Source organism: Lutra lutra, chromosome 2, assembly GCF_902655055.1.
Source record: "Lutra lutra chromosome 2, mLutLut1.2, whole genome shotgun sequence".
Taxonomy (NCBI): Eukaryota; Metazoa; Chordata; class Mammalia; order Carnivora; family Mustelidae; genus Lutra; species Lutra lutra.
In genome coordinates this window covers 84421464-84493552 of record NC_062279.1, presented here as the reverse complement: position 1 = coordinate 84493552, position 72089 = coordinate 84421464, and the positions used below count along the sequence as shown (strand labels likewise).

The window sequence follows — 72089 nt, the reverse complement described above, 5'->3', positions numbered from 1 at the left end:
TCCTGTATTTTATACTAATTACAAGTATATACTAATTATACTAATTACTTATGCCAGTTTCTGCTGGATAGTGCCCAGTTCTGAGTCTTTGAGGATTCAGCTGTATAAATTAAGTTGCTTTTTTACTTCTCTCATTAGCAGCTTAGGAATCAGCTTTCTCCACTTGCCAGAGGCTTTTTTTTTTTTAAGTTTTTATTTAAATGCCAGTCAGTTAACATATAATGTAATACCGGTTTCAGGTGTACTTGTTTCCAAAATTTTGTTGCCGTTTTTTCTTTGTTTGTTCCTGTCCCTGTGTTTTTATGGCTAAAACAACCAAAAAAAATCCTACGGTCACTTTAATGAGATTTTGAGAAGGAGCAAAAGCAGATGTCTATGTTCAATCAACCGACCTTTAAAGAAGTCTACTCATTAAATATGTTCCTGTGAACTTTTTTTTTTTTCCTGTTTTGGCCATTTTTCTACATCAGCATGTCCAAAATTTACTGGTTGTTTTTTAATGGCAGCATATTATTCCCTGTGCCACAGTATTCTTGCACCATAACTTATTACTAAACTAATTTTCATTAAATGAATTATAAATTGTTGTCAGAGTTTGAGAACTGGAAGATAAAGGCCAGCTTTTTTTCCATGAATGTGTCTGGATGTGGAACAGTGATGTATGGGTGAGGAAAGAACGAATAGATGTGAGTAGCCAGGACCACAAGTAGTTACTAGTTCCCATTGAAATGGAAAGTAAAAGGGTTTAGTCTCTACCTTTATACTTTAATCAATATCCTTCTAGATCTATATTAAGGTGGATTTTTTAATTAAGGCAATGCTATATATTCTGAGTATTTTCCCTAATATTCTGTGGCTATCTTTCTACATTAATGAAGTATCCACTGTATTCTTTTCAGAGAAGCATATTATATATTTTCACTGAAAAACATGTATTAACCAGTCTTCTATTCATGGGCAGATGCTTTTATATCAAAAGGTGTACATTAAAAGTGTCTATCATCTGGTATGATGATGATGATGATGATAGCTTATACATAGGAAGTGCTTAATATTAGTTGGACATTTGAGTAAGTCTTTTTGCATAGACTATGTCTTTTAATTCTCACAAGTACCTTATATATGGGGCAAATAATTTACACAGTCATACAGCAGCTATCACTGGCAACCCAGGGACTGTCCCCTAACCAATAGGCAGTACTACCTCTCTTATAGAAGTCAGTATTTATGCAGAGTGAAAAGAACTATTAGCTCAATAATTTTCTGAAGTGGTTTTTGACACACATGCAGCCAGCTACTATAGTCTCAGAAATGTTTAGCCCTGGTAGCATTTTGTAGTCACTTATTTCAGTTGTTTCTACTGGTTGGTTGGTTGGTTGGTTGGATGGTTTGTTTCTTGTAATCACAGCCTAATATAAAAATCTTAACCTATACCAAGGGAGTGACTTTTGCTTTCTTCGTAAAAATCCCATGGCAACCTAAATTTTTATTACAGTGATAAACTCTTATTATATGCCAAATAGCATTTGCTCTTTTGTTGAATAATATAATCTCTCAGTTAAGTACTAGAATTTATCTGATAGAAGCTACATGCATTATGGTAAATTGTCTAGAACAAAGAAATCAGACTCTGTAAGGGCTTTCTTTACCAAAATCATTAAATCATAGTTAGCCCTAGAGAATTGTGTATAGGGACCAAAATATCTTTCCTAAGTAGTGGTTAAATTCATTCTCTGTAAAAACTGGTATGTTTCCCATAATAAAGTTAGCCATGGGATTTAATAAATGAATAAATAAATTAAATGAATCAAATAAAATAAAATGGTCTATCATTACCCAAGACCCTATCCCATTTCAAAGAGGTAGCAATGTTATTTCTTATATGCTTCAACATATATTCATTCAATGGTGTTTCTATTGGTAAATTACACATTTAGATGAGTCTAAATAAATGTTGCACTTAGATTAGCACATGCCTTTTTTATTTCAAATAATACTGAGGTTTTCCCATAACAGCGCCCATACTAAATTTCCACATACAACCATATCTGTTTCTGAGCTGTCTATTCTGTTCTGACTTAACTTTTTATTTCTACATGTATTTTATAACTGGTAGGACAGATACTCCCACCTCTCAAGATTCTGCTTTCAAAAATTTCTTAAACATTTTGATATATTTTGTCACATAAATTTGATCAATTTGTAAAGTTCTTCCAACAAAAGTCACTGAAAGTTTAAGATCACATTAAACTTAGATATTAATTTCTATGGAAATGGCATATTTAAAATTTTGTGGTTTTCTTCTTCCAGGGGCACAGTGTGTCTTCCCATTGAATAAGAATTTGGATGGAGTTTATTTTGTTCCTTTTTATAGAGTTTCCACATTTCCTGTTTGTGCTATAGGTTGTGTTTATAGTGTGAAAGTGGTTGTTTTTTTAGACAGTAGGCAACAGCTCACTGCTCTGACCAAGGAAAACTATTAATTTTCATGTACTACATCCATCTTGTGTGGAATCATCTTACAGGGTACTTTCATTTGTGTCAACAGTTTCTCTGTTGCTTGCTTTATATGCCTGATCTACTAATCATTATTATTTTATTTTCCTTATTTTTTTTCTTATCCCATTAGTTCAATTAGTTCCCAGAAGCACACTGAATTTTTAAAAATCAGTGCAAACATCCTTTTATTATTCCTGACTTTAATTATTCCTGTTTCTGCCCCTATGCTCCACTGTGAAGAATGATTTAGTGCTTCTTCCTAATAATTATTCTGCAAGAAATTATTGACATATATCCCCCATTCTCTCTCAGAAGTCCTACCTGACATTTTTCTTGAATTTTGTCAAATGATCTTTCTGCATATAATTAGCATGATGATCTTGTGTATCTGAATCATTTGCAATAAAATGTTGCCTATCATTTAACCACTGCTGCATTGCTGGAAATGGAGTCATGCTAGGTGAGTCTTATTTTTTCTTATTTCTTTACAGCCAAATAATCTGAAGTTTCCACGTATCTTGCTTCCCTTTAACACAGGTCTCAAGATTTTACTGACATTGTGCTAGTCTGGCCTTGACTCTGGGTATGTGGGCAAGATGTGAGCCCCCACAGACTAGAGGGAATGGCTGTCACTGCTTGAGCTATCCCTGAGTTTAAGAGGCTAGTTCTGCAGTGAGGCATGGTGATGCTCCCAGCGCTTCTCATGCTTCTTTAACTCTGACTGGTCCTCATTTCTGGTGGGAATCTATTATTCAAATCCTTCTCATGATAAATGGTGTCTTATTAAAATTATCTTGTCCAAGTTAACACAAACCCTTTTTAAAAGAACGTTTATTTATTTAAGTAATCTATACACCCAGCGTGGGCCTCAAACTCATGACCCCGAGATCAAGAGCAGCATGCTCTTCTGACTGAACCAGCCCGGCCTACCTAATAGAAACCAGTGTGATCGAGGATGTGCCTATTGTATGTGCCCAGATGAAATGATCAGCTTCTGGGTCTGAAGCCAACCGCAGTCTCAAAGAATTTCTCAGTATACCCTAGACTACATTCGCCAGTTTCAGGTGCCAGGCCAACCCTGTTAAAAGGTCAAGCCCTTTTCATCTCCCAGAGTCCAAAGTAGGTGAGGTAACAGAAGCTTAAATTTAATTCCAGTTCAGTTATCTGGTGACAACATAAAACTAGGTTCATCTACCCATTCCCCACTTGTTTATCTAGCCTAAATAGTCTCCCATCTTTCAAAGTACAGTCCAAAAGTGAGTTCCTTCACAAAAATCACCCTTCTGGAACACGCTATCCTCCCCCTCCTGGAGCATTCGCAGGATAAAACATCCATTTAACACTTCATTTTATGATTGTGGTAGAAAAAAATCTCTTATATTCTTATTCAGCCCTTATATAAAAATTTAATATTCTGTTCCCTGATTATAATTCAGCTAGGAGAGTAGATACCACACACTATAATTTTGGCAATTTCTATAACACCTATTAAGTGTGTATGAACTAAAAAAAAAAAAAAGTTCAACAAATGCACAAGCATCCTCAAATCAGTAATCCTCTCCCCTAAAATCTCCCAAATCTCCAAATCCTTAAAGACTTTACTAATTTATAAGAATCCAAGTAATAAATATTAATCCACAAATATGCATTTCCTTAACTTCAAGGTAAATTTAGACAGATGATGGATAGAAAAATGGGTGGTAGATGAATAGGTAAATACATAGATAAGATTTAAGAATATATGTATTAAGCACTGAATTGCTGGAAAGGTATAGGGACCGAGGCCATTGCTAGAACCAATGTTGCTTTTAGCTAAGAATGCTGTCAGTTCAGGAGAAACATAAATATTTGCTTTACTCTTCCCCTAAAGTGCCCTTTAAATCAATGGAAAGTCAACTCTTATGGAAATTAATAAGAAATTATAAGACAGTGTCATTTCCTAGCAAGAGAAATGGAGCAGAGATTTAAAACAAAATAAAAACCCTGTGCTCTCACACTGGCTCCCCGTTATCATGCTTTGAGAGCCCACTAGGCTGATTCTGCAACTGTAAAATGGGAATATTAGTCCAACTTACTTCTCAAAGTCTTAAGGGATCATACGTAATCACAGACAAGACAGCTTTGTGTAAAATGTAAACATGCAAGGCATCATTAACATAAGAGTATGACTTTCTCAGATCTACGTCTCTTCTTTAGCTTGAAGTCTGTAATCCTGTGTCTTTCAATATTTTTCTATTGTAAACAATGAATACACATTTCTCACAAACTCAAGCACATTAGAACTAGAATTTCTGGGTTAAAATGTGTGATTTTAAGAAGTATTGCTAATACAAAATCTCACCTATGCATTTTCTGGACCAGCGCAATAGAAAAAATTATTTCCTACACCACCTCTACGTATATTACTATCACTTTTTTTTTTAAACTTTGACATCCTTATTGGTGAATACTGTAGCTTTTACTGTAGTTTTAAATTTGGGTTTAAGTATGATTGAGCATCTTATGTTAGGCTACCTTACTCATACACATAATTATCATTTGTATTTGGGTCTATTTCTGGACCCTACTCCATTCCATTGATCATGTAGCAATACCAAATTAGTTCCCTCCCCCCATTTTGTGTTTTCAAGATTATCTTTGGTGTTGCTGCTTTTTAAAAATTTTCTGTAAGAACTAAAAATCAGCTTGTCCAAATCTAAAAAAAACACACACAATAGGTAATTTTATTGGGATTGAGTTAATAGAATTTCAAGGGAAATGACAGCATGAAGTTTCTAACCCAGGACTGTAATATGCTTTTTATTTAACCAAGGCTTCTTTTCTGTCCCTAAAGGAGGATTTTGAAAGTCTCTTCAGACAGGACTTGCACACTTCAATTTTATTCCAAGTCTTTTGGTCATTTCATATGAGGGTTTTTTATTTTTTCATTAGTTCTTACTGCTTATTGATTTCTGAGTTCTCAGTTCTGTACCAAGCTCTTACTCAATAAGCCTATTCTTTTTAAGTCTTTCAGTTCTCTTATTAAGTTTTCCAAGTGTATAATCAAATTATCTGCCAACAATGATCATGTTATTTCCCTGCTTTCCAATTATTATACCTCTACATCATCTCAAAGACTTCCAGGAAAGTTAGAGAAGTCCAGAAATCTTCTCTAAAAAGCTAGACACTGATATGCACATCCCTGTCTTGTTTCTGGTATTAATAGGAATATCCCAAGTATTTCCCAATCAACAACCTGTCGCAGCATAATTGTATTTAATCAAGTTTTTAAAAATACCCATCTGTTCCTACAGTAATAGGTTTTGTTTCTATTTAATGAAGTATGCATTTCAAGTTATACTGAAATGCCCTTGTATCATCATAAAGATGTTTTTCTATATTCACCATAATATGAATATTACTTGCTAATAGTGAAACTTCCTTGCACTTTCAAACTTCACATGGATGAGTGATACTTGATTCTTTGCCTTTAGTAAGGATTTTCCCATCAATATTCACATGCAAGATAAAATCATTTCATTTGTGCATCATTGGACTTGGCTATTTTTTATATACTCACATTTTAAAACACATAAAAGCTTTATCTAGATCCTATAAAAACTTATAGTGCATTGAAATTAGAATTCCACTTTGAAGTTTAATGCACTTAGTGATGTGGGTAGGTGGTAGGGGTTAATTCCTCTATGAACTATTTCATCTAGGATACTTAACCTATTTAGGTTTTCTGTATCTTCTGGAATCTGCCATATATTTCTCTTTAAAATTAACTACTTTATTTTGCTTTTTAAATATGGCATGGAATTGGACACAATTATCTCTCCCCCTTTTCTTTTTGTTAGGGTATTTATAATTCTTGTATTTGTTTCTTGATTGATCTAATTTCTACTTTTTGTACCAAAAAAAAAAAAAAATCACCATTCAGGCTTACTCTGTATCTTTTCTATTTCATTATTTCCTATCAACTTCATACTACTTAAATTTCTTCCATTTCTCTAAGAACAATGTTTAAACACATTTGACTATTTTTGGACTGGAGTCAGTTTAGAGAATGGGAAGTGAGGAACATAGGAAGTTAAGAAAATTCAGGGAGTTTGGCTATAAAAGGGAATAGAGTAAGTGCATACTTAGAAGGGAATGTTAAGTCTAGTGATACTATACATTTGGAATTGTTTTTAGGTGGGTTAGAGTTCATCCTTTGCAACAGGAGGCAGAAGACACGAATTATACAAATGTCTGTGTGGTCACTGTTAATGGCCCACTTGAGGTATGTGGTCATAAATAAACAATGAGTCCAGTTAGCACAACTGGTTTCCTCTGGTAACATTCTACAGCGTGGGTACACATAAGACAGGCACAGTAAGAGACTTGGGCTTATCCTGAGTTGAGGTTCTATCAAGTGGGCCAAAAAAAAAAAGAGCACATGCATGAAATTCTGCCTAAAATTCCACAGGGTTCATGAACACATGGTAGATGCAATTTTTTCAAGAGAATCTGAGAACACCATAATACAAGATAGCATGAAGCAGGGAAATGGATTTCTTAAATGCTATTCAGAATCTGATTCTAGTGCATAATAACAGTTGAAGCTTTGCTAGGCAGGATAGTAAAAGCTATCTTTTTCACCTCCTTGTACTAGCCGTGAATTTCTTTTTGGCCTTTAGGGATGGGACCCTATTCAGCTCTATTTTTCTCCTGTTAGAAGGCATATGAGAATTTTTCAGTGATGCAAGTGTAGTGGATTTCTTTATTTAAGCTTACAAAATACATGCTTATAGAAAATTAAAACATTATAGAAATATATAAAGCCAATCATGAAAGTTCTCCCACAAATTTTACTCCCTCACAAAGCCACTGCTAACAATGTGGGATTACTATCCCATTATTTTTTAAAGCATTAACAAGTTAATCTACAAAAAAATGCTTCCACAACTTTTACCTAAGAGTAAAGTTTGGACACCTTATTATAAATCCAGAGACATTCCTCACTTTTAATGGACAGAAATAAATTGCATGAATGTACCATATCTATTAAACCATCCCTTACTGATAGGACATCTGAGCTAGTTTTAATAATTAAAGAATAAAGGTGCAGTAAACTTGCTTGTGTACACTTGTCAGATTATTCATACTGGGCAGTTTCCTAATATCTTTAATGAAGAATTAGCCAAACGCTTTGAGCATTTTCAATATACTCTGAAAAACAACCCTCCTACAGATTATAAAATTATACTCCCACCTACAGCATGCAAGATGGGGTATGTATAATTTAGAAAAGCTTGTTCAAAATTATGGTGCATTTTTAAATTTGAATAAAAATCTGTATCAATTGTTCTTGTAACTGTGTTTTCTAACTACAGAAAGTGAAAGTGGACACAGTTTCTTGACTGACGGAGAATTAGGATCCTAAGGGCAGGGCTTTGAAAACTCCTATTTACCATAAGGAATAGGTATCAGCAATTTAAATAACACTTTTCCAGAAAGTCTTCAAAAAGACTGCAGCCCTTGCTTGCCACAGCTTCCAATACCTCCACTGGTATCTCATTAATTCGTCCAGGTTTTGATACCTATATTGGTATCCTACTGCTTGTAGAATAAAATCCAAACTCCAAACGAGCTTTCTCTACCACCAACCAGCTGTACTCATTACTCAACAGCAGCCGACAATTCTTTGCTCCTAGAACACACCCTGTTTCACAGGTGTGGTTTCATTCACTGTATGCCTCATCCTAGGATACCAGTTTTCCTCTCTGCCCTCTCAAGTCTCAGCTCAAATACCCAGACTCTATGAAGTCTTCCACAATGCTCTCTGGGAAAAAGTGATGGTCTTATTCTGCACTACTATCTCTATTATAGCACTTCTGTAATAAGCTAACTAGGGTGATGGAGGACATACATCTTACTTGGCTGTCTCCTGAACAGCATCCAGTGCAGAACTTTGTAGAACATGCATTCAAAAAACTATTTGTGGAATAAACATACATAAGTAAGACTTCTAATCCTTTAATCCCCAATTATTAGTCAGATAATAGTTCTTGAAGGACTAAAGCGAAAACAAAAACAAAGCCCCCCCCCAAAATGCAACTGCTCCCCTTGAAACAAGTCCTTATTATGGTAAGCAGTTTAAGTTTTTTTTAAAAAGGTCTTTTAATAAAACTGACAATTCTACTTTTAGAATAGTCATGCTCAACAAACCTACATAGGCTTGATATCTGCATCTTACTTCCTAGGATCTCTATTTATTTTGGAAATAACAACATGGGGGGGCAGTTTATTATAAAATATGAAACAGGAATCATTTACGCATGTGAGTTTCTGCTTTATATTCCTAGCCAGAGCAAAAAATGACTGGATATTCTCATCAACACAAAGTTTTTTTTTTTTTTTTTTAAAGAAAAAAATAAAAAAGGAGCCACCATGAAGATAATGCCATATTAAAATCTCTTTCTCTTGATAATTTCTGGCTTCCAGCTGACTGGATGAGTTTCTTCTGTCTAGAAACAGAAAATTAAAGAAGTTAAAACAAAGTATTATTAATTTGCTTTATATTAAAACTCTCTTCCTAACAAAAATAAGGCATCTATTCTTATATTATTATATTGGTTTATATATTATATTGATTGGCATTACATTTTTAGAAGTTCTTTAACAATTTTAGGAATAGCTGACAAACTTTTGCATCATCTGAATGTAATAAAGAATGAATGGGTTCACTACAAATTCAGTTCATGATTTTTCAAGTCTAATAAAATTACTATTTAGGTATTCTAGTAATACCAAAGCTTATGATTTTAAAGTTAATTTGCATAGCAATTTATTTGTTTGTGGTTATTCTTGATGTAAGATTTTCCCAAGTAATTATAGTAAAGATAAAATTAAAACAATCTATGGATTCACTGGCATCAACAAAACCAACACAGAAATCTATGAGCAGACATTATTCAAAATGACAAATACCACAAGATGGGATTGGGAGGGAGACAAACCATAAGTGACTCTTAATCTCACAAAACAAACTGAGGGTTGATGGGGGGAGGGGGGTTGGGAGAGGGAGGGTGGGGTTATGGATATTGGGGAGGGTATGTGCTATGGTGAGTGCTGTGAAGTGTGTAAACCTGGCAAATCACAGATTTGTACCCCTGGGGAAAAAAATATATTATATGTTTATAAAAATAAATAAATATATAAAAATTTTAAAAAAGAAAAAAAAAGATGAAAAATACCTTAATACTATGAAGATCATTTTCCTTTCTGATAATTTCAATAACTTTAAAATGAGAAAGTACTTGCAAAATTGGTATGGTTGACTTACTTTACTTCAAAATATATGTGAAATAGTAAACTTACCGCTGTATCATCTTCTTTATACACTTTAATGGTTTTATCAGCTTCAGCTGTTAGTAACCGACTTTCAGACTGATCAAAAGCACAAGCAAATATTCCTGATTCACTGTCCAAAGATCCAGGCTGCACAGCTGCATGAACTCTCTGGAAATTGTAGCCAGTTCTCCAGTCCCAAAGATGCATAGTGCCATTGTCAGCTTAAAGGAAAAAATCTAATTAAACGTGGTATCCTTTGAACAATTCAGCTTGGCAAGCATTTAAGCACCATCCATGAGTCAGGCACCATGCCCATAAAGACTAAATAGAGTTCTAAGACACAGGCAATCCAGCTTCTCTTAATATTGGTTTGTCTATGTTCATTTGTGGCTAATCCAGAATTTATTATAGAGCTCAAAAAGCACCACAAAATGCTATCTAGTTCTGGAATACGTAACCAAAATTTAGGTAATTCTCAGCATGAATAGGTTAGATTTATCACGTGGGAACTCAAAGAAGACTAAACTATGAAATATGCTGCATGTATCACAAACATGCATGAACACACATGGGAACAACCAAATACACATTAATCAGGCAAGTTCTGCTATAATACTTAAGTGGGATGGCTTAGAAATTTTATAAATGTTTACTTATTTACTAAAAGAAAAAAATGACAAACTAAAACACATTTATTATTAAAATCTTACTTTACCTCCAGAAACAAGCACTCCATCGGAATTCACTGTCAATGTGTTAATAATAGCATTATGACCGGAAAGATTTTGAATAAAACTTCCATCAGGGAATTTCCACTGTTTTATATTATCGGGAGAACCAGAAGCAAATGTGTAACTGAAATAAGATGAAAAAGAATTCACGACTAAGTAAACCAAGTTAAGTAAAATGGTGAATTCAGAAAGCTTTTTATGGTTATATTCTACGTGTGTAGTTATGGATCTATATAGTTGTAGCAAAATATTATTGTCATACCAAGAGGTAAAATACAAAGACATTTGTTCCAAGTTAAATCAGATCTTCAAATTATTTTTAATGTATTTTAAGTCCTAGATTAATCTTTCTCCTTTCTCCAATGCTCTCCACTGAGCTAAAGCAACAAATGTACAAACCTCTAGATTCACATTAAGGGCAAGGGGTTATGAAACTTTCTGGACAGAGCAAGAGAGTGAGAGAGGACTCTATGAAGAAAGGAAATGAATGGAAGAAACAGAGGGCAAGAGGAAGAGAGAGAAAAAGGAAGTGAACCAGAGGAAGAAAGGGAGCAAGGAAGACAGAAAGGGAGGAAAGAAATAATGGATAAGAGGGAGAGGGAGGACAGAAAAAAAAATCAATGTGGCCAGAAAAGTGTCAGGGTGATGTGATACAAGGAACAGACTGAGATCTTATGCTCCACCTCTATGGACACCCTGATTATAATGTTCAGGGTTCCTACTCTTTTTTTTTCTATGTATACTAACTTTCTCCTTAAGAATTAAACTATTCTATGCATATCTCAGTATCCAATAACATTTCTGTCAAACACTAAATCCATCTTCTATTAGCCTCTACTTTGGCATGCAGCTTTTAGCCATAATTTATTTATTTATTTATTTATTTATTTTAAGATTTTATTTATTTGACACAGAGAGAAATCACAAGCAGGCAGAGAGAGAGAGAGGAGGAAACAGGCTCCCCGCTCAGCAGAGAGCCCAATGTGGGGCTCGATCCCAGGACCCTGAGATCATGACCTGAGCCGAAGGCAGAGGCTTTAACCCACTGAGCCACCCAGGCGCCCCAGCCATGATTTATTTATATGGTCTCATCTGACACTCTCATTTTTCACCTTGTGGAAAATTTCCCTCATTATATATAGGTCATGAAGCAAAATACTACACAAGAAAAATGAAAGAAATCCATGTTCGTAAGTGGCACAGGCCTGGAAATGACAATAGCTAAACAGCTACCAAAGTAGCACTAATGTTGGTATTTCTATACTTATTCTAAAAATGGAAGAAAAAAGACAAGCTAATTAAGAAAATGTACTTACTGTCTTGGATGTAAAACCACAGCCCTGACTGATTTTTTGTGATTTGTTAATGTGACTCTTGTTTTTCCAGCCACCAAATCCCATAATCGTATTGTAGTATCATGGCTTCCTGTAATGAAAACACACATCCACAAAATATAGACCAAGAAAAATTATGCAAAAATTAAACATAACATATGAATGAGTTTTCCACAGACACATACATACTTCATGAAAGTCATACCAACTCCTGGCTCATTACTTTACAGTTCCAAACTTACAGGTTGGTTTTAAATTTAATGCTTAAAAAAAATGCAGTAAGTGCTTAAAACACCGTCAACTGAACAGCTAGAACAAACACCAGTAGTTCCCCTCATGATAGGGGAAGGAAAAAAACAAATGATTTTTAATTAACAAAATACATCAAGTGAAGAAATTATTTTCTACTCTTAGAGTAAAGGTCTATTATTAATCTTACCATTAGCAAAGTAAGACTCAAACCAGCTCTAAAGGTTATTGGTCTCTGGGTATTTTGTCTTTTAGTTTGTTTCCTAGACTAGTAATTTTGATACTATGAAACAATGTCTGAATGTATCTCACAGCACCATCTTCTAGTCAGACATTACATGACACTGTGTATGACACAGTCTATGATAGGTAAATATATCCTATGAAATGTAAAGAATATGAGATAAAAACAATCAAATACAATGTACCTCTGTAACAAAGCAAGAGTCATAGTGAATATGAAAAGTGTAATGTATAATCATAATGCATTCTGATCAAACTGTAAACTTAGACAGTATCAATTATACCAGTAATAATCTGTGGTTCTGCAGCTTGACACCTCACTGTAGCAACTGCATTGGTATGTCCAGATAACGTATGTACACTGGCTTTAGTTCTCACATCCCAAATCTGTAAAAACACAAGAGACATACCATCAGAGAGAACAGGTATTCATATCTTGGGCAGGTGACTGGACTAATTCAAGGCTGGGAATTTGCCAGACAACCGTGCCTGAATGGAATGAAAAATCATTTCAAAGAAAAGATAATGATATGTAAGCTGGATGGGGAATGTAGACTGGAGGCAGCTGACAGGAAAAAAAAAATAACTAAAAGATCAGGGTACTGAAAGTGGAAAGTGTTAAGAATGGGCATAATGAGACTACTTAAGGAAAGAACTAATGGAAACTACTGCAGTGATGGAATAGAATGCATGAGTGTCCTACTTCAGAGGCAAGGCACTCCCAATAATAAACATGATGAAGCCACAGCACTGAAAATGAAGGTAGAAAAACATACATGCCAAGAAACTGAGGGACTGGGCTACTGCTGGTGAAGACAACTATCTTTAATACTCCAACAAATAATATACGACTCCCTAACCAAATATGCATAGTGTAAGATGCAATATGTTTACAAAGAAACACAAAGCTCTATTCCATTTACCCGTGCAGTGGAATCCCGACTACAGGTCACCAGCACATCAATTGTTGGGTGCAAATCCAAACCATACACTGCACTCAGATGTCCATGATAGTGCCTTATAACCTAAAAATAAAGCAGGAGAGTTAAAATCTATAAAGAAAACAAGTGGTTCTTAATGTTTTAAATCCTTAACTCCAAACTTACCTTATTATATTCGAGATCCCAGCATTTGACTTGTTTGTCTTCTCCACAGGAGAACAGGTAAGGGCTCCGTGTGCTTACTATCACACCACGCACTGTACTAATGTGCCCAGTTAATGACAGTTTTAATTTGCCACTAGCCAAGTCCCAAATCTGCAATGAAAGAATATTTAATTTTTCTTAATTATTTCAAAGCAAATTTTTCGATTCTTAATGTTAAAATTAAATCTTCACAAACTAAAAGTATAAACATACAAAACTTTAAAATTTGCAAAATAATTTCCCACTAATCTCCTCTCTTGTTAAGCAGGGGGAAAACAATTAAAAAGCACATTCAAACTGGGAAATTATTTGCAATAAGTGACAAAATCAAAATCTTAACATATAAAAGGGTATCACAGATGATGAAAGTATGAATACCATATTAACTTAAGCAAGGATGGCAACAACTTAGAAAAAAAGAGACAACAAAACCCTACAGAAACAACCTAAATGTCCATCAATGGATGGATTTAAAAAATGTGTGTGTGCGCGCGCATGCGCGCGCGCGCGCACACACACATACACACACACAAATATATGATCATTCAGGCATGAAAAAGAATGAAATCTTGCAATTTACAATATGGATGAACCTCAAGTGTGTTATGCTATGTGAAGTAAGTCAGACCAAGAAAAACAAATATGTGATTTCACTGATATGTGAACTCTAAAAACAAACAAACAAAAAAAAAACAAGCTCACAGATATAGAAAACAGATTAGTGGTTGCCAGTGATGAGGGTGGGGAGTGGGTGAAATGGGTAAAGAGTCAAATGTACAAACTTCCAGTTATAAAATAGGTAAGTCATGGGGATATAATGTTCAGCCTGGCAATTATAGTTAATAATACTGCACTGCATATTTAAAAGTTGTTAAGAGAGTAGATCTTAAAAGTTCCCACTATAAGGAAAAAAAGTTCTGTAACTATGTATGGTGACAGATGTTAACTAGATTTGTTGCAGTGATTTCACAATATATACAAATATAGTATTATTATGTTGGACACCCAAAACTAACATAATACTGTACATCAATTACACCTCAATAAAAAAATACATACATGATGAAAGCCTTAAGAACAGCTTTATTGGGTATCAAAAGTTCAACCCCACTAAAAATTTTTTATGGACAGTTTTTAAAAGATTAGATAACCACTTCTGTTTAACATGTTAGTAGGTATTTTTAAAGACACACAGTGTGTTGAAAAGGATCCTCTCATACATTGCAAGTAACAATTCACCCATTTTGGAAAGTAATTTGTACTTTGGGTATCAACTTCAAAAATGTTTGACCCATTAATTCCATTTCTGGGAAGCTATCATAACAAAATAACTTAAAATACAGCAAAAAACTTTATGCACAAAAATTACAGCAGTACTTGTGATAGTGAAAGTCAAGACACTAAAAACTTTGATGTCTAACAATAGGAAGAGTATAGATTATCTAAATGATATATCATGAAACCACTTAAAAAAATGTTCACTTTTATACAAAAATATGCCTCTGATATACTAAGGAGAAAAAAAAGCAGAGTACAAAATTACGTATCAATTGTGATTTTTTTTTAATGTATTTTTTTAATATTTGAGAGAGAGCGTGTGCATACAGGGGAAGGGTGGGTGGAGCAAAGGGAAGAGAGAGAGTCTCAAGCAGATTCTATGCCGAGTGCAGAGCCTGACGTGGGGCCTGATCTCACAACCCTGAGATCAGGACCTAAGCTGAAACCGAGAGTCAGTCGCTTAACTGACTGAGCAACCCAGACGCCCCCATCATGATTTTTTAAAGATACATATTTATACACATATAAAAAAGCTCAGAAGAAAACGTAATGACACATAGGCACAGAAATAAATACTTAAAAAGAAACTTGTTCAGATTATCTGACAGTGTTGGATTATGTATGGGTCTGTGTTCTTTAATACTTTTCTGTACCTTCCACACTTTTTATATATAAGCATGCTTGAATTCTATAACCAGAGTTGAAAAAACATTAAATATCAAGGTATTAGTGGTAGATAGAGAGTATGTACTGTTTGGAAAAAAACCCGTTATTTAAAAACCACTTTCCAAACATACTTGAAACACTGAACTGATAAAGATAATAAATTCTACTCCATACTCAGGTCTAAGAAATCAGAGGAACTCCAATAGCAATTCCAATAACAATAACGATTAAATTTATGTAGCAAATACAAAGTCATAAATTCTTTTTCTTCCTCCTATTACCTTTATAGTTCTGTCAGCAGATCCAGTTACGAACCACTGATTTCCAGGTTCTACAGCAATACAGCGAACCCAGCCAAGATGCCCACTAATCACCTGTATAAAACAAAACGTAGAATGGAGAGACTCATTAGACGTTAAGTTAAAGTTTATTCAATATCAACTCATGACACATAAGTCAAGTTTGAATAGCCCCCTCCTTGTATCTTCAAATACATTATACAATTATTTAACAATTAGATTTTAGAATTATAAATACTAAATTACCTTCAATCAGTAAACAGATACACACGAACTATGACATAGCTATACAATGGAATACCACTCAGCAATAAAGAGGAATATATTAATACATGCCACAATTTGGTGGACTCTCAAAGGCATTAAGCTGAAGGAAAGAAGGAAGTCAGTCTCAAAAGGTACATACTGTGCAATTCCGTTATATAACAAAATTGAGAAAACACCACTATAGTATGGGTAACAGATGAACAGTTGCCAGGGGTACAGAATGGTATGACTATAAAATAATAGCGCAGGACTGTTTTTTGTGTGTTGGAACTTCTATACACTGACTGTGGCAGTGATTACCCAAATTTATACGTCTCTTAAAAAATACTTGGTATGTACACCAAAAGAAAGTCTATTTTAGTATGTAACTAGAGAACTAAAATTCAATGTATATATTTTGTGTAGCTATGGTTTTCCTACTATATATGTTTCATTTCAGATCTAGTACATTTTGAATCTTTTTTTTTTAAAGATTTTAGTTATTTGCCAGAGAGAGAGAGCCCAAACAGGGGGAGCAGCAGGCAGGGAGAGGGAAAAGCAGGTTCCCAGTTGAGTAGGGAACTCAATGTGGGGCTCAATCCCAGGACTGCGGGACCCTGACCTGAGCCAAAGGCAGAGCTTAACAACTGAGCCACCCAGGTGACCCTTGAATCATTTAAGTTTACTACAATTGAAAAGATAATCAATAGAATAATCAAAGAAATATCATCATATGTTGTTCTTCCTCCTGGCCTTCACATTAAATACTTCAAACGCTTAGAAAATTTATTTCATCTGTTCTCCACGTCTTAATAGTTTTGTCAACATTTTATACTCTATTTTACAGGAAATATGTGCATGGCTTTTACTTAAAGAAGTCTCCTTCTAAGATGTCTTTTAAGATTGTGCCTAAAACCCTTCCCACATCCCATCTCAGATCACTTTATCAGTTCTCATATTCACTCCTTTTCTTCCATATTCTATTCCTGAGCTCTTAGTAAGTGGAAAGCAATAATCATTCCTACAGTGGAGTAATATACATATTCACTCACCCTGTAGAGTTTCCACGGTGGGTGCCACTGGGGTTTCGGCATTGTGGGGGCTTTTTTAGCCATCAGTGCAGAGTTCTTGGCATTGCCAGCCTCCATAACGGCCTAGATATAGAACAGATTACACTATCGTTAAAGATATCATACCTAATATTTCACATTCATTCAAAGAAGAAAAATTCAGAAAGGGGATTTATGAGTTTTTTTTTTCTCTTAATTGAAGAGGAAAAGACAATTAAAATGTGGCATAAATAGAAAATGTTGGCATAACTGAGACTTTGATTCAGAACTATATTTTCCATATGTCAATTTTAAGTATCAATTAAAAAATCTCAGAGGCACAACATTAGACTTAAGAGCACATATCACTGTGCGTGGGTTCATAAACCCTGCTCTGCTAATTACTAGCTGACTGGCTTTAAGTAAAAATTATATAACCTCTGTGCCTGCTTTGTAACATGGAAATAACAGTGCCTACCTCAAACAGTTACTGTGAAAATAGTGTTAACTACTCTAAATGCTCTGTGTAAGCTTCTATTATTATTTGAGTAATTGTAAGTGGATTAATGTCACTGCTTTTCATTGTTGTATTTTCACATTATGGACTTTATAGCAAAAGAAAAAACTATTTTCCAAAAAAACATTTAAGTAGTATTTTTTTAATATAAATTCAATTAATTAACATACAGTGTATTATTAGTTTCAGAGGTAGAGTTCAGTGATTTATCAATTGTATATAACACCCAGTGCTGATTACATCACGTGTCCCCCTTAATGCCCATCACTCAATTAACCCCACTCCCCCTGTCCTCCAACAACCCTCAGTTTGTTTCCTATGGTTGAGTCTCCTATGTTTGCCTCTCTGATTTCATCTTGTTTTATTTTTCCCTCCCTTCCTCAATGTTCTTCTCTGTTTCTTAAATTCCACAAATAAAATTAGGTAACTTTCTCTGACTTATTTCTCTTAGTATAATACTCTCTAGCTCCATCCATGTCATTGCAAATGGCAAGATTTCATTTTTTTTTTTGATGGCTGAATAATATTCCACTGTATATATACCACTCTTCTTCATCCATTCATCTGTTGATGGACATCTGGGCTCTTCCAGAGTTTGGCTACTATGTACATTGCTGCTATAAACACTGGGGTGCAGGTGCCCTTTTGGATCACTACATTGTATCTTAGGGGCAAATACCTAGTATTGCAAATGCTGGGTCATAGGTAGCTCTATTTTCAACCTTTTGAGGAATCTCCATACTGTTTTCCAGAGTGGCTGCACCAGCCTACATTCCCACCAACAATGTAAGAGGGTTCCTCTTTTTCCACATGCTCTCCAACATTTGTTGTTTCCTGAGTGGTTTATCTTAGCCATTCTGACTGGCATGAAGTGGTATCTCATTGTGGTTTTGATTTGTATTTCCCTGCTGCCGAGTGACATTAAGCATTTTTTCATGTGTCTGTTGGCGATTAGTATGTCTTCTTTGAAGAAATGTCCATTGATGTCTTCTGACCATTTTTTTGACTGGATTGTTTTTTGGGTGTTGAGTTTGATATGTTCTTTATAGATCTTGGATCCTAACCCTTTATCTGATAAAACTTTTGCAAATATCTTCTTCCATTTTGTAGACTGTCTTTTGGTTTTGTCAACTATTTCCTTTGCTGTCCAAAGCTTTTTATCGGGGCAGCTGGGTGGCTCAGTGGGTTAAAGCCTCTGCCTTCGGCTCAGGTCATGATCCCAGGGTCCTGGGATCGAGCCCCGTATCGGGCTCTCTGCGCAGCAGGGAGCCTGCTTCCTCCTCTCTCTCTGCCTGCCTCTCTGCCTACTTGTGATCTCTGTTTGTCAAATAAATAAATAAAATCTTTAAAAAAAAAAAAAAAGCTTTTTATCTTAATGAAGTCCCAATAGCTCATTTTTGCCTTTGTTTCCCTTGCCTTTGGAGAAGTTTAACTAGTATTTTAAAAGGTATTCTAGCTGATGTACCATCTACTATTAACATCCAACCATCCACCCAAAAAATACTTAAGTCCATAAGTTCCTACCATCAAGAAGCTTATATTACCTCCTCCTTAGGAGACAGAAAGCCTGGGCAGAGATCTATGAATGGAGGCAAAAGAAGAAATGTGGTGGAAAGACCACAAATTCATTCATTTAGCCTGCAGTTACTCAAGTGACAGCCTGATAAAATAAACTAGATATTTTCACAGTTATTCTTTTTATAATTACTTTCACCAGTAACATTAGCTGCCATTTAACTTACAAATAGATAAACTTCTGTACTTCTAAATATTCATTTATAAGATACTACCTGCACAGCCTATGAATATTACATTACTAACAGCACTCAAATTGTATAAACCAACTTAAGACTTTAAAAAAAGAGAGATTTTCCTATCTAACACATACTAATACACGTTTCAGAATAGCATTCCTTGTATTTTTAATAGTGGACAACAAAGAGTAACATCACACTATATCAACGTTAAGTATTAGATACAATGTGCAACAGACACAGAATTTGAGTTTTAAATTCTAAATGATATGCAAAATCACTAGCAACTTAAATTTTAGGGCTATGAAATATTAACTGGCTCAGTCAGCTGTTATCTAATGAGAAGCAAGGAAATTTTTCATTTACTTAATATTTAACCTAAAACTCTTGGGATAAAAGGAAATAAGGCAACAAGTTCCAAAAGCTGGAAATCCGCAGTGTGATTTGACACAGAAAAACTTACTGGAGTCATCCCTGCAGGCTGTGAACGGTCAGAAGCCCCTGGATGTCGGTATTCACCTCCAGCAGGTGCATTACGATTTGCATCAACCCTGAGGCAAAAGAAATGTCATATTCTAAGTAACTGTCTTCAGTCATGTGTTGTGCAGAACTAACTCTTCAAATTTTGTAAGCAATGATAAAGGAAAATGTCATATAACACATAATTATAAAGAAATCTTAAAATGAGAAAAAATGTAAACACAGAATTATGCTTTCAAAATCTGTATAATTGTAAGCATAATACTTCATACCTGGTCTGAGAAGAAGGTAATGCCACAGCTAAGGACTGTGCGGCTGATTCACTTGGCATTCTCTGGATCTTAGTATCTGCTGTCAAAGCAACCCCTGTTTAAAAAAAAAAAAAAAAATCAATTCCTTTTAGTAGCTATCTTTGATTTCACTTACAGGGGTTTAAAATAAAATACTGGAAGAAAACATGTGATTATCTCCAGGTGATGATTATTACAAAAATTTCTCTGATGTTTTATCTTTTATTTCTTTTTTTTTTTTATAATAAATATAATTTAAAATCAGGTAACTCAAATTGGATTTAACCACAAGCAGCCTGGTATTAACATATCCAAGATAGTAAAGTTAAATTTCTATTATCTTGAGACATTACCTTCAGATATAAAAATTAAGCAGTTCCCAAATACTAACAGAATGTTTTCAAGAATAAATGTAAATTACTAAACAAGAAGCAACAATTTGCCTGTACTTCCAGTATGGTAATTCCATCTTCTAAAATTACTAGAACCTAGAACTAGAAACTTTTTGTTCTCCATACCATTATACTAGCCACTCCAATTATGTGCCAGCTGTCTACACACACAAATATCTAGTGGACATTCTATCACACCTGCTTCTACACTAACACTTCTATCACTTTTTTAAGTTTAGTGATAACATGTCTGTTTAAACCTCCATATAAGCATCTTTTAGCCTGGAGCAATCTTACTGTCTTTGAATTCCTAGCATAGCACCTGAAAAAAAATCTAGATGTTTAAGAATGTTTGCTGAATGAAATGATATGAAACTGAGTATTAGTTAACTATCATCTAAAAAGCTTTGCCTGGATGCCTGGCTACTGAGCTTATCTTGTATTTTATAGGCAATTAGAATCACATTACTGGTTCATTCATGGAAATGTCTGTAAGATATTTCCAGTATGTAACAGCTCACTTACCAGGTCCTGGTGGATATGGATGTGTACCTGTCACCAAATATTCAACTTCTTGTCCTTAAAAAAGGAAGAGGAATCATCATCATCATCAGTGGCAAATTTATCATATATACAAGCATCATCTCTTTTAATGCATATTAAATTAACAACTAAAATGCTCGAATTTTCCCAACTAAACCCAAAGTTCAGAACCAAGATATACTGATTTTTGTTTTGACTTCTGAGGAACATGTACATAGGAAATTTCCTTGACTATTTGCTAATATGATGTTAAAAAAGCTGTATAGGGGCACCTGGGTGACTCAGTGGGTTAAGGCCTCTGCCTTCAGATCAGGTCATGATCTCAGGGTCCAGGGATCGTGCCCCGCATCAGGCTCTCTGCTCAACGGGGAGCCTGCTTCTCTCTCTCTCTATGCCTGCCTCTCTGCCTACTTGTGATCTGTGTCTGTCAAATAAATAAATAAAATCTTAAAAAAAAAAAAAGCTGTATAATTATAGTGGCTTGTAGAGAGATCATCCCATCAAGTAACAACCAACTCTGGTTTTTCTTCCAAGCAAATGACTTCTCTGGAACCTTAGATTATCTTTAATCACTGCAATTTCAGTGCTTAATATCACCTTTATGAATGATAGCAAAAACAGACAGATGGTCTTCCCATGGGTTAGAAATTTTTCCTTTAGTCTCCATTGCGACCTTCTCTATATCCTAAGAATCTCTGTTATTATTATTATTCTACCACTTTTTTATTTCCTATAAGAAAAAACCCACCAAACCAATAATCTCACTCACTACTCCAATGAGGAAATCAAGACTTCCATTATAATACCAATATAGTTGTTCAATAGGATACGGCTCTAATCAGTCCTTTTGGGACAGGCACTAAAACATTTCTTTTTTCCATTTTTAAAATAAAAGTCCTGATATTTTTGATAACACACACTCACCTTGATTGGCAGGATACTGTTTATGACCATATGAATCCGATGCATTCTGAGGACATTTCTCTTTAAAATTTTCTTTTGAAGTAGGCATATGCAACACAGGACCATACTCATTACGCAGCTTGATTGCCATTTTCCGTTTGTGACTATTTAAAAATTATGAACATAAGAATGTATCCCTGAGTTCTTTAAATATATTAACCCATGGAAATATACTCAGCCAAGAAACACAAGTACTTAAACAGCTAGGTTTGCCTAATCATGTAGAAAAAAATTCTATTAAGTTTTTAAAATTAAATAGTATTTTAAAAAGCTTGAAGTGCATTTCCACACTTTTGTTCACAATCCACCACATAGCATCCATTAAGTCTAAGTAACATTTTAGTTTGTTAACCAATAAATATAAAACCTTTCATGATAAATTATCAAGGGTCTGACTTAAAAATATATAGAAACTAATATATCCTTGTAAAAACCTCAAAGTCAAAATACTTTCCTTCAAATGTATAAATATAAAACTATAGTAAAAGCTTCTATCATAATCTTTACTGGATGTATCTAAAAAGATTAATTAGAACTAATCAAAGTAATTAGTCCAATATTTTTTAAAAGAAATGCACTTACTATATTAATTTTAAGAGTAGCTCACTTTATAAATTAAATATAAATGCTTGTCTTAGGAATTAAATATAGTTTAAAAGAAGGGTAAAGGACAAAGGAGGAACACTGCACATAATGCAATCCCAGACTGGAGCTGGAGATGTAGAACCAAAAATATGCCACCACTCAAAAATCTTCATCATACTAACGAGAAAAGATGGGAGTAGAGGTACTGGCCAGGTACAATTTCAGCTCAGCAAGGCTCTGAGAGCAGCGGGAAGCTGAAAGCACATACAAAGTGATTGATTATAAAATATAACACCTAAAAGGGAGTCCTAATTACTGGGTATTTATAAATGCAATTAATTAATGGGTTTTTTACTGTGAAAAACAAGGCCAAAAAAAAGTTAAATCAGCTTAAATCATGCCCAAACACCATTCATTATTGAATAGATATCCTATGTTAGTACCACTCACTAATCTTTAAAAGTCCCCCTCTCCCTGCTCTCTTCCCCCAACATCAGAAGTTTAAATATGCTAGCAACTGAAAAGGAACAATACCTACCTCTCTTCATCCAAAGGCACAGGTTTTCCATTATCAGCTACAAACATGTCATGCGTTCTCTTCAATGACCTGAACACAAGTGTGTGCACAGAATGTTTCTGTACCTCCTAGAAAGAAAGAACAGAATCACATACCTAGCTACAAATTACACATATCATAACCTAAATTAAAGTCAGATTAGTTATATACTTTACATGTTTAAATATGTAAAAAGCTCTGTACCACTCACTACAGCTATTTATAGCAAGCTATAGGAGTCAAGTTCAGAGAAGTAGAGGAAACTCCTCATTGGCCAGAGCCCCAGGTATACCAATAAGGGATGCCTGAGCTTAGTCATATATTCAGTAAATATTCACTGAGCTCCCACTATGTGTCTGGCAGGTACTGTGCTAGAAGCTAGCAAAAGAATGATGAAAAGGCAGCCATGGTCCCAGTGCTCAAGAGAAAACAAAAACAGGCAACACATTTTAATAAGTGCTATGAAGGAAACAACCAAGGGGCTGGGGCAGAGAAAGAACTTAGGATAGTTATGAAAGATCTCTCTGAGGTATTAGTTAAGAAGAGAGGTAGCCTTGTGCACAGTAGGGGCAAGAACAATCCAGGCAGAGAGAAAATGCCATGTACACAAAACAGTGAAGCAGGAGCTCCAAGAGAACTGTGTATGCTCCGTAGGAAGGTGGACTGTGATGCTGAAATGAGGTTCCAAAGGTAGACAAAGTGCACATCAGATTAAGAATTTTTTTTTAATCTCTGCAATAGTCTACACTTTTGCTCTAATAACATGGGGCCAAAAAAGGATTTTAAGCAGGGGGAAAAAAAAAAAAACAACAACCATGATCAACTTACATTTTTAAACAGATCAATCTGCGGAGGGGGGAGAGTGTAACTAAAATGGAAGCGACAACACCAGAAGGGAACTAATGCACTTGTCCAGACAAAAGATGATGTTGGTCTGAATTAAGGTGAAGACAGTGGATATGGACAAGAATCAAGAAATATTTCTGAGATAAGATGGACAAGGCTGGCTAACAGAACAGCTGATGCAAAACTTCAAAATGGCAGGCTGTCCTGGGGAAGAGCTGAAGGAAGGCACAAAGTTAACACCAGAGAGGGCTGCCAGTCTTTTAGGACACACAACCATTGGCGCTATTCTGCAGACGGTGAATTCAACGCATCCAGAAGCACTGACGACTTCAAGGGTCAAATAAGAACTGAGAAATTCTCTCAGGCTTCTCGCCCGGGAGTAACTTCCAGCTAATGCTCCCATCCAGCCTCTCTCTACCCCAGAAAAGCTTAAGAAGAGACTACCCGGCCTCGGCCAGAGAGCCTTCCTTCGCAGGCTCTACTCTCCCCAAACGCCAAACACCCTCGTTCTCCCACGTCAGCCGCCAAAGAAACACATTCCAGATGCGAACGACCCCTCAGTGCCCAAGTGCCACTCTACCTCGACCATGATGCTGCCGTACAACACGCCGCTCCAAGAGACAAACGCTTATCCGCTTATTCGCAACACAGAAACCGCTGCCACAACTGTGCAGTCCCTTCCGGAACCGACCGCCCTGGCACCGGATGTGACGCAATCCGCGCACGCGTACTGGTCGCCCGACGGCCTTCTGGGATCGAGAAGCGGGCCTTTTTCTTCGGGGGCGTGGCCTTGGCCCTGAGGTAGGAGGATTTTAGTACCTGGTAACTTAAGGGTCTCACTCGCATCTCCGTAGAAGTCTTGAAGTAACGTTTTCTGCCTTATTCTAAGACTTAAATAGTTTGGTTTAGCGATATGGTTGTTTGCGCTGTATTTACCGAAGTTTAATCTCTCTCTCTTTTTTTTTTTTTTAAGCGAACCTAAGGAATCAGTTCTAGGGAGGGTCTGGAGCGAGCGAATCGCGGTCCTCCCTAAAATTTAAATGGTCCTGTCCTTTTGGGGCTCACCTCTGTGATTTACGTCGCCTGCTTCCGCTACTTTGCAAAACTTGTCTGGAAGCATTTTGACGCCTTTATAGCCTTAGCTCCTAAAAGCAATTCCACTTGGCCTGTCCAGTTAACACTTGTTGAGGGAATATTATCGAATATTGCAAAGTTTGAGAAAGTTTGCATAGATTTTTGTTTTAGCATTATATAGCAAACCCCCAAATTTATTTTACGCTTCATAGATTTTTTTTTTAATATCTCAAAACTGCATAATTTTTGGCCATCTCCTAGATGTCTGGTAATTAATGTGGCGTCAACAATGACAGGGTACAGCTTTTCAAAGCTGGGGGAAGAAAGACGCGACTGCAGACTTGAGCCATTTTTATTTATATATATCTTGGTGCCTAAGTGTCGGTATTTTAAATTGTTTTTTTTACTCAGGTAAAATGCAGTTTTCTGTCAATCCTGCCCCATTACTTTTCTATGTAAAAAGAAAGATTGATGGAGATGGACACTTGTAAACTTGATAAACATTTCACTGGCCTTGCTTGTTCCTTAACCTAATCAGTTCCACTGATCTTCTACCCAGAGCATTCAGCACATTCTTTGAAAGGGGAAAAATATCTTACCAAAAGTATAGCAATATGAATTGATAATCTCATTAGAAATTCATTGATTTTTAATTAATCAAACATTAAGGTCATGTTTCTACTTGAAAATACAATCATCTCTGAATTTGAGTGTGAGTTTGGTCTATGAATTAATCTTCTGTAACAGTGGCCACTGGTGGTAGAACTTGCAAAGAAATTCCGTAATTGTAAAAATATATACTTGGTAAGCTATATCTTTCCCTAGGTAGTAATAACTATACAAAAAAATATGATTTTATAGAAATGCAAAAGAAAAACACAAGTGTATGTATCAAAAAGTTCAAGTTAGAAGGTTATTATGGAATTTGATGTACTAGACATCTCACGGTTATGGTAAATAGGTTAAAAAATTATCTATGTATAAAAAAAATGAGCCAGAATAGTGGGAACGAATTAAAAATAAAATTGTCCTATGAAGTAAAAAAAATATGATTTTAAAAGGCAATAAAATTATAGAAATGTATACAATATTCTGATATATCTATGGCAATATAATAAATGCCTAGTTGGGCCTATTAACATGTTAATCATCCTGGAAAAGTTTCATAAACCCAGACTCATAATAAATTATAATAGCTAAGGTAAATTGCACTAGATTATCCTTCTTTTAAAAAGCTCTGTTGAATCTATAGAATTATGTTAACCACCTTAAAGTTTTATATAGACAAATAGAGCTCAGTGACCCACTTATGTAGTTCATGGATCTATGAATTACCTATGTTGAATGCAAATTTTATATTTATATCAGAACCTGGGTTTTGTGTTGTTTTCAAAACAAACCATAGATTTCCTTGGATTCATGAAAAGATCTAGGACCCAGGAAAGGTCTAGATAGAATCTCTATCCTGGTGGACACCCAGGGATGCCTTATTTGAGCAGTAGGGGTCACTGCTGCTCTTTATAATGACAGGAGGATTTACCCTCGTAAGGCTTTTCTCTTATGGTGAATAATTTATTAATGTAAATATGAAGTCTCTGCAAAACCAATAGTGCAGATTTTAAGGACGCTCTTCTCTTTATTACTTAATCTAGTTTTCTAACTCACCAGTATATGAGATCCCTTCATTCTCTTCAGATACTTTTGTCCTTTGCCCTGAAATAGTGAAAGGAGGTCACATGAGTATAGATTTCAGTGTCCTTTTCATCTTTTCATCAGATTTTTTATCGAAAATGTTTTCTGATTTTATACTCATAAAAAGGTGGATATTATTTCTTCTTGTTTCTCTCAGTTTAGAAGTTTGAATATATAATCTCTGTAGACACTACTCTCTTTACATACAATATTCTTTAGACTTGTTTGACACAATAGGTCCTTTTCCCCATGAATTTCAGATTTGTAGTTCTTCACTAATTCAAAAGGGAGAAAAGGTGGATGTTATCATTTCTTGTTTAATTTATAAGGTCAGAACCAGTTAAAAAGAATACTTGGATGTTTCTTCCAGGAGTTCAGTCTTCATTTATTACAATACTGAGAATGGGCCCAAATGCTGAGGGAGTGTTAGCAAGTGATTTCTAGTAACAGAGTTAAGAGGAAAGCTTCTGGGATCACCGGAAACAGTGAGGGAGCTATTCTGATCAATGCCTGGAAAGGCCTGGTACCTAATTAAGCTGCACTGTCAGTTATAAATATCTTAGCAAGGGGTGTATATGTGTGACAGAAAGAGAAGGGAAATGTTGCTTATCGCAGTTTGTTCCTATTGTGTGAAGTCCCATCCAATGTCACAAAAACAAGTGCCAAATTGAATATGATCACGACTCATATTTTATCTTTTCTTGTGTTTCTATTTTGCAAAAATGTGAGTGTTTTTGCTTATAGCGGAAAAAAAATAGCAATGTGACATTTCCAGATTTCTCAGCTGAGTTCATATGTTAACATGTTTGATGGTAATATTTGCTTAATTATCTGTGTTCCCCAATAGACATATGGGTGAATATGGTGTGATACTCATTATCACACACCCAGTATTTGGATAACTTGCAACTGGTAAGACTTTCAGTGTTTGTTGAATGATTGAATAAGTAAGGTGTTAAGTTTTAGACACTTAAATGTGGGGATGGAAGGCACTGAGACCTTAATTTTGATGTGGGGTTGCAGGTAACAGATACTGTGTATCATTGTATGTGTATATTATGTGCTTACTCCTGAAAAGATGCACTGTTTCAACAATTTAATCTTAACCTTTTCTGTATGAAAGGCAGAGAATTGCTTGTATGAGGACAGTCTTTCTGATCATTGTAAGTTTTATGAAAATGAATTATTCTCCACTATATTTAGGTAAGTTAGTACAAAATTTTATCTAGTTTATATAGTTCTGACATTAAACTAAAAGGTACTGATTTATTTGTAAAAATATATTCTTTTTTCAAAAATGGGTTTAGTTGGCAGAAAAACTTCTTGACATCCATAATGAAGAAGATAACACATTTTGGTTGTTTCAATATTTTCTTACTATAATTTAGGCATTTTAAAGTTTCTTTTAAAAGTAAACTATCCAAAACTAGCATTATTTTTATGGATAAACTTTAAAAAATTACCTTCATCACAAAACAAAAATTTCTGCTATCGCTATTATTATCCACACTTATTTTTTTCCTGAAAATATTAGTCACATAGTTAGACAAAAAAGGAAATGTATGTGTAATATGGGAAATAATGAAGTAAAACGATCTGTATTTGCAAATGGTATGATCTTATACCTAAACAAACAAACAAGAAATCAACTGGAAAAGCTGTTGGAAACAATGAGAGAATTCACTGAGAGCAGAGTACAAAGTAATAGTAAAAAAATCAATAGCTTTCATCTATACAGTTAAAATGTAATGGGGGAAATAATCTTATTTATAACACCAATAAATGAAAATGTGCAAGACCTGAAAAATATTTAAGGGACAAACCACCCGAAAAAGATTTGAATCAAGGAAAATGGACAGTTATTCTTGCATTGGAAAAGTCAAAATTATAAATGTCTCCTATGCCCTTAATCTAATCCCAAGGACATTTTATGGAAAATACTTTTAATTCAAGAAATAGTTATTAAATAATGAAAGATTTTTTAAATGAATGTTACTAAAACATTCCAAAGTAAAATTTAAATTTTTATTTTCTACAGATTTTACTGCTGGTATTATATACTTTAAGTATAAAAACCTTTAGTGATTTATTGCATTGTTTGAACACAGCTTTTCCTTCTAATGTGAAATGTATGCTTAAAAAGTAGTTTGATTCCTAAAAATTTGATTTTAATTTAATTTTAATTCAGCAAACTCCAGAAGCCATTTCAGCTGAACTTCCCAAAAGATAACAGGGGAATGGGTACTATTAGGACATCAGGGGTCTCACAAATTTGACAGAATAATCAAATGGTCAAGTTTAGAGGTTTTGATTACTTCTGATGCCAAGGTTGGTAGGCTCTCTCTCTGGAATGCTGCAACAAATGTGACATCGGGTCAGTCAACCCAATTCTTTGCTTATTTCCTTTGAAAACATTAAATTGGGGGAGAGAAGCTGATAGGGCTAGTTTAGGGAAGGAGTCTACCACAGCTCAAGTGTCTAGCTAGAGGGTCAAGGTATCACTATGCTAATAGGACCACTGGATCCCTATGTTTCAAGAGTTGTTCCAGGCGAAGGGATCAGCACTCTGAAGGGCATCCATTATAGCCTTGTGGTTTTGAGTATCAATGTGACAGGAGCAGAAGAGCATCTCTGTCTTTTCTCTGGCTCTTATGATTGGCATGGGGTGAAGAAAATGTGCTGGTTTTACCCCTATTGCCCTGCCGTATACCAGCTTAACCTTCAGGAAAGCAAACTGATAAATTTCAAGTCAATAGAGGGAGACTCTGTACAAGATACAATGTGGGCCCCCACTCTTCTTCCCTGCAATATGCTTTCCCATTGCAAATGACTAACCAATTACAAGTGTCATTGCAATATTGGTCTCAGGCTTGCCCACCAAAGCTCTGGTCCAAGTTAGCCTGCAGCTCTTGAGTATTAATTTCCTTTTGGATAGTGGTTCTCAAAATGTAGCTCAGAATAAAACAAGAAAAATAGAGACCAACAATGATTTAGTATAGTTTCTCAAATGCTATGGCTGTGTAGACAAAGAGAATTATTTTATTCATTTAATCATTTACTCTTTCATACATTTGTAAACTTGTTCCACAGATATTTATAAAATACCTACCATGTGCCAAGTATGTCACATAAACCATACAGTTATTCAAAGAATAACTGAAGAAGTTTCAAGAAGTTTCAAGCCCAAAAGCCTTGTCCTTTCAAGTCCCCTTTCCCTCTGAAGGAGGGTTAGGTCCCTAAGTTACTAATCCCAAAGCCTCACCTTTCCATGACTTAGGCTCATTGCATGTTATTACAAGTAATTCTCATTTTCTGTCTTCCACTGTAGACATAAAGCTTCATGATTAGAGGGCACATGTGTATCTTGTTCACCAAAATATCTTGGGCTCCTAGTGTACTATTTCCCACATAGTAAGTGCTTTATAAGTATTCGATGAACACAAATTGCCTTGTGTTCTATAGACCAGGCCTGACATGAATTGTAGAGGTATCAACAAGTGCATTGACAATCAGTGCCCACACGGCTGCCCCTCATGCCAGAGAGCTGCTGGGCAGGACAGATCATCTGTAATCTCTGTCACTGATTTACTGCCCTTGACTTATGTAACAGTATCAGGATGGAAAGAACACTGCACTATTGACCTGAAAATATAACTGAACAAATAGTACTCCCTTCCTCCTCCACAAATGTTGATGTTATTCAACATTTTTAAAATCAACATTTTTAAAAATTTAAGTATTTTTATAATCAGAATATCTGCAAATATATTTTTTTCTCTTTGAAAATAATGGTAGTTTACTTTGTAATATCAGGTACTTTAGAATGTTAATGTAGCTGTATGTAACTCAGTAGGAAAAAATATCTAACAAGAACTGGAATTTAAAAACCTCGCAGTTATTATCACTGGATTAGTCATGCCTTTCCCATGAACAAGAATAGTCACACCCACACCCATATATCAAGGTGCAAATAAAGGCTAAGAATGAGTGAGCTGGTCTGAGACAGTATAGCCCTAAGACATGGGCTGACCAAAATAACAACAACAACAAACAAAAAAAACCAAAAAACTACTGGTGAATTCTTTATGTTTATATTTTGTGGGGCAGTATGGCATAATGGGCAGAGAGCATGGACTATAGGCTCAGACAGTCCTGGGTCGAGTCCTGGTTCCTGTGTTTACTACCTGAATGCCTTGGCTGGTTTGCTTAACCTCTCAGAGCCTCAGTTTCATCATCCGGGAACTTAGTGGTTTTAAGAATTAAGTGCAATAAATGATTATCAGGAATTGGCTTGTGAGGCATGTTTCAGGGAAACGTAGTTCACTCATTCATTCTCCAATTTTTTATTGAATGCCTGCTATGTCAGTCTTGCTCTCAAATGTGTCCCCAGAGTCTAGCATACTACTGATCACATAGGAGGCTTTCAAGAACTATTTGTGAAATGAACATTAAGTCTCTGTTCCTATGGAACATAACATTCTAGTAGTTTCCATCCTCCACCTTCCTATTGATGATGGTAGGAATGCCAGTTAGAGTAGAAAAGGGTGAGAATTTAAAGGCATTTTCATTTTAATGTTGTACAAGATTCTTCTAAATACAAGAAGAAACTTGAAAATCAACAAACTTCTGAAAGTTAAATAATGGTTCTATTGTTAGTTTCAGTGCTTGAAAATGAAGTAGTAGTCTGATGACGTTACCTTAAAAGAAAAAAAAAATAAAAAAAATGTTTTAGTCTTCTTATCAGATAGTCTTTTCAACATGAACTTGTTTTTTTGTGTTTTTTTTTTCCTCAAGATTTTATTTATTTGACAGAGAGAGAGAGATCACAAGTAGAGAGAGAGGAGGAAGCAGGCTCCCTGCCTAGCAGAGAGCCCGATGTGGGACTCAATCCCAGGACCCTGAGATCATGACCTGAGCTGAAGGTAGAGGCTTAACCCACTGAGCCACCCAGGCAGCCCCTCAGATAGTCTTTTCAAATCAGCAAGAATCTGACATCATTAACACAAGACCCTGTACAGATTACTAAAATGAGCTTTCTCTTAGTTACATTTCGAAGATAAATGTTCTTGCATCTTTCTTTTAATTAATACGCACATATATTTGCTTTTATGGTCAGATGTGTATTCTTCTAAGAAAAATTAAAACTAAGCTAGTCTTTTTTTTTTTTTAAGATTTTATTTATTTATTTGACAGAGAGAAATCACAAGTAGGCAGAGAGGCAGGCAGAGAGAGAGGAGGAAGCAGGCTCCCTGCTGATCAGAAAGCCTGATGTGGGGCTCGAACCCAGGACCTGGGATCATGACCTGAGCCGAAGGCAGCGGCTCAACCCACTGAGCCACCCAGGCGCCCCAAAACTAAGCTAGTCTTAAAATATGACATTTACTTAGTACTGATAAAAGGTATACAAATTTGAAAAAATCCAGTGAGGTATTTTACTTAATTTAAACTCAATACTTTGCTTCTCTAAATTTGAGTTAAAAGAATTTGGGGATTCAATCTCTGCTGCTCAGAGAAGAAAGTAATTTAGTGGGTCTCATACCATTATCAAGAGTCTGCTTCCAAGCATGATTTATAGCGTTGGTGGTATAGTGGTGAGCATAGCTGCCTTCCAAGTATGATTTATAGGAGAAGGGATTAAGATGTACAAATTTGCATTATAAACTAAACCATGAGGATGCAAAGTACAGTGTAGGGAATAGAGTCGATAATATTGTAATGACCGTGTATGCTGACAAGTGGTTTCCTCAGTGAACATTTCCTAACATACATATAATTGTAGAATCACTATGTTGTACACCTGAAACCAATATAATATTGTATATCAACGCTATTTCATTTAAAAAATACTCTCCTGATTTAAACCTGGATAACCTGGTATCTTGCAAAGAATTATTTTTTAAATGTCATGAGAATGTTTTACTTTCTGTACTAAACACACACACACATGCACATGCACACACAGAAAATGCTATAAAGCAGCACACTTTCTGGGATTTGTGTTGTTGACTTTGAGTTCCCCATTGATTCTTGTAGGAGTTGGTAATCCTGATTGCAACAAATAGATTAAAAGATGAGGCAGGGATTTTGTGGTTTACAGGAAATAATGATAAGAAATGGACCAAGTAGTGTCTGAGCCTCTATTTTTTTAGATTTATTTTCAGCATAACAGTATTCATTGTTTTTGTACCACACCCAGTGCTCCATGCAGTCTGTGCCCTCTCTAATACCCACCACCTGGTTCCCCCAACCTCCCACCCCCCCACCTCTTCAAACCCTTCAGATTGTTTTTCAGAGTCCATAGTCTCTCATTGTTCACCTCCCCTTCCAATTTCCCCCCTATTTGAAATAGATGTATGAAGGCTTCACTAATAGTGAAATAACATTGTCTTTATAAACAATATAATATACTATAAAATATACATAATGTAATATAAAAATAAAATGTTAATTATGTGTCCAATCACAATAATAATGATTTTGATTTAGGAATCTGTGCTGTCTTATTTTAACAGTATTTGGAATTTTTTTGAACACTTATATTATGGAAGGACAAACTGTGGAAAGAAATGAGAAGTTGACATTTTTCTTTTGATATTTGTCTATCAGAGTATAAGGCATGAGTTGTAAATTTCCTGTTTGGATTAAGGTCTAAAAGAAAAGATAAATACATGGTGATATAACATTATTCTTAATATATTGGCCTCCTAAAGTTTAATTATATGATTGCCTCAAAGCATAAACTTTTGTGCTATACTTTTTGTGAATGCACGGTTTTAGTGGATTCTTTGTGAGTAGGTCCAGAATTTTGTGCTTAGATGAGAAATGTTTATTTCTTCACACATTCCCTGTGAGCCTGAGCAGCATCTACACTAATTTACTGGAAAAGTGATACACATTTCTTTGAGGAATGTCCTAGTTTTCCCTCATATTGTCCAATTAAGAACTGTGGTGTTTCTAAATTCAGCCAACACAGAATAGTTGTATGACAAGTAAATAAGTCTTGCTGGGAATATGTTGCTTAAGTGATGAAATGGTTCAGCCAACAAGTGAACCAAAAGATTAAATATTAACTAAGGAAGGTACCATTTCTAAAGTGATATGTAACAAAGGACTCAGCTATATATAGGATTGAAGATCTCTCAGTGAAGTCCATAAGCAAAGGATGGTCTCTTGGAACATCCAAAAATTTAAAATCATGAAGAATCTATTATTGCTACTGTTGTGTGTTGTTATTGTTAAGTCACAAGATCAACTTTATGACTATTTGGTGATTATTTTAAACTTATTATATTATTACTAATATTATTAATGTAAAATATAACAATGTAATCATATGAATATTTTAATGATGTTAACCTTGATTTTAGTTATGAAATTGAATTGTTAATCTCAGGGACCCATTTTATTTAAAGATGTTACGTAGTATTTCTTGCATAAAAACAAAATAATAATTTCTTATTTTCTTGTTTCTTACCTTTGTTTTCCCAGGATGAAGGCGCTGCGGTAAGATTGTTTTTCTCACTTGTTATCCTAAGTACTGTGATTTTTATTTAATTCTAGCAATATGTTATTACAATTATGAGGACAAATCTGAGAATTTTGCAGACTATAAAATAATGAAAAAGCAGTATTTTAAGAGAAAAAAAGCTGTGATGGATTACTCTTTGGTGAAGAAGAGTAATATAGAGCTCCTGAAATTACTGGTGACTTATGAATGAAAATTCTAAACCAATCTAAAAGCAGAATAGATCAAGTACAGTGGTAGAAAATGAAATAATTGGGTTTCTTCAAGTGAGAAAATCTAAATCATAAGTAGTATTTATTGTTATTATTAATAGTTATGAAACACATAGCTCAGTATAATTTATTCATTTGTGGAACAGTTTTACCTCAACTACTATCTTTGCTGATTTATTTGTCTTGGTTTGAAGATAACAAAAATACAGAAATGCATTTAGGGAGATAAATACTTAGAGGATTTTAATTTTATTCTCAAATGAATCATGATCAGATTTCTTGTCTGTAACATAGTCTGTCACATAGAAATTAGAGTATATAATAATACTTAAAGGAAGTGATTTGTTCAGATCATTTGTTGAATTTGAAGGGAACCTAAGTTGTTTTAATTATCAAACCATACAGATAAAAAGATGATTGTCTGGCTAATTGCATTAGGTAAGAAGAATGTAAAGAATGTGTAAGAGTAAACTTTTGTAAACACTTGGCTAAGCACTTTACATTTCTACTTACCAGCTAATCCTTACAGAGATAGTTTACTAGTTTAGCTCCCAAATAGGTTTTCTAGTTGTTTTTTTTTTAATTTCCCTAAGTGATCTTCATGAACCTAAATATCCATAGAATTTCTTTAAATATAATTTACCTTTCTCTGGTAAAGCTAGACCATCAATACTACCTCTCTAATGGCACTATGAAATAGAAAGAAAATATTTTCTTCTATTATAATTTGATTTGCAATAAAAGGCAAGCCACATTTCATAAAATTTCTGGTAGAATAGACCAGGACCACATAAAATATATATATATATATTTTTTCCCCAAATCCTCACACATACCCCAATACTATAGTGGTTAAGTGGGGAGATCAGGAGCCAAATTGCCTGGATTGAAAGACTTGTATGTACATTCTCACTAATGTTAAATATTATTATAACATAATGAATACATGATATTAAAATTCAAAATAGAGTCATTGTATGATTTCTGGGCTCTCAGAATGGCTGGAGAGTTTAGCCTCTGCTTCACATCTAGTTATTTGTTAATTTGTAACTAGTGTAATTTTTAAAAAGTGTGATTGCTGACCAAGGCCAAATGACAATGCAGTTAATCCCAGCCAACATTTTTGTATTGCACTGCATATTTTCTACTTCAGTATCTTTTAATATAGTACTTTTAAATTTAACAAATAATTTTAACCACATACCTTGAGAATTATTTTAGATAGGAGAAAATTATGCTGTTTGATAAAGAAATCATGTAGGAAATTTCAGGAGAATGGTTTAAGAAATAATTTTGTGGGTATAAAATAAGAATAAGATTAGAGGGGCACCTGGGTGGCTCAGTGGGTTAAGCCTCTGTCTTCTGCTCAGGTCTTAATCTCAGGGTCCTGGGATTGAGCCCCACATCGAACCTCACATCAGGCTCTCTGCTCAGCAGGGAGCCTTCTTCCCCTTCTCTCTCTGCCTGCCTCTCTATTTGTGATCTCTGTCTGTCAAATAAATAAAAAAAAATCTTAAAAAAAAGAATAAGATTGGAATTAGTAGCAGAGAAGCCTTTTGAACTGTAGTATCTATTATGTTTTATTGTAATAGAAATAGTGAGTATTTACTATATACCAGGTGCTCTTCGGGGGCATCACATGCAAAGTCGTTTAGCCCTTACAATCATTTTATACAGCAGATACAGTTATTATCCCTATTTTACAGATAAGGAAACTGGAGCACAGATATCAGAACTTGTACATGATCTTGTAACTAGTAAGTGGTAGGGTCAAGATTTGAACCCAAGCAGACTGGCTCCAGAGTACCTTATTCCTCTTCAAACATGCTAGAGTCAAAGATTGTCTTATTACAAATAAATCCCAAGTAAATTTCACTTTGAATAAATCTGTATTGCCTCTCAAATATTGTTATATAGGAGTTAGGCAAAATAATCAATTCATAAAAACTGAAAGTGGGAAAATAATGAACGATGGTTACAGGAATTTAGTAATCTGGGCGGCTTGAGAATATTTATTCATCCTGATAGTGTAGATGCCTTACTATTTGATGTATTCCATTGTATAGGTATCAGGAATCTAAGGTCCTTACTATTCACAATCTGGTGCAGTTTTATTTTAAAGCTCTTTGTAAAAATAAAACAAAACAAAGACAAAAAAACAAAACAACTCCCTTTGGGACTATAGCTTTTCATGCAGTTTTTCTTTCTGTTGTTACTGAAAGACCTAAGCAGCCTATTGATATACCAACAATGACTAGCCATTTGATGGACCTTAAGGAAACCATTAATCGTGTGATAACCTAAATTGTAAATTGAGTGTATTGGAATATTTACATGTAAAATCTCTGATAACACTTTACGTTTTATTTCTGCTTGGTTCCCTGAAGGCCACTGTGGATGCGCGTGGTCACCGGCCACGTGACAAGAAGAGGGAAGAGGCTCCCAGCTTGAGACCTGCTCCACCTCCCATCAGTGGAGGTGGCTATCAGCCTCGTCCAATCAAAAAAGCAGCAGGCCAAAAGAAAGTAGAAAGAAAGGCCCCTGATGCTGGGGGCTGTCTTCATGCTGACCCAGACCTGGTGGGTGCACTGATGTTTCTCGTGATGATGGGTCTCTCAGGCAGAGAATGCCTATCTTCCTCATGTTTGCCTATCTTCCTAATGTTTCCTTGAATCACATCGTCATCATTATTTTGCTTCCTTTTTTTTTGGAAATAACTACAAAACTTGTTGGGGCTTGGGTTAAGAGTTCCTTCCTGGTCTCCTTTAGTCTGAGCCCAAGATTATAAAAATTGTTCTTAATTTTGTATTTTGCTCGGTTATTCAGGTAGTAAAATTTTCATAGTCCAGTTATATTTATTCTATGGTAAGGACTAATTTTAATCTTCATAGGAATATGTTGAGGACTCTAGAATTTCTGGACTTACATACAGAAAATCAAATTACAAGTTTTTACATTGGCTAATGATAATATTGAATTTTCACTGTTGTACTATTTTCACAAATACCCATAATCTGAATCCTTTATCTAATGCCTGCTATCTTCTTTGTTTGCAGGGAGTGTTGTGTCCTACAGGATGTCAGTTGCAAGATACTTTGGTAAAACAGGAAAGGCCAATCAGAAAAAGTATAGAAGAGTTAAATAACAATGTGGAGTCTGTGTCCCAGTCCTCTTCTAGCACCTTCCAGTATATAACTCTGCTAAAAGAGATGTGGAAAAACAGGCAGAAACAAATACTAGGTAGATATCCTGTGTTTTATGTTTGCTACTACTATAAAATTAGAACGTCTTGAACTGCCATGGGAATGTGTGATTCTGAGAAGATCAGCATTTCTAGATTAACCTAAATAGCATCCTACTGCTTTCAGTATGAGACTGATTACCCTAAGGCTCTCACTTAGCCACCTTTACCTGCAGTTTGCCATATAAGCACTATTCAGCACTTCTTCTCAACTAGAATCATTTTCAATGAAATATTTACCATGAGTCCTTGTTTTCATTCTGTAAGAAATTTGTAAATCAGAAGACAATATTTAGAGTCAAATGTAGCATTTATAGATTTAATACTTCTGGTTTTGAATATAAGAGGATAACTATGATGTACTCAATTGTGTTGCAAATATCACTACCAAATCTCTGAATCTTGAAATCTGAATGTTGAGTGCTATTCGCTGGGTGGTTAGGAATCAGCTAGTGAGTAAGCGTGGCATAGACATCTCAGTGAGTAGCTTATCCTAATTTGGACATTTTTTTTTAAATTTTTTTATTTTTTCAGCATAACAGTATTCATTATTTTTGCACCACACCCAGTGCTCCATGCAATCCGTGCCCTCTACAATACCCACCACCTGGTGCCCCCAACCTCCCACCCCCCATCCCTTCAAAATTCTCAGATCGTTTTTCAGAGTCCATAGTCTCTCATGGTTCACCTCCCCTTCCAATTTCCCTCAACTCCCTTCTCCTCTCCATCTCCCCTTGTCCTCCATGCTATTTGTTATGCTCCACAAATAAGTGAAACCATATGATAATTGACTCTCTCTGCTTGACTTATTTCACTCAGCATAATCTCTTCCAGTCCCGTCCATGTTGCTACAAAACTTGGGTATTCATCCTTTCTTTTTTTTTTTTTTTTTTTTTTTTACAGCTTTATAAACATATATTTTTATCCCCAGGGGTACAGGTCTGCGAATCGCCAGGTTTACACACTTCACAGCACTCACCATAGCACATACCCTCCCCAATATCCATAACCCCATCCCCCTCTCCCAACCCCCTCCCCCCATCAACCCTCAGTTTGTTTTGTGAGATTAAGAGTCACTTATGGTTTGTCTCCCTCCAATCCCATCTTGTTTCATTTACTCTTCTCCTATAATTTGGACATTTTTAAAGGTATCATGACACTCTTCTTGTAAATTTCAAGGCCTTACTGTACTCTTATGAGATGAGTAAGTAAATCAAGTGTATCCAATCCATACGATGTTGAACTTCTGATATGGAAGGCCTAAACACTGCTTTCTCCTCTTTTCCTCACCAGAGAAATAAAGAACATTTTGTATTTATTATTAGGCATAATTTTGACTTATACCTAAGGTAAATTACTAGTATAGTAGCTAGACTTTATGTTAACTTGTAGATGTCAAGGGTGAAATGATTTTCTCTCGTACAACTACATATTATGATTGCCTGACAGTAGCTCTGTGTCTATTAACTTATTCTCAGAAAATCAAAGTCACAACTGTATGGTTGAATACTTGTAGTTTTTTAATTGGAGAAAATGCTGACCATTCCTTCATAATTTAATTCTTCCAGATAATGAAAATGCAATAAATGAGTACTCCTCAGAGCTGGAAAAGCACCAATTATATATAGATGAAACTGTGAATAGCAATGTCCCAACTAACCTTCGTGTGCTCCGTTCAATCCTGGAAAACTTGAGAAGCAAAATACAAAAATTAGAATCAGATGTCTCCGCTCAGATGGAATACTGCCGCACCCCATGCACAGTCAGTTGCAATATTCCTGTGGTGTCTGGCAAAGGTAAGTAGTTAATAAACATATTTCTAGAGGGTTCTAGAACAAATAGTCTCTAAAAATAAGAGAACTTCAAAAAGCTTAGTGGCTCTTCCCCAACCAACCCTAATGACAAAAGAGCACATCATGAAGATATCCCTAGCCTGCTGTGTTCTGACTTAGCCTAATGTATTTGCCAGTTTGTTTTTTTTTAAGATTATTTATTTATTTGACAGAAATCACAAGTAGGCAGAGAGGCAGACAGAGAGAGAGAGGAGGAAGCAGGCTCCCTGCCAAGCAGAGAGCCCGATGTGGGACTCCATCCCAGGACCCTGGGATCATGACCTGAGCCAAAGGCAGAGACTCAACCCCCTGAGCCACCCAGGTGCCCCTATTTGCCAGTTTTTGATGAATAGAATATAATGTAATGATGATGATAGCTCCACCTGGCTAATGCACATTTTTGCTTGGCTAGGTGGCAGAAGCATGGCGGGGAGGAGGGGTATGGAGTTTCTCCATCCCTTGTGTTCTGGCAGGTTATGTATATCCTAGGATATAAAAGGTGAAGAAGGGCTTGTTTCATCCCTTCGGGAAATGGAACTCAAAACTGAGTCTGATTTTCAGTAAAAAGATGATTCAGTTTCTATAATTTATTCTCAAATGTCTAGGATAAAACATTCCTCAGTAACCTGTGTTATAAAATTGATGACTAAAGACCAAGGAGTTATGTTGTAGTTCCCTGAATATATGTTATGTTATGTTTGCAGAATGTGAGGAAATTATCAGGAAGGGAGGTGAAACATCTGAAATGTATCTCATTCAGCCTCTCAGTTCTATCACACCATACAGAGTATACTGTGATATGACCACAGAGAGTGGAGGTAAGTATTTGATAGTTGTTCACCTATTATGCTGTAATTATTTTGATACCATAGAATGCCAAGAAATAAGACCCAGCTTTAACATACCAACAATGAGCCATTTGACTTGGAACTTAACCTGATATTTTAACGGTTATAAAATATCTGTGATTCACAGTTTGGGGTAAGATAAAGCACTTGAGGTCTCTAAAGATTTTAAGTTTTCCTTTCATATTTATTTCCTTATTGTATCCATTTTGAAGCACCAAATAAATTACTTAGAGCATAAAATAAATTAAATAGGTGAGAAATTCATACATTCTTTCCAAAGTGAGATTATTTGTTATTGGTTAATATGTGCCTTTTTTTTTTCTTTCAACCAAAGGATGGACAGTAATTCAGAACCGTCAAGATGGTAGTGTTGACTTTGGCAGGAAATGGGATCCGTATAAAAAAGGATTTGGAAATATTGCAACCAATGCTGATGGGAAAAAATACTGTGGTCTACCAGGTAAAAACTGGGAATACAAAATAAATCATCATGTTGAAAATTTTTTTTTATTTCCATTTAAAAACCGTAGTGCTGGGAGTCTGTTTTTAGGAGGCTAAGAAGAATTTATAAAAAGATTGTAAAAGTGAAAGATAAGGGAAGGAAGACTGTTTTTAATTTCCAAAGGTGCTACTTTTGATGAGGTTTTATTTTATTTTTCCTTTAGGGGAGTATTGGCTTGGAAATGATAAAATTAGCCAGCTTACCAACATAGGACCCACGGAACTTTTGATCGAAATGGAAGACTGGAAAGGTGACAAGGTGAAGGCCCTTTATGGAGGATTCACTGTACAGAATGAGGCCAACAAATACCAACTCTCCGTGAGCAAATACAAGGGAACAGCTGGCAATGCACTCATAGAAGGAGCTTCTCAACTGGTTGGAGAGAATCAAACTATGACCATTCACAACAGCATGTACTTCAGCACGTACGACAGGGACAATGATGGCTGGTATGTATGATGTCTTTTCCCCTGCTTTAAAAGCTATCACGAATGTTGTGATTGGAATCCTTAATGGGAGCTCATGTTATTGATAACTATCATTCCTTAGGTGCTTCCTGGGCCTTAGCCACCATACTAAGCTCTTCATGTGTTACTCTAAACCATTTCTTCTATAAGGTTGTCATTATTATCCTTACTTGACAGATGAAGTTTAAAGAGACAAAGTAACTTATTCAAAGTTATACAACGATAAAAGATGGACCTGGAACTAGAGCACAGTTAACCTTCAGAGTAGTGAGCATTTAGATAAGTTTCTCTAGCTGTATATCCTAATGTGTATATTGGGACCTTAATTTTGTTTTCCAGGGTTCTCTAATACTAAGGGAGCTAAAATGTGACATGTCGGTTTAAAGAAACAAATGCAGATGAACTTGTCACCAGGCCCAGTTCTCTCTCTTTCTTGCTATAGGGCAGAGAAGGCCTTTTGTGTTTTAATTTGATTTTACTTAGAAAACCAGAGTGAAAGAATACTGTGCACAGCACTCTTCTGTGGGTATTTTGCAAAGAATAAACTCAATAGTACTGCAGTTCTAACAACCCCAAACATTTCCTTTCAGGATAACTGCAGATCCCAGAAAACAGTGTTCTAAAGAAGATGGTGGTGGATGGTGGTATAATAGATGTCATGCAGCCAATCCAAATGGCAGATACTACTGGGGTGGACATTACAGCTGGGACATGGCAAAACATGGCACAGATGATGGAGTGGTATGGATGAATTGGAAGGGGTCCTGGTATTCAATGAAGAAGATGTCTATGAAGATCAGACCCTTCTTCCCACGGCAATAACCCCCAAAACATAAATTTTTATTCTTCTCTATGTAACACATTTTTGTATATTATGTCATTGGAATATTCTTTCACACATTATATCCCTCTAAAACTATCAAAAGGTTGTGATTGTGACTTTTTGGGAAAAGTTTAGGCTAAATGATATTAAAAATGGCACATGAGTTTCTTTTGTATTATTCATTTGTATTATCTCATTGAGGACTAACTGAAACTATAATTGTGGACAGTTTCATAATTTCAGTTTCAGTTGATTTTAGAAAGTTTCAAATTAATTAATTCCTCAAAAGAGGAATTTTCTGTCCTTGTTCAAAAGTTCGCTTTAAAGGTTGTTTATTTATGTAAGATCTGTCACACACAAATCTTTCGAAAAGGTTTATTAATTAAACCAGTCTGTATTACAATAAATTAACATATTCTTATTTTGTAATCCATATGACCAATGAGTTAAGCTTTAAACTTCTGAGAAAAGAGGAATAATCACAACTTTAAGTAGCTAATAAAATGGCACTGGACATATGAAGATTCAAAATCTCACTCTGCACCATGGGAAAACCACTACTCTGCCATTTAGCTAGACTTTGGGATCAGAAATCTCAGTAGGACAATGAGGGTCCAGTTTTCATCATTTGTTTTTTTGAGAGGAAGAGTCGGGTAGGAAACAGCAGTTGCCTATTGCCCCTGGAAGTTAAGCCTATTGACTTCAACTGGATTTTTGTCTTTTCCATGATAACACCAAAACTAAAGTAAAAGTGGGTTTTCTGTTCTTCCTACTTCGCCCCAAGTAATGTGTATATCAATTCAATATTTCCTTTCTCTTCTGTTCTCCCATCATTCCACTCCTACTGTCCTGGGCAACCCTATACCCCCAGACTCTCCTTCCCTAATGTAGCATCATTGCCACTGATTTTCATAGAAACTTAGTGTCTCAAAACTCATCCTCTTACCCTTGCATCTGAGCAGAGGTTATTAATTTCTATCATAGAAATGCTGTCACTCTCTTAATTCCTCATTAAATCAAACTTCAATTTTTACCTGGTTTCCCTGCCATAATTTCTGTCTCACCCTTACCTATACTCTGTTAATCTGCCATCACATATATGGTCCTAAAAATTGGACATTCTGACCGAGTTATCTTCCTGTTTAATGGGAGCTTTTGTTACCTAAATCCTAAAATCCAACTTCCTTAACTGGGAGTGAAATGATTTGCTAGTTGGTCCCAACAATGTCTCCTGCCTCCTTCACTACACATCTACATTCTTGTCACAGTAAATTTTCCACCATTCTGGAGAAGGTTAGGCCCTTTTATATGATGATTCCATTGTTAATAACATCTTTCCCCCAACACTATCTGACAAATTACTGTCCATTTTTAAGCCTCAGTTTAAAAGCAATTTCTCTGTTTTACATACCTTTCTCCTTTACTAATGATGAGCTCTTACTCATCTTTGATTCCAGAATTATCAGCCGGTCAGTAAATGTGTTTTTCATAAGTTGATAAATATTGGATGACTAAATCCAGTGATTATCAACGTCTTAGAAACACCCCCCTTCTTTTATGTAGAACCCATTTTCCAATAAAGTCACACACAGAAACTTAACACACAAAATACCTGTAAGCAGAACATATGCAGCAAGACTGAGTATAGCAGAGGCACCTGGGGTGGCTCAGATGGTTAAGCCTCTGCTTTTGGCTCAGGTCATAATCTTAGGGTGCTGGGATGGAGCCCCATATCGGGGCTCTCCGCTCAGCGGTGAGTCTGCTTCTTCCTCTCCCTCTGTGATTTCTCTTGCTTTTGCTCTTTCTAAAATAAAATAAAATCTTTTGAAAAAGAGAAAGAAAAAAGACTGAGTATAGCAAAAGCCCATGGAATCAAGGATGGGAAGAGAGCAGGAACCCAATCCAAGGGCAGTATCCCTCAGACCTTTGCTCAACCCCTTAGGGACTCATAGAAGATCTAATGAGCTTAAAATAAAGCCACAGATAACAACAACAACAAAAAATGTTAAAGTAGTCAATCTGATGGTTAATGTGCAAATTGCAGAAACACAGAGACCATTCCTAGATGGTGTGTAATCTAAGTCTGTCTAGAAAGAAGCAAGCCTTCTTAAGTTATCATTTGGTAAGAAATCCTACATATCTGATTTGGCCCATTCAAGCACCATAATTTTGAATATAATATAAAGGTAGTGTCCCTGAATTAGAATACATAAAACAATTTCAAAAAACCTTAACTCATGACTTTTATGAAGATAATAAAAAGATTACTTGGAAACTATTAATCCCACACTATGGCATGAAAATCACAATATATTTTATTATATGATTAAGACTGTGTAAAAAAAAAAAAACTAGAAAGGATATATGTACTTGGGACGTATTCTTCCAGTTCCTCTGCATTTAGGAACCAAGGAAACCAGTTAACCAATGGGACTAAAGAATTGTCTTTTAAACTGAACACAGAATTTTCCACATGGGACAGAAATGTAGGGTATGTGACATACCACCAACTGCAGTAGCTTAGCTGACATTGTGGTTTAACCATTGCACACCAGACAACATGCATGCTGACTGTCTAAACCTGCACAGTTTATTTCCAATACAGATATCTCAGTATCAACCCAGATTTATTACATCAGAGGCTCTACATGGGAAAAGCCTCAGAATCCGCATTTTTAAATAGATGTCCCCAAGAAACTCTGATCTGTTCCCAAAAGATTCTGATCCGATTTGAAGATAGTGAAGTTCCCTGGATTGGTCTTGTTGTGATTCACCGGGTACAAGAAGCTAGGTTTTAGAATGACTAATACAAGCTACATTTGCATTTGGCTGAGACTCCCTTTGTTCTCATATAGCCTTTCTTTCACTCAAATGGTGACCATAAGGCAAGATTGAGGGCAAGTGCTCATTTTTGAAACGGCTGTGATTTCATAGGGACCAACCTCTTATGTTTAAAACTTAACCTGGGTTTAAACAACACGGTCTCCAAGAGCTGGAACTATTATTTCTACTCTGTTATCTCTGAGCTCATGTGATTCTCAAGGTTGGACTTTTAGTGTTTTCCCATGTAGAAACACCTTAAAAATGCTACCTACCATTTTTCCATTGAGCTGAAATTGATTTCTGTATCTCATCCCTCCCCACATGTGGCATGATACTACCTGCTTGGCCTTCCACTGTTGCTCAGCTCAGCACTAAGAGACAACATGTTGGTGCATAATTACAGCCAAACTAGCAAATGGAATAATATCTGTTCATTTTAACAACATTAATTGTGGTTTTAAGTAATTAAAGTGGTACACATTATTTGCAGACATTTTGGGAAAAATATAGAAAAGTTTATAATTTCAACACTAACAGGAGAGCAGCTCCCATCCCCATTTATGTTTTTCTTGTGATTCTGTACATGTGTTAGCACTTGAATTTTTTACATGGTGTCATGGAAATGTTTCCATGTTACTTAATATTTTTCTTTAATGTTATTTTCATAATATTCTTTTTAATGACTATATAATTTTCCATCATGTGAATGTACTCTAATTTTTAAGCAAGTCCCTGTCACTTTTTAAAATTTAGATTTTTTCTGGTATTTTTCTAATAAAGATCATACCGAAGTTAGTATCCTTCTACATAACCTTTTTTGTATATATATATATATATATATATATATATATATACATATATATATATATAAAATCTATATTATGCATAATATAGATTGTTATCTACTCTTTCTAGAGTAAATTTTTAGAAGCAGAATATCTGCAGGAGACAAAGTGGTTGGCGTTCTGAAGGTTTTTAAAATATATATATTGCCAAGTAACTCTCCAGAAAAAATGGTATCAATTTACCTTTGACAGACAGAATTATAGCTGTTTGTTTTTATTTATCTTCTCCCTCACTAATGCTAAATGTTGTAATTAAAATTTTGACAGCTGCTTTAACTGTCACATCTTAATTACTGGTGCAAGTAAGAGATTTTTATTTTATTTTTTTTTTTTAAAGATTTTATTTATTTATTTGACAGAGAGAAATCACAAGTAAACAGAGAGGCAGACAGAGAGGAGGAAGCAGGCTCCCTGCTGAGCAGAAAGCCCGATGTGGGGCTCGAACCCAGGACCTGGGATCATGACCTGAGCCGAAGGCAGCGGCTTAACCCACTGAGCCACCCAGGCGCCCCGCAAGTAAGAGATTTTTAAATGACCATTTGTCTACCTTCTTTTGAGAGTTACTTTTCATGTCCTCTCCCTACTGCTACTTTTCTATTAGCATAAATAATCTTTTATATGAATTCTTAACCATTCTTTACATATGTAGGATAGCAATAAGGAACATGATATTACCCTCTATTTATTCAAATATTTTATTTCCTAAGTAATTAGACTCAAAGAGTCATACGCTTATACAAATGCTTATACATATGCTTATACTGGAGCCAGTATTAACCATTATACCCTTTTCTCTCCTCCCAACCAAGCTGTGGCCGATAGGCAGTAAGTTTTTTGTTTTGTTTTTTGACTGAATTATAGTCATTTCCCCTCAAATTTTTTATTTTGAAAAGTTCCAGTCTAACCGAGAAATTGCCAGAACAGTTTAATGAATACCTCTATGTCCTTCACCTAGATTCACCAATTATTTGCTACCTTTGCTTTATCTCGCAAAAGGAGATACTTTTAAGCAGTTTTGTAAGAGCTTATGTAGGTCTCTGATCTTGAGGTCATAGACCTATTGTAGACAGAATCAAAGGTGAATTTAGCAAATATTTTTCAGAGTCCTATGTTGCAACCAGCACAAAGCCACCTTCGGCAAAGAGGTGAAGAATAGGCTTACCATCGTTTAGTAAATGAGTATGTCTTAGCTCAAACCTGGTGTGTTATCTTTTCTTGCCTCCATGGTGATGAAGAGTTGCTTTTACTATGTGGGAATGGAGGACATAATGTCCAGCTTTTGTATAAGAATTAATTTGAATCTCTTCTCCAGGTGCAAATTCCTCACCATATTATTCCCTTCTGTGATGTTTAAGGCCCTTGCCATCCCCATCCCCAGTTAATGAAGGATTGTTCTCCATAAATAAGATTTACAGAGCACTTGAAATTCAATTAAAAACAGGATATAGATTAACAAACATATGAACAAAAAAACCCTCATATGAACAAATAGATAAAATATGATATCCCCAAAGGGGTTTCTGTGTAAATTTTGTTACCTAGATGAGCTTTATATTTATAATATTTATCGCTACAAAAATCTAGATTTTGCTACTTCTCAAGCTGTTTCAGCAAACAATAAATGTTATACTACTTGACTCAAGTATAAAAAATATTTAGTTTATGATTTTCGCCTTCTGCATATACTTATTCTTTCAGACTTTTCCAGATACGATTTGAGGTTAGTGAAGTTCCCTGGATGGGCCTTGTTCTGAGTCACCAGGTACGTCCCTAGTGTCTGCTAACTAAACTGGAAATGTGTTTTATTGGTTCTAAGGAGAACCCATGACAGAGTTTAATTAGGTCAACAATAACACTGGGAAAATAATTAAAATTAAATGGTATGTGTAATACAGTTGACTCTTGAACAATGCAGAGGTTAGTAGTCCAGACCCCCACACAATAGAAAAATCCAAGTTTAACTTCTGACTCCCTAAAAACTTAATTACTAACAGCCTACCGCTCACCAAAACCCTTACTGACAGCATAAACAATCAATTAGCACATATTTGATATATTATATGTGTTATATGCTGTATTTTTACAATAAAATAAGCTGAAGAAAATATTACCAAGAATATAATAACAAAAAGAAAATACATTTACAGTACTGTAAAAGATCTGCATATAAGTAGACCTGCTTAGTCCAAATCAGGATTGTTCAGGAGTCAACTGTACTGTTCCATTCATCTAAAACTACAGTATCATCATCCTAGAACTCATAATAAATGATGTGTGGAACTTACAGGGCTTGAGCCTCTAAGAATATAAGATCTGTGAGCTTCATTCCCAGATGTGCTCCTTATCATTGCATTATTTAACCTTCCTAAACTATTTTCTCACTAGAAAAATCAACCTGTAAAATGTTCTCATCTTTATTAAAGAAACTCTAGTACTCATGGATCAAAAGTATTCTAATAATTTTTCCTGGAAATGTAATACTTTATTCTAAAGGGTTTCCAGAAACTGAAAGTAAACATGTAAACAGAGCACATGAATCAAAATGTGAATAATCTCTTTTAATAAAAACCGAACATGACATCAACAGATATAGAAGGGATTTATGCATTTAGTAGGAGGAGGTTGAACTAGATGACCTTTAAAGTTCCACTAAACACTTAAACTCCTTAATTCACAAACATCTTATTGGGTCATCACTTTGTGTTAGACCATGTGTGAAGTGGTAGAAATAAAATACAGTAATTTCAGTTAAGAAAAAAGCAATTAAGTTCCTCATGTTTTCTTCATGTACCATGGCACCCTGAAGGACAGCATCAAGGACAGTTATGGGCTAAATGATGAAGACCCATCCATCTCGATGTCAAATTAAAATGCAGTTGGACATTTATTTTATTTCTTATCCAGGATCGAAATCCCAAATTCATCATTTTCCTCTCTGGCAGAAATAAGAAATATTTATTTATTTATTAAAGATTTTATTTATTTGTTGGACAGAGATGTGAGAGAGGGAACACAAGCAGGGTGAGTGGGAGAGGGAGAAGCAGGCTTCCCACTGAGCAGGGAGCCCAATGCAGGACTCGATCCCAGCACCCTGGGATCATAACCTGAGCTGAAGGCAGACGCTTCACGGCTAAGGCACCCAGGCTTCCCTGGCAGAAATATTTAAAAACCATGTGCTTTTGTGGCAAAATTTTCAGATTCATGTCCATTTTATGACTTAATTTACCTATTCGTTCATTCAACGAGGGATTATGCTGAAATGTCTAACCCAATTAAATTAAAACACACAATTAAAACTTGAAGAATAAGAGGGCATGGCATTAGATGGAGAAAAGCATCATGAGGAAGTCAGCAGAAGTTAAGGAAAGAAGAAACAAAAAAATTTTTAAGATAAATATACAATAAAAGTCATTTTTAAAAAGTTCATTATTTATAAGAACATCTCCTAAATTAAGAAAGAAGTATAGTTTAAAAGTGAAAGAACTATGAGAAAAGAGTTAAAGAAAGGAGAAACTACAATAAAACAAAAAATAGATTTAAAATAAAATGTATTTCAAAATTCACCTATTATTTCAGGAAAGGCTTCTAAACAAAGTGAATGTAAAGATATATAGGTAAGCGCAAAGAAAAAGAAATTGGAAGTGATGACACTATCAATATTTGACAAGGCAAAATTCATTTCCAAAAGCATGAAATACGTTTTTTAAAAAGGACATTATATAATGATATACTTGGAAATTAATAATTAAAAGATGACTCACTAATTCCCCATTAGGTCAATGTTATAGAAAAAAGAAAGAGGACTCACCCTAAACCCCCAAAAAACTAACTAATTCAAAATTAAGAAAGACCTTTCCAAAGCCCCTAGAACAAAGGAAGTAAAAACTGAAAGGAAAATTTTTTTTGTCTTAAAAAAAAAAAAGAAAAAAAATGGAGGGTAAGAGGGAGAATAGTCCACTGAAAAGCTATACTTTAAAGATGAACAAAGTTATATAAGCACAGGAGAGAGCGTATGTATAGATCTGTTTTATTCAACAAAATTGGCATTTTGATTCCACTGGCAAAGGATACTTTAATAGCTGATCCCAGCCTAACTGGATATCCATCCACAAGAAAATAAAAGTAGGCCTTCTCTGTAACATGTTAAAATAAATTATAGGTTAAATAAATAAAATAAAAAAATAAAAATATTTGAAGAAACTTTTAAAACTTACCTGTAGAATTCTGCGGTAGGTAAGACATTCTTATGTAGGGCAGGAAATACCATGTAACTGAGTTCTGGCCTAAAGGAATACACCCAATGACATAAACAACTATGTTAGAGATAGGGATCCACTGTTATTTTGGGGATAGAAACAAGAACTCTGAGAGCCCAGAGAAAAATTCCTGGTGCTATGTCCTATGGTGGGAATTAGGGAAGGGTTTACAGAAGGAACACCCTGGAGTGGTATCTTCAAGGACGAAGGGGACTCTTCTAGGCAGTACAGGTAAAAGCACAAACTAATTAAAGGCTCTGGATTTCTGATACTAGTGAAAATCCAGTGCAATCCAAAGGCAGCGAATGACTGTAAACATTAGAAAGGGACCGATTTGTGAAAGAGATTATGTGCAAAGCTACAAAGTTTTAATTCAATGTCAAATAGGCCTTAAGTAGGAGAAAGACATCATTGCTTAATCTTTTAAAAGGTAACTTTCTGGAGAATAAATGTGCAAAAGAATGGTTGTAAAGGGGGAGACTAAGAAACTGTTAAAGAGCCGAAACTGGAAAAAATTAACTCAAGATATCATAAGAACATAAAAGTGCTATAAGAATGACCATTTTTATTTTATTTTTTTAAAATTTATTTATTTGACAGACAGAGATCACAAATAGGCAGAGAGACAGGCAGAGGCTGAGGAAGAAGCAGGCTCCCTGCCTAGCAGAAGTCCCGATGCGGGGCTCAATCCCAGGACCCTGAGATCATGACCTGAGCCAAAGGCAGAGGCTTTAACCCACTGAGCCACCCAGGCACCCCAGAATGGCCATTTTAAAAAAAAAGATTTTATTTATTTGACACAAACAGAGAGAAAGAGAACAGCAGGCAGAAGGAGAAGCAGTGTCTCCTGCTGAGCAGAGAGCCTGATGCAGGACTTGATCCCAGGACCCTGGGATCATGACCTGAACTGAAGACAGATGCTTAACCCACTGAGCCACCCAGGTGCCCCAAGAATGGGTGCCCCAAGAATTAATGTAGAAGAGGGTTTAGAGAGAGATTGGACATGAGAATTAAAGAAAAAAGTAGAAGCTGAGAAGGACCCCAAATTTTCTAGATTAGGAAACTAGAGGCTAATGATGCCTCTGACTGGGATAAGAAACATAGAAGATGCAATAGGTTTTGATAAGAAGGTAATTAGCTCAATCTTAGGCTAATGAGAGAGACCTAAATGGATGTGTTCAGTATGAATTGAAAACATTGATATGAAGGTCGGGGCCAAAGTTTTAGATTAGGCTATCACCAACCTATTGATGGTCATTGAAGCTACGGTGATTGTCAAATCAACCAAGGAGAAAATATACTCACTTATAGAGTGAGAAAGGATGGTCTGGCTAAGACTGCTAATTGCCTACCTCAACATGCATTCTGCTTCTCCTTATTAATAGAATCCTAATTTTAATTAGTACAGAATTGTATTAATCTTGTATTGCCAAAGTGTCACAACCTCTTCTGAAAACTAGGTACGTCCATGTGACTAAGCTGTGGCTGATGACACATAAGTAAAAATGCTATATGGAACATTTCAGAAAGTTCCTTAAAAGGGAGAAGATACTGCATTTCCCTTCTGTCTTTCCTCCATCTTCCAGATTGCCACAGGCCATGGTGTTTGATAGAACGAGGTAAACCTGAAGATGAAAGCCTTTTACTAGGATGCTGGTTTCTGGAAGACACTAAGAGGACATATTACTATAGACTTCTTATGAACAAGAAATAAGTTTCTACCTTATTTAAGGCACATGCATCAAACCTCATCCCAACTGATAAAAATGAGTACTAATGTTACTATAATGAGAAACCCCTACACTTAAGGAGCCATTTAAGAAGGCACTGCCAGTTAAAAAGACCAAAAAAGGTGAGACAAATGAGAATAGTCTACTAAAAACCAAGAAAAAAATGCAGATTGAAGAGGTAGGGTGGGAACCAAAGCAGCCAGATTTTAAAAGAAGTCAAGCAGGAGGAGGCCTGAATGAAATTTAGAACTATGAAGTTCTTGTTGACTTTTTTTTTTCTTGACTTTAAAAAGAGAAATTTCAAGACAGTAGTAACCAAATGAAACTCAAATTAAAGTGGGCTTCCATCAGGAATGAGAGTCAGAGAAGCTAAATTAATATTTAATTTCAAGAATAAGGGAAATAAAGCAACAGGTTAAAGGTAAAATGTAAAAAAAGAGATGTTTGGTGTCTCTTCTTGCGATAGACACCAAAAATATATCTCCAATGATCACGATCCTGTTAATATTGGCTTCTGTTTATTAAATGAAAAGAGGTTACCCATTCTTTGCCAAGAGACTCAAAGCCTTCAACATAAATGAGAGATGAATGGCCTTTCACATTCCAAGTCACTTTCATTTGGGGATCCAACTCTGTCCCTAATGGTGTGACACTCTGGAAAGTAAAATATTCCTACTCCCAACTCAAATTCTGTGGAGGCATATGTGTGAGTAGTAAATGGGGCAGGCATAGAGATAACATGGAATTAATTCCCAGGCCTGAAATAAATGAAACTTCTGTTAATTCTGAAGTTCTTATCCAGCTATTCAAAGATTTGGAGATGTATTTGTTTCAAGGATTTTAATTTTTTTTAAAGATTTTATTTATTTATTTATTTATTTATTTATTTATTTATTTATTTATGAGAGAAAGAGAGTACAAGCAAGGGGAGCAGCAGGCAGAGGGAGAAGCAGGCTCCCTGCCGAGCAGGACCCCAGGATCAGGACCTGAGCTGAAGGCAGAGGCTTAATCTATTGAGCCACCCAGGCAAACCTATCAAGGATTTTCAGTTGCACATAAGGAAATGCAAGAATGCTGGGGCTTCCTATGTGACTCATTTGCAAGTCCATCTTCTTCTCTGCCCCGCCAGCTCTGGCCTCTATCCCTAGGCGGCCTGCTTGCTTCCTTCTTTTTTTCTTCTCTAGGATAAAGGATGCAGTTAAACTGGGGTGAAGACCATGAAAATGAGAACGATGTACCAGGAGCCCAGTGTGGTTGGACTATTTTAATCTATTTTAATACGTTTTCAAGTGTCAATAGCAGGTAGTTCTCACTAACAAGAAATATGAGTTAAAAATTAGGGACAGGAGCCAACGTCAGAGATGCAACATACATCAAATAAAATATTGATCAATGTAAATATATTGAATTTATGAATTCAATACATACTAGCTGTGTTTTTTGAATACTTGAAAATATTTAAAGGATTTTAAATGCATTTTTTTCCTGCCATGTGTTTTTGAAGGAAATTCATCAAACTGGGGAAAAAATTAATTGTGCATTGTGGTCTTCACTGAAAAATTAAGGAACAGATTTCTCTTTCTATTTGGAAAGAATGCTCCTCCTGCCTTCCTGGATTTGCTTGCTAACTGAAGAGATGGATGTACTTTGTAATTTGTTAAGTTCCTCTACGAAGGCTAGCCATCGTTCAATTCAGTGATCTGTAACTTAAAATACTTGCTTCAGGGGTACCTGGGTGGCTTAGTCATTAAGCATCTGCGTTAGGCTCAGATCATGATCCCAGAGTCCTGCATCAGGGCTCCCTACTCAGGGAAGCCTGCTTCTCCCTCCCCCACTTCTCCTGCTTGTGTTCTCTCTCTTACTGTTTCTTTCTCTGTGTGTGTGTGTGTGTGTGTGTGTGTGTGTGTGTGTGTGTGTCAAATAAATAAATAAAATCTCTAAACAAAAGGGCGCCTATGTGGCTCAGTGGGTTAGGCCACTGCCTTCAGCTCAGGTCATGATCTCAGGGTCCAGGGATCGAGTTCCTCATCGGGCTCTCTGCTCTGCAGGGAGCCTGCTTCCCTCTCTCTCTCTCTCTCTCTGCCTGCCTCTCCATCTACTTGTGATCTCTCTCTGTCAAATAAATAAATAAAATCTTTAAAAAAATCTCTAAAAACATTGGCTTCAACCCATTCAAACAAAATGGATGAAAAACTTTTTACAATGGCTTTATGACTTTGAGTGGTGTGGGGAGAGAAGTGTTCAAAACAACACCCATAAGGGTTATAGAGAGGAGCATCAGTTGGACTCCTTCTTCCTGGTTGTACTGAATGTTCCTCGGTGTAGCCTTATAGAAATTTGAAAACCCAGAGAGCTACTTTCAGAAAAAAACTAACATAATTTTATTTTTTAAAGCAGTAATATGTCTCAGTTACATCTAGATACAGTACAAAGAATAATAAAATAGCACCCATGAATTTCTTAGTAGATTGTAAAAAATCTTAACTTCTTTATCTTCCTCATTTTTCCCTCTATTTCACTAAACAAAAAAAGCAGATTACTCTCCTTCCAGTTCTATTGGGTCACCAGGGGCCGGATTTTCATGCGAACAGCCCTGAGGGAATAATCCGCACCCCTGAAGGGGACCCAGACCACTCCATTCTCAATCTCATAAGGACTATTGTTCCTTGGATCATAGGAGCCCCCAGGATAGTAGATGCCATTGAGATTGGCCGCTTGACAGCTGTTGTACCACCAGCCTCCTCCGTAGACTTCTGCGCAGTTCTCTTCCCACGGGTCTCTGTCCCTGTCATAGGTGCTGAACTGCATGTCCGCGTGTGACGTATACTCTGCTCCTTCCTCTGCAGAGCCCTCAATCAAAGCATCACCTGCTGTGCCCTCATAGGAAGAGACCTGCAGGGTATAGCCTTCTGCCTCAGAGCCTACCCTCAAGTGATATTCTGCATAAGCCTGGTTTCCAGCCCAGTCCTCTAATTCAACCCGAAGGACAGAGCCCCTCAGAGTTAGTAAGTGGAGGTATTCATTGCCTAGCCAGAATTCTCCTTCCCCCTTGTCATCCAGGTTGCCGAAACCTTTCTTGTAGTCTTGCCAGGTCCGGTTAAAATTCACTGATCCATCCATTCTTTGCTGGATCAAAAGCCATCCTCCCAAACTGGTCTCTTGATCACAATAAACAGAAAAAATCTTACTGGATCCCGGTAGCTTGATATTGAAAATACCACTTTGGGCACCTGAAGGATGTGTTTGGAGGACATCATCACAGTCTAAAAAAAAAATTAAGCTGGTTGGAAGAAGTTATTCTCATTTAACTTTACAAAGATAGGCATGGCCCAGGTTAAAGGAAGGCAGATACTGGCTTCCTTTTCCTTTTTTCCTTTCATCCATCCTTCCTTCCTTCCCTCCCTCCATGGGGAAAGAGTGCACTTACACTGGGTTGAAACTTATGTAAGTGAGTGACATTTATACCTACAAATCACAGAGGGGATTTTCCTCAATGGATTTGAAATTTTACTTGCAGTGTACTGACAACAGCAAGTAACCAGCAAAGATATCTAAGCATCACTTAGTGCTAATGTAACTTGTTTTTAACCTGATCTAAATGTCAACTGAGACACACACTAAAAATATGATTAATAAGTTGGGTGGCAATTCCAAGAGCACACATTTTGAGTGGTGAAAGAATTTGGTTAAACAAACTTTAAATCGAGTTTCAGAGGGATTCATTCATTCATTTAACACGTGTTTATTGAGTGATGATTCTCTGCACTGTTAGGCATTTAGGAATACAGAGATGAACATGAGAGACAAAGTCCCCGCCCTCATGGAACTTACAGTCTAGTGCCCAAACACACACAAAAAAAGGTATAATTTCTGGAAAGTGTAATAGAGGGCTAGGAAAGAGGTTCAAGGCGCTAGGGGAGGCATTGCAAGAATAGTGAACTTAGTCTAGGGGATGAGGGAAGGCTTCCCCAAAGGTGAAGTGTGGATACCTCTGGCAGAGCGAACTTTAGCATGGCCTCTTTTGGTGGTATATCCTCCCTTGAGGGTTTCATGTTCCTCTTCAGTTCCGGCCTCACCTGCCACTTTATAGCTCTTGCTTTCAAACACGGAGTCTCCTCTGTTGAAAGTTGTACTACTGCTTGAAAATTGTTTGCTGTGACTTGAAGTTTTACCACTGGAAGGGAACTCAGGTACCCTGAAGTGTGTGAATATGTCCGATTCTGAGTCCAAAGCATGGGTCCTACTATCAGACTCTCTGTGTGAGGGTGAAAGCCCACCTGGAAATATGTTTCTAGTTGAGGAAGTGCCAAAGAAACTCTCCAGATCAGGGTGCCTAGAATGGAGATCATCTAGGTTACCAGCAAAAGAATGGGGTAAATCACCACAGTCAGAACCATCTTCAGAGTTTACCACTTCTTTGGTCACTTCTTTGCGACCATCAGGACCTATAACAGTCTTAGTAACAGTTTTAGAGCATGAATGACGAGTGGTGGTACCGCTTCCAGAGGTGACCCTCTCACTACCAATAAGAAGCTCTTTATCTCCTTTAGAAGTGACCAGTTTACCTGTGTGGAACTCTTTCTTTGTCCCTGGAGTTACACTTCCTGACACCTCTTCAAATTTGCCCCAGTCTGGGTTGGTAGGCCTGGAGTTCCCATGCCCTACACTATCTGGCCTAAAGCTTCCAGACTCAGAACTTCCAGGGCTCCAAGGACCAGTACTGCCAGTACCAGTGCTCCCAGCATTCCAAGAGCCAGTGCTCACAGAGCTCCCAGAGCTCCAAGAGCTGCTGCTGGTCGTCCCAGTGCTCCCAGAGCTCCAACTGCCATCACTGCCAGGCCCGGTGCTCCCAGGGTTCCAAGTGCCAGAACTTTCCGGCGTGGAGCTGCCAGAGTTCCAAGTGCCAGAACTTCCAGGTCCAGAGCTCCCAGGGTTCCAAGTGCCAGAACTTCCAGGTCCAGAGCTCCCAGGGTTCCAAGTGCCAGAACTTCCTGGTGTGGAGCTCCCGGGGTTCCAAGTGCCAGAACTTCCTGGTGTGGAGCTCCCAGGGTTCCAAGTGCCAGAACTTCCTGGTGTGGAGCTCCCAGGGTTCCTGGGGTTTTCAGGCACTGATCCTGTTCCATGAGATGCAGTGTCTCCTCGGGTATTCCCATCTCTACCAGACCCCTCAAATGCTATTTTCATCTGTTGCATTTCCATGAGTGCCCTCCACTCTGGAGGGGCATTCTTAAGCTGGCTCTTGAAGTCCCCAGGAAGCGTATTTGGAGCTCTGCTCATTTTCAGCTGTGGTAATTGTTGTCTGCTTTTAGGTGGAAGTAAGTCTTTGGCAATGACTTGTTCAAGTTGCTTCTGTTGATCTTCATAGTACTTTAGATCTGTCCTACGTTCTAAAGCCCTACTGCATGACCCTTGACAAGATCGGATCTTAATATCAATGTCCACCTAAGAGAGGGGGAGAAAGAGAAAGAAAAGAGGTTGATATAAAGAAGTCATGCCTGTTCATTTCTAAGCACTTAATTTATTTTTCGGAAACTAGATTCATTTCTTTGAGGTGGAGACCTACCAACCAATACTCTACTTTTTTTAAAGATGTATTTATTTATTTATTTGACAGAGATCACAAGCAGGCAGAGAGGCAGGCAGAGAGATAGGGGGAAGCAGGCTCCCCGCCGAGCAGAGACCCCCAACGCGGGCTCCATCCCAGGACCCTAGGACCACGACCCGAGCCTAAGGCAGAGGCTCTAACCCCCTGAGCCACCCAGGTGCTCCCAGTACTCTATTTTTCATTTATGTCATACCCTCAGTGGAAGAGATGTGAGGTATTTTAAGGTTAGCCTGGAGAAGAAGTAGGAGCTATTTGAATTCATCTTAGTCTTAAAACATATCAGTAAGATGCTATTCCCTCCAAAAGGAAACACTGATGACTTGACTCTTAGTGAGACTGAAATTGAAGATCCAGAGGCACAGTGGTGTCAGAGCTTGAATAAGACAAGCAGGAACTTAATATTTGCTTTTGAAATTTACTATGTATCCTTGGAAAGTTTGCTTAATATCATTGAACTTTTCTTCTTCATTTGTAGAGTGGGGGTAAAAAATACCTCCTCTGTAGGTGGATAATGGATATAACGTTTTGCTCTACATATAGTATGTCTTTAGTGAATGACTGTTGCCTTCCTTTTCCTGCTATTCAAAAACAAGGAAATCTGGTGTCAAAGTCAAACACTCACTTACCTCCAGTCGTTTCATATCTACCAGCTGATCCCTGACATTTTTCTGTAGAAGGCGGATTTGCTGTACTTGTTCTATGACTTTGCGCCTCAGGATCTCAATTTTGCTTCTCAGATCTTCTGTCACTTGGCTATATGTATTATCATTATCTGAAAAAAGCGAGAGTGAAGGAGCTGCTAAGTGACTTGCTTTCATAGCCAGCAAAAGAAAGAAATTTACTTATAAACATCTGTTTCCTTTTAATAGCAATTCGTTCTCTGGACATTTTATTTATGAGTTCCAAATCTATTAGGCATTCGATGTTTGGACAGTGTCGTGTCCTTTAGTCACCCATAGCTGTCAGTTAAGATGCTCTACTAGCTATTAGTAATCTAAATAAATGCAGAAGAAATGTCTTTGGAATTTTAAAGTTATAATCAGGAGATTAAATTCGATCACATTTCAATTATTTCATCATTTCCTTAACCAAGGGACTTAAACATAATTTAAACAATGTGTTAACATACTTAAACATATTCTTGAATTTTCATACAGAAAAGCTTTCTTTCCTACGTATATTTTTGAAATTATTCCTAAGGTGTTTTTTGTGGGGTTTTTTTGTTTTGTTTTTTGTTTTTGTCAACAGGATCACTCACTTGCTATTACTGTTGTACTGTTGACTTTACATTAGTTAAGTATCTCCTAAAGATATAGAGTCAAAGCAGGCTTCAGGAAATAGGGCCTCCCTAAACGTGCTTCCCATGCCCAGAGTAAATCCGATGTTTCCTAGTCCTAATGAGGCTTAGTCATAGTCCTATGAGAAATAGAGAACATAGCTCTATATTTTAAATGGAAAAACAGAACAAAACAAAACAGAAACAGCTTGGTGGAGTCTGTGGAAGGAACTCTTAATCCATCACGTGAAATAGCTGTGTGTCTTTGGGTAAGTCTCTTGATCTCTGTTTCCCCCCTCCTCTGTAAGACAGAAACACTACCTCCTCAAAAGGTTATGCTCATCTTCTTTTCAGTATACACTCTTAAAAGAAGAACACACTTAAATTCTAGTCTTCAATACAAAATTCTGACTTACTTTGTGACATTAAACAATTCTAAGCCCCAAACTTTTTAATGTTACTTTTATAAAAAGCAATCCCCTCCTTAAAATTCAGGGACATCCTAAAGGCATGTGTTTCTATCTTAAGTACTGTGGAATAAAATTGGAAGTTGCTATAAGAAGACAGCATGTTTATTTAGGGCCTTTGTTGTTTTGTTGTGCGCTATAAAGTCAAAGTACCAAATATGTAATGCTTACTGTTAGCGCTGGCAAAATCCCCTCTCACAAGTTCCATTATATTCCCTGTCAATGAACTGGAGTCCTTATTGTTCTTCTGATAGTCAAATAGTGAATTTCTGAGCTTATTTATTCTGTTTGTAAAATCTTGATTGACTTCATCGATTAACCCTTTCATCCTGCAGCCAGAAGGGCATTTGTAGTTCTGGAAGTGAAGAGGAAAAAGTATATTAAAAGTCTTTATCTTGGATATAGTACAATTTTGAAGGTTTCCATGCAGCCCCCACTGTCCCTCCCTCCTCCAATATCCTCAGATCATCTATTGACTTAAGAGTAGTTTGAGAGGACCAGTTAGAAGTCATAGAGAAATTTTGTAACACAGGTCCACTTAACCATAAATTAAGCCCCACCAAATCTTGAGGCTATAACACTCAGGTTTCTGGGATTTATCTGAACATGCAACTAAAATCCAAACTATTAATCTCACTAATGACCCAGAGTTTGGGAGGTAATTTAAATAGTGCTCTCAGGGTGAGGTTGCTTTCCATTTGTCTTCTTGATTTTGACATGTAATGAGTTATTAGATTATTCCTATTGGAAGAGTTTTCTTGACCTACTGGGTCAGCCCTTGCACAATTCTAGCACCACGGGGAAGGATTCTCCCATTCCCTCTGCCCCTCCTCCCGCTGCTCACCCAGTCTTCATCAGCGCAGAAGGGCCAGTCTGTCTCCTTGCAGGTAGATTGCTGTCTTTCCACAATTCTTGGGCCACGTGCAACTGCTCCTTCGGCTATAAATTCACTTTCCTTGACATCGGTGGTCTTTATGGATTCATTTTAACACAAAAAACAGAACAACATTAGGTGGATAAGAAGATACAGGCATACCTGCAAACCCCAAGGAAAGGGAGAGCTCTCACAGAGATTAAGAGCCCCAGCTTTGGGGCCTCTGCAAGCTTCAGCTTTCTGACATTTTGACTGAAAATCCTAATAGGTATTTTATGGAGTTGTACGAGTTAAAGGAGATAAGGTATACACATTTTAAAATTTACCTTTTCATTTTCAGTAATGTCTGGAGATAGAAAAGTAATTGCAAAAGTCAGAGTTCTTTCTCTTGTAATTTCTGTTTCAGTAGGAAAAAACCTATACTATGTTAGCTTAATTTCTCCCTCCTTCAAGTTTCTAATCTGATCTGATGGGTCCATAATTTGAGCAAGTACATCAAGGGCACAAATGTGGCCAGATCAGACTGGGAAATGCTTTTGAGGTTATTCACTCACATAATAATTTCCTCTTATTTACAATGCAAAAGAGTAGACAGCAAAATAATGATCCATGACTGACAACTTTTTTTGAACACCTTCTAATTAGAAATACAGATTATTTTAAAAATTTCTATTGTGACCTAGGAAGTGAAATAGGACATAAAAAATAGTCTTCCAACAAGACTTTGTATCCTAATAAATCAAGATGGGTTTTAAGTTTTAGCTATTTTTATTTTGTACTACTAACTTACAGAGATTTTGCTATGACTATTTTAATCTCAGATAGTTTATTATTATTATTTTTTTAAGTAATCTCTGTGCCCAGTATGCGGCTCAAAATCACAACCTCAAGATCAGGAGTCGCATGCTTTACGAACTGAGCCTTCAGAAGCTTCCTTGGATAGTTTATTCTTATAATTAGCTAATATTTGCTGTCTCTTAAAAAAAAAGTACCCTAATGATAATAACAATCTTCAAGGGCAGTTATTATTCAAGCAATCAAGGGCAGTTTATTTAAAAGAATAAGTACAATCTCTTTAAGAAATAAAATATGAATTATGAAATAATATGAAATATGAAATAAAATTATGAATTCTAACATATTTCAGAATAAAATGGCACAACAATAAAAACAGACAAAAGCTAAATATTTACTGAAAACTTATGCATTATCCAAATAGTTAGCAAATAATGTTAGTCTTATTTTCCATAAAACTTTTTTTACTTATTAGTTTATTCTAAAGAAGAAAAGTAAGTTAGAAACCCTCTTTAGCTTTTTTGCTCTAGTAGTAGGGCTTATGAGTGGTGAAGGGAAAGAAATAAATTGGAATAATTCATAGCCTGAAAGTAACTGAGTTTCTTAAACATATGTGTCATGTTTTATAAGATCTAAGTGTTTCAAAAGCCTGTTGAATGAAGTCCGTCTCCTTTCCATAGGCCTCTGGAGTCAGACTTTAGAAACTGTTGCAATATTTAGTAATTATTTTAAAAGATTACTTCCTGGTTGCCTGGGTGGCTCAGTTGGTTAAGCAACTGCCTTCGGCTCAGGTGATGATCCCAGAGTCCTAGGATCCATTCCCGCATTTGGCTCCCAGCTTCGTCTCGTGGGGAGTCTGCTTCTCCCTCTGACCTTCTCCCCTCTCATGCTCTCTCTCACTCTCTCTCTCTCAAATAAATAAATAAAATCTTTAAAAAAAAAGATTACTTCCCAAAAAGAATATTGCCTTCTCAATTAATCTCTCCTGACTATGTAATATGTAATAAAATATATTATGCTATATGTTTTAAAGACAACTAATTTGCTTTTCTTTAAAAACACACACACACACACAAAAACAACCATTCAGAAAAACTACATTAAGCCACTGTTCTGTGTATTATGGACAACTAGCAATAAATTAATAATGAGTTTTTTAAAATTCTTAGCAAAAGAATGTTTTGTTTCGTTAACTAGCATGAACTACTCCGAGGCTTTATTGGAACAAAGATGGTAGAGATTTCTTCCTGTAAAACAAACAATGTTCTAAGGCTGAAACACAGATGCCAAAGCTTTCCCTGTGAATTTCTATACTTTTGTCCAGCTAAGTGTCCCTTTTACTTGTGCTGTGTCAGGCTCATCTAGGAACTTGCCTCCGGGGCCTAGAGCTTATAAACCTCACAGTGTGTGAGGACATAGATAAGATTCACTCAACACTAGAGACAAAGCAAGAAGAGAAAATAAAGGCGACCATACCCAGACCGTGCCCACCACACTCAGGACCAGGCAAAAGATCTTCACAGAAAACATCTTTTCGAAGGCTGGAGCTGGCTCTTGAGCACTCCAGCTCAAAGAGAGCAAGACTGCCTCCACTCCTAGTGCCTAGCCTATTTAAATTTGCAAGGAGGTTTGATTAATCATTATCTTTGTCCTGTGCAGACAGTCAATCTGTGCTCTCCAACCCTTGCTTCTTTTTCAGGTTGGTGTCCCAGAAGTTCTTGCTCAATTCCCCCAAGCTTGTTTGCTTTCGATAAGCTGTTGCAAAGGCAGCAGCAATTCCAGGATGATCTCACATTTCAGGAACAGGATGACTTTAGAAAAGGCAAAACACAGGAAGACAGACCTCTGCTTGAGTACTTGGGACAATATGGAGAGAGGCTGAGGCAGGCTGGCAGCAGCCCACTGCAAACGGATTTATCAAATGATATTGCACTTCATATAGGAATTATGGTTGGAGCGCAGGACTTTTAAAAAATGACTGTGGTGGGGGCACCTGGGTGGCTCAGTAGGCTGAGTGTTGCACTCTTGATTTCCACTCAAGTCCGCTCAAGTTGCTCAAGACCACCACTTGTCCTGGGATGGAGTCCTGCTTCTTCTGGGTGGGGGTGAAGGGTCCCCCACTCAGTGGGGAGTCTACTTCTCCCTCTCTGTCTACCTCTCCCCCCTGCCTGCTCACTCTCCCTCTAAATAAATAAATAAATAAATAAACTCTCTTTTTTTTATTTTTTTAAAAGATTTTATTTATTTATTTGACAGAAAGAGATCACAAGTAGGCAGAGAGGCAGGCAGAGAGAGAGGGGGAAACAGGCTCCCTGCTGAGCAGAGACCCCCCATATGGGACTCAATCCCAGGACCCTGAGATCATGACCTGAGCCGAAGGCAGAGGCTTAACCCACTGAGGCACCCAGGCGCCCCTAAACTCTTAAATAAAGAAATAACTCTTTAAAAAAATGACTGTGGTGATAGGCTGACCCTGAAGTCTTTCTTGACATTACCTGAACAAATTCTTTTCCTCTACCCAAAATTGTTAAGACAGTAGCCCCTGGAGCCAAGCATTTTAGGTTCATAATCTCAGGTACACCACTTCCCAAATCTGGCTTTTGGAAAAATTACATGTTTTTATGAAGAGTAAATGAGTTAATCCATCTAAAGCCCTCAGATCAGTGATTGCCACATAGTAAATACTCAGTAAATGTTAACATTTATTAGAGAACAGAAAGTGCCATGAAAAATACCATTTCTTTTCGGTGTCTGTACCTTTGGACATGCCAGTTTACTTTCCCTGCTCTTCATCTTCATATGAAAATTTTCCTTGTCTAGATCTAGCAAACAAAAAACCAGGGTGCCCAGTTAAATTTGCATTTTGGATAAACAACAAATATATTTTAGTCTAAGTATGTCCCATGCAATATATGGGACATACTTAGACTAAAAAATATTTGTTGTTTATCCAAAATGCATATTTAACTGGGCATCTTATAATTTGCCTGGCGAACCTACCTTGACTCAAATTCTTCTTCCTACATGAAGTCAATTCTGATAACAGTAATAGCTAATATTTATTGAGTGTTTTCCCAGTACCAGGCACTTTGCTAGACACTTTACATCATACCTGATTCCATCCCTCCAATTAAAAGCCATCTCTTGTCCTTCCATACTTCTATAGACCAGGTACCAGTCATGGCATTTACCATTGTAGGAGTGTTGTCCATCTGCTTCACTAGATCACAGACTTGAGAACTGACGCATTTTATTGGTCTTTATGTTGTCCCAAAAGGCACGGGCCCTCACTGAGCAAGAAAACATGAGTGTGGAGTTGACCAACTGCCTCCTCAGGCATTGTAGGGATGGAAAGCTTGCTATAAATGGATGAAAGCTGCGTACAAAGTAGCACCCTCCTTCACTGCTTGCTTTCTGGAAGGCTCTTTGATCAAGCTCACTCCTTATGTTGCTTTCTTGGATTTCTAGAGGCAGTTGCAAAACTCAGAGAGTGCCCTAGAGTCCATCCAGGTTCTGGAAGACAGTGATTCCATGGGGAGTTGAGTGATACTCAATCGACAGTGTCTACTAAACTGGCAAAATGCCAGGCATGCATAGAAACTTGAGGCTTGACCTCTTCAGATGATTTTGTCTGGTCACAGGAAGTTTCCTCTCGGGAAGTGAACACAGTATATGGAAGATGTTTCCAGAGAGTAACCCAGGGGGCTTCAGGTGATTCAGTTGAACGTAATCTAATTGAAAGTAAGTTAACGGAAAACAGTTTGAACAGAAAACATTCATTTGACTGCCTCAGCTCTGGTGCCACATCAAGGCATTTCCAAGGTACCACCTGTAGCTGTTAGCCTTGCTGTTCCATGATATACACTCTGAGGAGACCCAGAAATGGTCACTTTTACTGTTCCTAGAATGTCCCAGTGCCACAAAATTGAAAGTTCCCATGCTATCTCTCCAGTGCCAGAATTCCATAACCAGACACTTTTTTGTGGGGCTTTCTTTTGGCCCGACACTGTAGGATGGAGCACTGACCAGGCTGGGCCCCCTAACCCTATGAGGAAGCTGTATTATAACCTATGGAGAAGCAGGTTTTATTTAGCAAGGAAGCCATGCAAATGAACAGGTGACAAATAATACAAGCTGTACCATTTTTTTTTAAAGCACATGATAGTAAGGATACTTTTACAAATACAAAAATGGGGGGAAAAGTCTGAGAAATCTCCAGTTTCTTAAACCACAACCTCTGGGGTGCCTGGGTGGCTCAGTGGGTTAAGCCTCTGCCTTTGGCTCAGGTCATGATCTCAGGGTTCTGGGATCGAGTCCTGCATCAGGCTCTCCGTTCAGCAGTGAGCCTGCTTCCCCTCTCTCTCTGCCTGTCTCTCTGCCTACTTGTGATCTCTCTCTCTCTGTCAATAAATAAATAAAATCCTTAAAAAAAACAAACAAACCACGACATCTGTAGAGTATTTTATTTTTCCCAGAGATTACCATATCCTAATTTATTTTTAGCTATAATGGGAAGGATGTTTCATTTATTTGTCCTTTTGAAATTAATAAAATATTCCACAAATTAAAATATCTAACAAATTAAAATTATCTGGTTGCTATGCCGTATTATCTGGCAGGACTGAAATGGTATATAATGTATATAAAAAAAACAGAAATTCTATAATTGTAATTATGCAAGATATTTCTGGAAAATATTCACTATGTCTTCTAGCATAGCTCTATATGAATCTGTAATTTTGTTATTGTCCTAATAACAAGAAGATAAGGGTGCTTTGACAGGCCATATTTCATCAAAACAATATTAAATGCACAATTAGAAAGTACTAAAATTAATTTCTAAAATTCGAAACGCCTAAATTCTGAAAATTTAGAGACTTATGGTATCTTTTAGGGCCTCTGTCTCAGGTTTTACAGCAGAGACTGATCTATAAGGGGTTCACTGGAAAACAATGGCAAGACTACTTAGCTTTGTGTATCTGACTTTCTCTGTTGGTCTCCTGTATTTCGACGGTGTTGCAAAAGTTGGTTTTTAACCAAGTTGTTGACTGTGAAAGGTGAATGAGTTGTTGATGATATATGTAAGAGTAACTAATGGGACATTTACATTCAGAACTCATTAGTACCCTGATGGTTCCAGGTGGTTTCCCTGGAAGTTATAGTTCCAGAGAAAAGATGGGACTTTCTTTAAACATACAGAAATGATTCCGAGCTGGATTTACAAAACTGAGTGGGGGGCTTTTCTTGATCTTGTTTGTTTCTGTCACACTGCATTTCTCCTTAATTTCCTTATGCAGGAAAGAAATCTACTTTGTTGTAATTGAACAGTCTCCAAATTAATAGCCATTTAATAGAATAATTTTCAGTAATTTTAAAATCAAATTCTGTAATGTTCCAATAATATATTGATAGTTCTCTCTCTTTGTCCTGATGCATTATTTTCATGGTCTTCTGCTTAAGCATTTTTTTTCTTTTTTTTTTTTCTTAAATAGGCTCCATGCCCAACATGGGGCTTGAACACAACGACCCCGAGATCAAGAGCTGGATGCTCTACCAACTGAGCTATCCAGGTGCCTCAACTTCAGCACTTTTAATCGAGTTTCCACTAAGTAGTTCTGAGTATGTGTGTATGTGACATGTGTGTATGTGTGTATGTGTTAGAGAAACAGAGAGAGAAGAAGAAACGGGGGAAGAAGGAGAAAGATGAGCTCAATGAGGTCCCTGAGTTTTTCCCACTGCTTTACTTCTTGTCATTTTTCTAACCATGTTATCAGTTAAATAATTCATTTTCAAGATAAATTAATTTTTTTACAATGTGCTTTACTAAATTGATCAAATTGTTTGTTTTGAACATGCATTGAAGTATAAATGTTAGTTTTGAAAAGTAAAACCATTATATAGATGAGTAATCAATTGATGTGTTAATATCAACAATGTGGATTCATTCTAACATCATATACCTTAAGTCCATTAAATCTGGCTCTCTTCTCTGCTGGTTTCACTGTGGTTCTATTAAAGATTAGCAAAGAAGATATATCAGTTGGTACTAATTTAATAATGGTATATTGAGATCTGGAGAAAGAGCATTTTTAAGTAACTTAGACTTTTCAGAGCAAGAAAGTATATTAAAAGTGTAAGTGAATTTAATTATCAAAATAAAATTAATTCTTTGTGATTCTTATTGGAACTTTTTTAAAAAAATTTTTCTTTCTTTTCTTTTCTTTTCCCTTTTTTTTTTTTTTTTTGAGAGAACCGGTGCAAGTGAGGGAGGGGCAGAGGGAGAGAATCTCAAGCAGACTCTCTGCTGAGCATAGAGCCTGAATTGGGGCTCGATCTCATGACCCTGAGTTGAAACCCAGTCAGACACTTAACCAACTGAGTCACCCAGGCACACCTGGGGCCTCTTTTAAATGGGTCATTCCATAATAAAACCAAGGCAGTTTAAAGAATGCATTTGGGTAAAATTTTGCTTAAGTAAACAAAAAATTATTGAGAATAGCAGGAGAGAAGCCCCAGTTGGAGGATATATTACAAAATATTTGACCAATGTACCAGAATATATGCCTTTCAACTGTCAGTGTCATGAAAAATGAGGACAGACTAAGAAACTATTACAAAAGTTGACGAAGAAGATGTGGCAACTAAATGTAATATTGTATCCTGGGTAGGATCCTGGAACAGAAAACAGACATTGGTTTTACACTGGTGAAAGGGAATAAAGTATGGCGGTGAGGGAACAGTAACTACTAGAGAGTCGGTTCCTTGGTCTTGACAAATAAACCATGGTGGTATAAGGTGTTAGCAGGAGAGGAAACTGGATGACAGGTATAGGGAATTTTTTGTAGTATCTTTATAACTTCCCTGTCCCCCCCAAAAAAAATTATAAAATAAAAATGTTATTAAAACATAAAGGCAAAAATTATTAAAGTTTTAAAATTATATTGCCAAACTTAACTGACATTGGTTTCAGATCCCATGCAGCAATGCCAATCTTAACAGCAAAAAACCAATTTATTTTTGTTTTTATTTCCAAAGCAGTTTCATATGTTTTCTCATTTGACTCTTACCACAGCTTTGTGATGTAAGGAGAGCAAATTGGAAGGAAAACATTGCCAGTCCAAGGTCTAATCTTAAAGTTAGGTCAGATTTTTTTAAAGTCACACTTTAACTATTTGCCCCCGAGCATTTGAAAGAGGCCACTTTCATCACAGAGTGGAATCTGTCCTACTGTGTTTATTCAGGGGAAGTCAGCATTTAGATTTATTTAGGGAGGTTTCTCGTCTACCTGTGGTCGTTTTGTGCGTTTGAAGTTGCCAGGAAAGGAAAATCTGGCTAAGGACCTAGGAAATGAGAGTGAGGGCCAAGAATACTGGATTTTGGATTTGGGAAACACATTTTTGACCCAGTTGTAAACCCAATTAAATGTCATGATCCAGAATTTATCTCGTTTGTACCTTCAGATATTTCCCAATTAAAGAGAAATAAGCAAGAGCTTGAAATCATGCCAGCTGGCCTTCCCCAAAGTCTTTCAAACCTGATACCGAGGAGTGTTCCACAAGTCAGTGGTTAAGCCTACTATCCGTACTTGTAAGGTGCCATGACTACAGGGACATTTGGAACAAATCTTGTGTTTATCACTGTCTATCTTGAGTTTCTTTGTTTTCCTTCTTAAGGGAAAAATATTAATTATCTTCTGGTATGTAGACCATTGTTGGAGAGTGATTATGATTTATGTACACTTTTATGAGATCGATTAATTCTGATAATTCCTCTGTCCTAGAATATCTTGTGAAATCTCTCTTTCAAGAACCAGTATCAAGGGTCACCTGGCTGGCTCAGTTGGAAGAGCATGCAACTCTTGATCTTGGGGTTGTAAGTTCAAGCCCTATGTTGCATGTAGAGATTACTTAACAATAAAATCTTTAAAAAAAGAAAAAAAATCTTTAAAAAAAGAGAGAGAGAGAAAGAAAACAAAAGGACCAATATCAAGATTATCTTCTCTAATCACAATGCAATAAATTTAGATACTAATTAAAAATAGTTTTAAAAATCATAAGCTTTGAAACCAAGTAATATTCACTTTCTTTTTTTAAAGTAATATTCACTTTCTAACCCTTGAACTCAAAAGAAAATCAAGGAAGTTATAACGTACTCAGATTGTGGGCAGATCTTAACACAATGTTGAATGAAAAAGATAGTAAGTACATTGAAGACCTTAGCAATGTTTCTCAAACTATTTGTGGTAAAGAACCACTTTTGTTAAATTTCTAAACAATTACAGACCTATAGATCATAAAATGAAGTAAAAATAATCACTAAAAAAGTAAAATTAAAAAAAATAAGGATGTATCAAATGTAGGCCCTAATATTTATTATTAGATTCTGAAGACATAAAATTACATTTCAATCAATATAATTCAAGCAAAGACAATATAGGAAAAAATGTTTCTACATGCTAATCCTCAATTTTCCTACCTATCTTAACACAGACCAGTAACAAAGAATTTGGGAACCAGCCAGATAATACTCATTTATAATACAATGACTTTTATATTACTTAAAAATACATAACACAATAGATCAATTTATGATTTATAAGAATGCATACAAATAAACACATCAAATCTTTTGAAATGATTTTTATTAAGGAGATATAAAGAAGAAAAGGAAATTTCAATAAAAGAGAATCAGTCAGTCAAGAGAGTAACCCAGCACAGATGAATGAGAATGGTGTTACCAGGATTCTGATTAACTCAACCTCTGCCTCTGAGGGAGACACACATGACAACACACACACACACACACACACACACACACACACACACAGATGTATAAAACAATCTTTCTCATATTCTTAGTCTCTTTATCAACAACTTATTATTATCCATCTACTTTATCTCCTTTTACTGACTTTAACTCTTTTTCTGCACTCTTTTGGAGTTATATCAAAATGTTAAAAATCATCAGGGAGGGGCACCTGAGGGGCCAGTTGATGGTTAAGCATCTGCCTTTGGCTCAGGTCCAGATCCCAGAGTCCTAGTATGGAGCCCTGTGTTGGGTTAAGGGGTTCCTTGCTCTAGGGGAAGCCTGCTTCTCCTTCAACCTCTGCCCCTCCCCCCACTTGTGCTGTCTCTCTCTCCCTCTCTCTCTCTCCCTCTTTCTCTCTCTCAAATAAATAAGATCTTAAAAAAAGAAATTATCAGGGAAATATATTTTCTCCAGGGTTAAGTGTGTACTTTGTTTTTCATGCTTATCAACTGAATAAACCGAAGATATCAACCATAAATACCTTGGCTAGTTTACATTGGTTAGAGTGAGTCAAAAAATTTTAGCTCTTGTAATGTCCTCAAGTGTGTTGTCTATACTTATAATATTCATTTCTCACTCACTTTCAACCCACCCACAAATCTGAAACATAATCTTTATGACTATTAAACATAAAGGGAATTGGGGGGGAAAAAAGCTACAGCCTTTCAGAGATATGTTTTAAAATCTTTATATTTGTTCAGGAAATGATTACTCCAGCTAGTTGATTAAAGAACTCTGCCTTGTGTTTGCATGACCTGAAGTTATGGCATCAGTACGCCTGTACAAGGACCTTCCTCTTTGGAAGCTCTCCTCTGTAGGTTTTTCAAACTGTGGGACCATGCACATCTGCTTTGCACTTAGGCTTCTATCTATTTCTATTCTATTTATTCACTATTTTGCAGTGACCTTAGGTCTTGTATATCTAGGAAAGGGTTGAGTGAGTTACCTATGGCTTGAGTTGTGAAGAAAAATAATCTGTCTCTATGAAAACTCAAACTCTTTGTTTCACTTAAAAATAGATTTTTTTTTTACAGTTTATCAAGATAATCCTTTCTATTTCTGTTTTGTTTGTGGAGACATGATCCAACTGAGTCTGGAAGTATTTATTTATTTATTATTTATTTATGCTTTATTTCTTAAACTGTAGCCCTTTGATATTTACCACTGAATAGTAGTAACTAAACAAATAGGATTTTGTAGTTTATCTGTTTTTCTCTATCTCACTGAGTTTTAAAATTAACTTCAAATTTAATATGTACTCATTATAGCAAATCAAACAATACAGAGGTATATAAAGAAAAAGTCGACTCTCCTCTCTGCCAGTCAGTCTCCCTCTAACAATCAATGCTGGATTATCCAACATGTAGACCAAATATGTATTCAGGACACTCATAAAAACAGGGAGCTCCAAAATGTTTTTGAAAAAAATTTTGTAATTGATATTTTAGAAGAAGCACTGGACAAATGATCATAGGAAAAATCAGCAATTTTTGGATTTCTTTATATTAATTTTGTGGTTTAGTATTAAATTTTACATTAGATTTGTTGGGGAAAATGAATGTGTACAAAGAATGTATACATGTCAAGATTGCATTTTGCTCAAAATGTATATTCATAGATACTTTTTACATAATTATCACTGTAGAGTTGTTTTTCATCCTAAAATTTCACTTATTATTTTCTAAACGTTTCCATGTTCATATAGAGATATTATTCTCATTAGGTAATCACTGCATTCGATTCTGTTGTACTAATCATCTTGTTTGTCCATTCTTCCACTGTTACTTACTAGACATATGGTTACATTAGATTTCTGTACATAGATATTTTCTTTTTCAAAGTGATATTATCTCCAAAAAAAGTTGTGAATACAATTCTTCTTACCTGACCAGATTGCTCACCCAGAGGATTTTATAGATTCACAAAGGGAGACTGTATGTATTCTGAGTTTAAAAATGGTTTGAAGTATGACGAGGTGCGAGCAGGCAAGGTTGAAGGCAACGTGGAGGACAGGAAGGAGATGACCACCATTATCCTGACAGGAGATGCTGTATGTCCCCCCAAAAATGGTGGCAGTGGATAATAGAGAAGAAGAATATAATAAATATTTAGCAGCTGGGTTTGGCAGGCTTGATGATATGGGGAAGGAAGAATAAGAAAGACTGGAAGATGAGTGGCTAGGTTGTTTGGAACATGAGAACTGGATAGAATAGAACAGGTTTGGGAGGAAGGAGGATAGTACTATGTACAATATCCCCACTAACCAGCATGGTGGCTAGTACAATGAAGGCCTTCAGTAAGTGTTAGTTGAATGAGTTCTCCATGCATATATAAATGAATGAGTGTTACACACAGTGAATCAGTGTTCATCTCAGGCCCTCACAGGTATTTGGTTGTATACCTAGAAGTTGA

The 72089-nt window shown here is 36.2% G+C and overlaps 3 protein-coding genes across 4 annotated transcripts; 1 reads left to right on the top strand and 2 right to left on the bottom strand.

The window, feature by feature from the left end:
* Positions 1-7229: 7229 nt before the first annotated feature.
* PLRG1 (pleiotropic regulator 1) lies at positions 7230-24694 on the bottom strand. 2 transcript variants are annotated; one of them, XM_047717850.1, is made up of 15 exons: positions 24563-24694; positions 23119-23225; positions 21957-22099; positions 21015-21068; positions 20080-20173; positions 19791-19878; positions 17060-17161; positions 15744-15836; positions 13480-13629; positions 13297-13398; positions 12658-12760; positions 11864-11972; positions 10532-10671; positions 9844-10037; positions 7230-8990 (listed from the first exon to the last, which is right to left on the bottom strand). In XM_047717850.1, exons 1-15 carry the CDS (start codon positions 24569-24571, stop codon positions 8931-8933), a joined length of 1548 nt encoding a protein of 515 aa, XP_047573806.1. In that variant the 5' UTR covers positions 24572-24694; the 3' UTR covers positions 7230-8930. The 2 variants fall into 2 exon arrangements, with proteins under 2 accessions (XP_047573806.1, XP_047573807.1); XM_047717851.1 differs by lacking the exon at positions 24563-24694 and adding an exon at positions 22763-22834.
* A 9172-nt stretch (positions 24695-33866) lies between these two features.
* On the top strand, positions 33867-42361 carry FGB (fibrinogen beta chain). Its single transcript, XM_047717848.1, has 9 exons — positions 33867-34015; positions 34237-34251; positions 36873-37064; positions 37542-37725; positions 39295-39522; positions 40263-40376; positions 40741-40866; positions 41072-41357; positions 41966-42361. The coding sequence occupies exons 1-9, from the start codon at positions 33911-33913 to the stop codon at positions 42195-42197; spliced, it is 1482 nt and encodes a 493-aa protein (XP_047573804.1). The 5' UTR covers positions 33867-33910; the 3' UTR covers positions 42198-42361.
* Positions 42362-54242: 11881 nt separating this feature from the next.
* On the bottom strand, positions 54243-62498 carry FGA (fibrinogen alpha chain). Its single transcript, XM_047717847.1, has 6 exons — positions 62346-62498; positions 60045-60170; positions 59372-59555; positions 58084-58229; positions 55842-57294; positions 54243-55115 (listed from the first exon to the last, which is right to left on the bottom strand). Exons 1-6 carry the CDS (start codon positions 62397-62399, stop codon positions 54406-54408), a joined length of 2673 nt encoding a protein of 890 aa, XP_047573803.1. The 5' UTR covers positions 62400-62498; the 3' UTR covers positions 54243-54405.
* Positions 62499-72089: the final 9591 nt, after the last annotated feature.

What these genes read in the sequence shown, in the direction of transcription:
- PLRG1 (XM_047717850.1), bottom strand. An exon ending in CTGCTGACAGAACTATAAAG is followed by an intron (nt 13,630 to 15,743) that starts GTAATAGGAGGA and finishes CTTTCATTGCAG; the next exon opens with ATTTGGGACTTGGCTAGTGG. An exon ending in AGAACCACAGATTATTACTG is followed by an intron (nt 11,973 to 12,657) that starts GTATAATTGATA and finishes TTTTCATTACAG; the next exon opens with GAAGCCATGATACTACAATA.
- FGA (XM_047717847.1), bottom strand. Translation starts at nt 62,399, where the DNA reads ATGTTTTCTGTGAAGATCTTTTGCCTGGTCCTGAGTGTGGTGGGCACG. An exon ending in GTGTGGTGGGCACGGTCTGG is followed by an intron (nt 60,171 to 62,345) that starts GTATGGTCGCCT and finishes GAATCCATAAAG; the next exon opens with ACCACCGATGTCAAGGAAAG. An exon ending in TAAAGTTCGCTCTGCCAGAG is followed by an intron (nt 55,116 to 55,841) that starts GTATCCACACTT and finishes TTTTTTTTTTAG; the next exon opens with ACTGTGATGATGTCCTCCAA.
- FGB (XM_047717848.1), top strand. Translation starts at nt 33,911, where the DNA reads ATGGTCTCTTGGAACATCCAAAAATTTAAAATCATGAAGAATCTATTA. An exon ending in TCCTGTGGTGTCTGGCAAAG is followed by an intron (nt 39,523 to 40,262) that starts GTAAGTAGTTAA and finishes TTATGTTTGCAG; the next exon opens with AATGTGAGGAAATTATCAGG. An exon ending in TATGACCACAGAGAGTGGAG is followed by an intron (nt 40,377 to 40,740) that starts GTAAGTATTTGA and finishes TTTCAACCAAAG; the next exon opens with GATGGACAGTAATTCAGAAC.